The sequence below is a fragment of the Rosa rugosa genome, chromosome 7 (genome assembly GCF_958449725.1).
Source record: "Rosa rugosa chromosome 7, drRosRugo1.1, whole genome shotgun sequence".
NCBI lineage: Eukaryota > Viridiplantae > Streptophyta > Magnoliopsida > Rosales > Rosaceae > Rosa > Rosa rugosa.
Window position 1 is genome coordinate 33862638 of NC_084826.1, and position 71294 is coordinate 33933931.

The following is a 71294-nucleotide window of genomic DNA, read 5'->3' on the forward strand; positions in this document are numbered from 1 at the left end:
CTATAGGTGTGGAGTTATTGGGCATTGGTACAAGAACTGTCAAGAAAGCAACATAGTAGCATCTACTTACAAGAGGTATAGGGAGTCTAAAGAACAAGAGGCTCACTATATGGAAGAAGGAAGCCATGACCCAGACGTCAACCTCACAATTGCAGACTTCAATGGCAATAAGGAACTTGCTCAGTCAATGGATGCTCCAGATTATGACTGACCTGCTTTATTTATTTATTTATTTTATTTTCCAAAGACAGTTGTGAAGGCATAATGCCTCATTTTTTTTATTAGACTATTGCTTGGTCTTAAAGTTTATTTGAATAATGGTTTGATGAATTAGATTTCTGAACAATACCTTGATTTGATTATCGTTGGCTTATTAATAAATTTTGATTTTATTTTGAAGCATTGAATTTATTCAATTTTATTTACTACACATATATACATGGTTCAAAATAGCACTATAATGATGTAAAACAATACATCTAGAAAAATCAAGAAAAATTATTAGACTAAAAAGATTATCCTTCTACCTAAATCGAAATACTCTAAAGAATATGAGATATATTTTTTGAATTATTTAATAATTCCTCCCATTTACTTGTAGGAATGAATCGAGAAGAACTTGAGTGCTTGGTTGATATATAGTGGGACTACCCACACCATATTAAGGAATATGTAATTATTCATTGAATTAATAGCTTATAATTCCTCTGTGACTACGATGATTGGATCATCCAAGTAATAAAAGGGCGAGGAACTGCCAAATTTTTTATGCCTAATGGCACAATATTTAAAGTCACAGACGCTCTGTATGCACCAAGAGCTAATCGAACCTTGTTAAGTTTCAAAGATATTTGTGCCAACGGTTATCATATAGAAACCCACTGTGAGAATGGAACCGAATACCTTTATATTACCTCTAGTGAATGTGGAAGGAAACGCATTTTAGAGAAATTAATGAGTCAATCTAGTTGACTGTACCTCACTACTATTCAGATCATTGACACTTATGTTGTCACCAACAATGAAATGTGGGACACTGACTCATACAGGCTTTGGCATGGTCGCCTAGGGCACCCTGGTCTTGACATAATGATCCGTATTTTAAAGAAGTCAGACGGACGTCCCTTCTTTAGAGTGAAAAATATAATGGGATAAAAATCGGCCACACTGCAAGGTGTCGGTCCTAGTACTACTCAAATGCAGCCATTGCCTTCTGAAGTACCAGAAGCATTACCTCCCTCCCATTATGCGTCATTGACTATTTCAAAGGCACATCACTCGTTTTGCAAAGCCTGCTCTTTAGCAAAAATAGGATCGAGACCTTCCTATGCTAAAGATACAAAACAAAACATTCCATTCTTACAAACTATACAAGAAGATATTTGTGGACTTATCCATCCAAAATGCGGACCATTCAAGTACTTTATGGTTCTGGTGGATGCTTCGACACGCTGGTCACATGTCGTGTTATTGTCCACAAGAAATGCTGCATTTGCAAAACTCCTAGCACAGATTATACGTTTAAGGGCTCACCACCCTGATCACCCTATCAAGTTTATAAGGCTTGATAACGCTGGAGAGTTTACATCAAAAGCATTTGATGATTATTGCAGGCTTGATAATGCTGGAGAGTTTACATCAAAAGCATTTGATGATTATTGCATGTCTATTAGGATCAATGTAGAGCATCCTGTACCCCATGTGCATACACAAAATGGTCTCACAGAAGCCACCATCAAAAGGCTACAGATGGTGGCTTGGGCATTAGTTATGCGCACCAACCTGCCTATATCTGCCTGGGGTCATGCAATATTGCACGCAGCTTTACTTATTCGTTTCAGACCCACTGCTAGCCAACCATTTTCTGCGTACCAGTTGGTAACTGGATGTGAGCCTGACATTTCACACTTACGCATATTTGGTTGCACAGTATATGTGCCTATTGCACCCCCACAACGCACCAAAATGGGTCCTCAGAGACGATTAGGTATTTATGTTGGATATGAATCTCCAACAATTATCCGCTGTTTAGAACCTTTGACAGGCGATCTCTTTACCACTAGATTTGCGGATTGTCACTTTGATGAGACAGTCTTCCGGTCGTTAGGGGGAGATAAGAAAAAGAATTTTCCAAGGGAACGACAGGAATTGTCGTGGTTTGTCCCCACTTTGTCTCATTTTGATCCCCGCACTTCACAATGTTAAAGTGAAGTGAAAAGAATAATCGATCTTCAGAACGTAGCAGATTCGATGCCTGATGTGTTTACTGATATAACAAAAGTGACGAGATCACATATACTAGCTGCAAATGTGCTTGCAAGGTAGAAGTCCCCAACAAGGGACACGGCGCCGCAGATAGAGGCGCTGCAACCACACTTAGTGGAGGTGTGGTTGATGTCGTGGCTCCCCAAAAGAAGAGGGGAAGGCCACTTGGTTCGAATGACACTCACCCAAGGAAGAAGAGGGCGAGTAAGGCACAAACCGATCCATTAATCATCAATGTAGAGAATCCCTCTCATGAGATTGTCTCTGATTATAGTTATGTCCATGAATCAATACAAGAGGACGCTCCGATGTTTGAAATGATTCCAGAAAATAAAGAAATCTCAATGGATTATGACAGTGTGTATGAGTTTATGGAAAGATCTTCCATACACATTGATGATGTATTTGCATACACTGTTGCTCAAGAAATCATAGAGCATGATGATATCGAACCACGCTCTGTTGCAGAATGTCAACAAAGAGCATATCAGCCTAAATGGAAAGAAGCAATCCAGGCAGAACTAGATTCTCTGGCAAAGAGATAGGTATTTGGTCCAATAGTGCTAACCCACCAAGTGTAAAGCCTGTAGGACATAAATGGGTCTTTGTCAGAAAGAGTAATGAGAAGAATGAAGTTCTGAGGTACAAGGCTCGCCTTGTGGCCCAAGGTTTCTCACTACGCCCTGGAATTGACTACAAGGAGACATACTCTCTCGTAATGGACGTTATAACGTTCCGCTACTTAGTTAGCCTAGTAGTTTTCTAAATACTGGAAATGCAGCTCATGGATGTGGTTACTGCATATCTCTATGGGGATCTTGATTCAGAGATATATATGAAAGTGCAAGATGGCCTTACATTACCCCCGATATTCTCTTGGTAAGTCAAAGATATATCGAGACCCTAAAAAAACGGAAATATCGTAGAAATTTTGAGGATATTATCGATTTTTCAGTCCTTGCTCTTAGGTAACTCATGTTCAAATCTGTGAGGTATAGCACTCCTTCATGACTTCAAAGAATTGCTACGCTAAAGAGTCGAGAATGTCGATGGAAAAACATGAATGAACATCACATGGATACCTCATTACTTCAAATACATTGAAGCTTATAACTTCCCTATCAAATTCCATGGTGAGTGTTCTTTCATAAACATCAATTTTGGTACGAGTGGTTATCATAAAAGGTCGGCCATGAAGCAGAGGAGTAGATGAAGAAGATAATGTCTAATCATCCCTTTGAAGCATATAGAAATCGCTAGAAAGATAAATCATGAACCTGCACCAAAACATCCTCCACAACTCTTCTCGGATAAGCATTAGAACAGTTAGCCAATTGAATAATAACATCAGTATCTTTAAGCCCACCTAGGTCTAAGGATGCATAAACAGAATATGGCATTACATTAATTGATGCACCTAGATCTAACATGACACGTTCAAACTTGGTGTTACCAATTTTACAAGGAATGGTGAAACTCCCCGGATCCTTGCCCTTTGGTGGTAGCTTTCTTTGAAGTACCACTGAGACATTCTCACTTACCATGATGGTTTCATTCCCTTGTAGCCTTCTTTTGTTGGTGCAAAGCTCTTTCAAGAACTTAGCGTATTATAGAACTTGTTTGATCGCATCTAACAAGGGTATGTTCACTTGGACCTTCCGGAATGTGTCCAAGATGCTTTCTCAAGCTCCTCATTCTTTGGCTTAGAAAACATATAAGGAAAGGGGACGGAACAAAGGTTAGTAGAAACCGGAACCTCACGAGTTACCTTGGAATTTTCAGAAGGTTTTGGATTTCTGACCTGACGATCGATCGTTTGTTATGAGAAATCGATAGTTTTGCTTTTGTGACTTTCTGGACCTTCAAACGATCGATCATTTTAGACGGCTGGAACTTCTTCTTGCTCTTCCTCTCTATCAACAGCCTTCCTAGCCCTTTTGTTCACCCTTGGAACCTCTGAAACTTCTTTGCCAGTTCTTAGGGTAATAGCACTTGCATTCTCAAACCCTTCTTTAGGATTCACAGCCGCTTAGCTAGGAAGTTTTCCGGGTTGATGTTGTTGGCCTATCATGTTTGCAAGTTGGCTCACTTGATGCTTAAGATTCTCAATGGCCTTGTCTGTTTGTTGTTGATATGTATCTATCTTCTGTACCAAATTGGAAGTAGAAATAGTCAAATGTTTAATCATATCCTCTACAAACATATCTTGGCTTTGTTGTTGAGAGGGCACTTGATATGATGATTGTTGCCTTACTTGTTGAAACCCTGGTGGAGGTCGATTGAAGTTGTTTCCTTGAGGCTGCATGACATTGTCATTATTGCTCCAATGGAAATTTGGATGATCCCTCCATCCCGAATTGTAGGTACTGGAGAAAGAATCATATTTAGCTCGTTGTTGCCCTTTAAATCCTCCAATCGCATTAGCTTGCTCCAAGCCACTTTGATCCATCAATGATGGGCACATATCATATGCATATCCCATCATTGAGCATACTTTGCATACTTCCTTGGGTAGCACCACCTGTTTCACAAGATTAGTGAGGTTAGCTATTTGAACTTCTAAATTGGAAGTAGAACTTACCTCATTGACATTTTGACGTGGCAACACATTTCTCCCTCCATATTATCGAGTATTGGAGGCTATATTCTTGCACAAAGCATGTGCATTCGCTGGTGTCTTGTCCACAAAAACCCCTCCACTTGCGGCATCAAGCATTACACAGCCCGTGCTACATAACCCCATATAGAAGTAGACTATGAGAAGATGATCAATGATTTGATGGTTAGGACATGACGAAATCAATCGATTGAACCTGTCATAGTACTCTCTAAATGACTCTCCATGCATCTGTCGTATAACACATATTTCTTTCCTTATTCTCGCTGCTTTAGTAGCCGGAAAGTACTCCACTAGGAAAGCTTGTTGAACTGGGTTCCATGAGTTCATAGATCCTGAAGGTTGATTGTACAGCCACTCCCTAGCCTTGCCCTCCAAAGAGAATGGAAAGGCACACAACTTAGCTTGCTTCTCAAGGACTGCTTATGGCTTCATCTCCATAATAATCATATGGAACTCCTTGAGATGAAGATTAGGATCCTCAGTTGAGAACCCATGGAATTTAGGCAGATGATGAAGAATGCCCGATTTGAGCTCAAAGCCTTGTGCCCCAGCAGGATAAGTGATGCACAAGGGTTGTTGCACAACAATAGGTGTCGTCCACTGCTTCAAAGTACAGTTATCTCCTATTTCAACTAACTGTTATTCCTCTTTGCTTTCACTTAATTTGAAAGAGTCCTCAGAGTCTGAATGAATAGATCTGAAAGGAAGAGGTGTGATTATGGCTTGTTGTAGCTCAATAGGTGATGGTGGACTGGTGAATGTGGTGGAATTGGTGGAAAAACAGAAGAATCCATCTTGTCCTCCTCTCCCACGCACTGAGACGCACGTTACCGATGTGACCTAGCTGTGCATTCAATCTCACGATCCAAGGGAACAAGTTTAACGCTCCCAAAGAGCTGAGTTTGCATACACATACAGTGATTAAGTACCTAAAAATACAAAACAAAAGAAAGATTAGTAACGACAAATAAACTTAAACAAAAATAAATACGATTTGCAATTATTAAGGGAAAACAATCCTCGATGACACGGTGCCAAAATTTGATACACCTAAAATAGGCATAAAATCCCTACAATCTCAATGGTTATTGATGGTAGTATAGGAAAGAGGGTGTCTCCCGCAGAGGATTGTGACTCAACAATCGCAGAACAAACTCTTAAAACTCCAAACAGACACTAGACAAAGACAAAATTAAAAACTATACCCAGAATCAACCGAAAATTACGAAATTAAATACACATTATGTAGACACATAGATAAAGACACACATAAAATTTGGGGGTAATCGGCTTTGAATTGTTTACTAAATAAAATAAAGAAAACAGGGGACAGAAGGACCTACAAAAATAAAAGATTATTTTGGGATTTTGGTTTTGATCAAATATGAGAGAACTAGCTAGGAACTACTTCTCACCAATAGACAACAATTACACCTATGATGTATTTACTAATATGTTCAATTCATCCGGATATCCTTACTCAAGCTAAGCCAATGATGTGTTCTCTACTGACTCCATCAGTTGCTTTGACATATAGGGGTGAGCCGGTGACATAACAGAAATATAACTCCATTACAACGAAGAATAATTATCAAAAACACAGTTTTCCTACTATGTTGCCACTAGAGAATAAATCCGATGACACTTCGTTTAACCCTGCCACTAAGAGGTTGCAATCATTTGACGAAGTAAGGAACTCGCTGCCAAGCTAAAGCAGACAAGGCAATCTAAGTGCACACACAAGCATATAGCCCGACTAGCCCTACACAACCAATGTAGGGACTTATTACCCACATAAAGCACACTACAACTAAACTACATAAATAATTAAAAACGAAAAAGAAAAAACAACCAATGCTTGGCTCAAGAAGGGAGCCCAATCCCAACCACAAGCCCATGTAACAAGAGAATCACAGCCTGCTTGACAAGTCCAGCCCGATTCCATTGCAGCCACCACTGACACCCCCTTCCTTCTGTCACACCACCACCGGCATCAGGTCCCTGTCGCTAACTCTCCCCCAGCCCCGTGGCACCAACCGAGGGTTCTAGCCCTTACCCTACCCAGGATTATTCACAGATCCAACCCAACAAAGAGCACCCACCGTCCCTTTGATTTTGACCTCGCTTGACCCCAACACTGGTCCCAAACTAGTAACTGCCGACCAACCCCGTAAGAGCACCCTCATCCGCCAACCCTGCCAGAGAGAATCATACCACCACCTGCCATCAACTGCGATCCTCTCAACCACTTTTCTCAACCCACAACAATCCAGATCGAACCCATTATGATTGAGAGCTCCACGACCACACAACAAACCCACACTGAGATGGCACAGCCCGTCCGATGGAAACGTCCCTAATACGCGCCGCTAGACGAAGAAGGAGAGATTTCAGGAAACACTAGAGCACGTGCAGGCACGTTCTAAACAAGGAGAAGGTAGAGTTTTTAATGGACTTAAAATTAGAGATGCACTTATGTCATTGTAGATTTCAAAAATACTTGAAATTTCCACGATCAGCCAAGTTTTCCCAATCATAAACCCAGATATTCAGGTTGGGCCTACTTTCTCCTAGAGCTTGGATGACCTCATGAAAATACAAACCCAAGACTCTTGGGGACATATTTGTTTTATGTTCCTGGATTTAAATTCGGATGAGATGGGCTGTTTGAGCTCATTTTTTATATTTAGGTGAAGCAACACAAAAATCTCCACATGTTTTTTTTTTTAAGAGAGTAAGAACTTCGAGTTTTGAGTTCAAGTTTTGTTTAAATATCGGTTCTAGCGTGTTTAAGTTTTGAAATGTATTTTCTCTCTAGAGTTTTTCTCGAAAGTTGCCGCTTTCGACAAAATGGCTGGCAACGGTGTAATTCTGACTAAGGGGGTGAGGTTCGGCTTCTCTCCTTTCTCTCTGATCGACATAGCTGCTGGGCAGCGAAGTATCCCGACGTCGGTTGGGATTGAAGATGGTTTGGAGGTCGATTTTGCTACTGAAGTTGACGAAGAATCTCGAGCCTGGGTTGTTGTCGGGATCCGATTTCTGCTGGGATCAGGATTGGGTCGGCAATCTTTGGTTTCTTAATGGATCGAGGTTCTAGAAAGGCTGCCGGTGATCTGGTGTTTTTGGCGATTGATGGCGTCCTTAGCGAAGGGGCAAGTGTTGATCGTGGCGACCTGCAATGGGAACAGATCTGGGAGTGCTTTGGTCTGGGTGTTGCGGCGGCGCCTTGCACGGTGACGGTGGTAGCGGCGCCTATTGTGGTGGGTCAATGGTGCATTTCGGCGACGACTGGGAAGGACATGGGTGATGGTCCGATTGGCCTTGCCTTGGCGAAGATGCAGCGGTGCTGTTTCGTTGGGCGGCGTTGCAGATCTGGAAGGGTGGCCGGACGTCGGGCTGAAGCAAGGGTGCCCAGATCAGTTTAAGATGGGTGTGGGCCTTTGTCAAGCTTGACCCGTCAGATTTGACTTTGGATTCGGGCCGGATTTGGATCCGTATTTGGGACCCGGGTTGCATTCAAATCTGGATCTTGGATCCGAGACAACTGCTCATATTGATCTGGTATTTGTTCTGGTTCTTCGGAGTTCGTTTGCTAATTTTCGAGTTTTTGACACCCTCGGTTACTTTCGAACTCCCGGTGAGCGAATCACCTCTCCTAGGTGATCATATCACCAGTTACGGTTACTCCTACATTTACACTGCTCTCGTGACATATGCAGTGCAGCGATGTCGTCCGACATCAAGTCACATGGTTACTTTTAATTTTAGATGCGTTTGTGCGTCTTGCTATCCTTTATTAGCTTCTTACTTCATAGATGCGTTTGTGCATCTTGTTATGTTTTATTGTTTTTCTTTCGATGCTTTTGCATCGCTCCATGTACTTCTCAGTTTTACTTAATATAGTTTGTCGTCTTTCCTTTCAAAAAAAAAAAAAAAAAAGTTTTGAAATGTATTTTTTTTTTTTTTTTTTTTTTTGAAATGTGCTACATTAGAGAACACGAAAAAAAAAATACAAATAAAAATAAAAAAGATAGAGAAAGGAAGAGATTAGTTGGTTACCAACTAAGAACAAAACAAAAGCTTAGGGGATGTGTTGGTGGGGACAAGACAAGAAATATTAAGCTACTCTGGAGTCTCGACTCCCGCTTTGCTTTCTCCGTTCTCCGTTGGCAACAATTGATGTTGAATTTGTGTAAACCCCGAGGCTCAGCCATTTTCATCGGACAATAGACTCTGCCTCTGTCTGAGAGTAGAGTATTGTGTATTGATGGCTGTTTCTTCAAGTCCCGCTCTGTGGTCGAGTGCTTCTCTCCTCCTCTCTTCGCCTCCTCGCCTATGTTTCACTCGACGGACTCTCAGACCCTCCTCCGCCTTTTCTTCTCCACCTCTCCCTTCCATTGCCCGAGGTTTCTCTCACTCTCCCTTACGCCAATTTCTTATCTTGTTCGATTTTTTTAATGTGGGTTGCTCCACTTTTTTATTTTATCATTTGCATCTCTATGCTATGTCACTGATTTAAGAACCAAATTTAACCTCAGAAACCAGAAAAATGAAGTTACCAGCAATATATGCTTCTGATACAACACTATATATCATTATTGCAACACTAGTCCAACCTTAACTTACTGCATTATTTATTTAGAATTTTAAGTTTCCGAATCAGAGCTGAAACATACTTGGTGTCAATTTCCTAGTCAAACAGGACAACTTTTAGTCAATCAGATTTCAATTTTGTCCATGATATTGTTTGGTTTGATTGTTCTTTCTTTTAACTGGATATAGCGTCGATTTTAGGTACTATTCCCAACGATCCTACACTTATCCTGAAGCTAGTATTGGAATATACCGGATTCTGCGATGCAATCCACCCTCTAAGTGTAGGTCAACAACTGATCTTAGTTCAGTCTACTCAATCCAAATCCAAACCTTGAAATACTACTTGAAAGGTTGGGCATATGTCATTCTGGTTTGATTGGCTTGACTTGTTCTCTACTGTATCAGCATCATCTTAATTCTGCCCTTTAGCTTCATGCCATTTAGATCTCCAAGTTGTACCTCTTTCTAGATGCCTTCCTCTAAGTACTTGGCCTTCCGTTTGGATTTCATGGTTTACACATACATGCCATGGTATTTCACAGTCGGCTTGTGTTACCTACAAGTACGCAACTAGTAAACTTTGCTTAGGAGTTGAATCACAATTACATTACCGCTTTGGCTATCTTCTTGCATCACATAAAGTTTCCTTTTCTTAAATACTGAGCCTCTTTCATTCATGCCATGTTTTAGGAAAAGCATTTCCAGGAGATGCGGTCCTAGACACGAAAGAATCCCCCCTTGTGGTTTGTTTCGGGGAGATGCTAATTGATTTCGTCCCAACCACCAATGGACTTTCATTGGCCGAAGCACCTGCATTTAAAAAAGCTGCTGGAGGAGCCCCTGCTAATGTTGCAGTTGGCATAGCTCGTCTTGGTGGCTCATCAGCCTTTATTGGGAAGGTAGAATGTTATACAAAAGTTTAGAATTGTTGTCTTTCTGGGTTATTTAGATACAGAAATTTGTTTATACATTACTCAATATTTGATGGAATGAACTATTAACTTATAATGTGACCACTTCGACTTCAGGCGTTCCTTCTCCCCACCTCTCACATCTCATTTTCACTCTTCAGTTTTTATCTTTTTCAAGCTGGAACAAATTTCCTCATACATGCCTGAATCCTTTTTCCTGTCACCTTATATATGCTTATATATCCGTATAATCAATATCAAGTTTAATCATCCTATTTTTGTTTGCTAGGACACTTTGAACCTAATTTTGCTATTGTGTCTGTTAGTACTAATATTGCATGATGTGATTGATGTGACAACGTTGGACACAGAATTCTGTTGTTTTATGACTAAAGAATATTAATCTCTCCCATTATATGATTCATGTCCATTCTTCACAGATTTATAAAATGTTAAAATTCATGGGTTTTGAAAGGAAAAAAAAAATTAATAATAATCATATCCTTTCAGATTTTTTATTTGTTTGCAATGCTCACAGGTGGGCGAAGATGAATTTGGATACATGCTTGCTGATATATTAAAGGAGAATAATGTCAACAATGAAGGGATGCGTTTTGATCCTGGTGCACGAACTGCTTTAGCATTTGTTACGTTGAGGAGTGATGGGGAACGTGAGTTCATGTTTTATCGTAATCCTAGTGCTGATATGTTGCTTCAAGAAGCTGAACTTGATTTTGATTTAATAAGGAAGGTATGAAAGATTTTCTGTTGCTGGTAATTAAATAACAGTGAAAATTATAATTGTAAAAGACTCAAAAGAAAGCAATGACACATTCCTCTTAGAAATGCAATGTCTAGAGAGTTAACTGCCTTCCAGGGTGTATTATCTGATTAAAGCATCGTGCTTACCTAAACAATTTTCCGGTAATGTATAGCAACCATCTTTTAAGAAGGATACTCAAATTTTGGACTAATTAATATTTCAGAACCACTGAAATGCTATATGTGCATCTCAGACATCATGATGGCTGACAACACCAGCATTACTGTTTGTTCAAACCCTTTTGGACTATTCTAATCATTGGCTACAGAATTACATGCCTTTGAGATAGGAGGGCTTTAGCTGCACCAATCATATTGACTTACATGGCTCTTCCCAAATTTCATTTTGATGATTGATTTTTTATCCGACTTATTTGGTCTCTTCTTTTCCAACAGTAACATTAAATGAATGTCTTAACCGTCCTGTGGCAGGCAAAAATCTTGCACTATGGTTCTATAAGTCTTATTACAGAACCATGCAAGTCCGCCCATATTGCAGCAGCAAAAGCTGCAAAGGAAGCTGGTGTTGTTTTATCATATGATCCCAACCTCAGGCTTCCGTTGTGGCCTTCTGCAAAGAGTGCCCGAGAAGGAATTTTGAGTATATGGGAGACTGCTGATATTATCAAGGTAGTGAAACCTTTAAATATGGAGATTATGCACCTGGAAGCTTAAGTTTGATATTTTGTGTCCCTTTTCTGAAAGATGGTACATGGAAGATACTAAAAGTAAATTTTTTTATTGTTTTTAGATAAGTGAAGAAGAGATTTCTTTTCTAACAGAAGGAGAAGATCCATTTGATGAAACTGTCGTTCGCAAATTGTACCATCCAAATCTTAATTTACTACTTGTCACTGAAGGCCCCGATGGTTGTAGATACTACACCAAGGTAATTTTTCATATATGCTCCTTTGATGTATGTATGTATGACACACACACACACACACACACATATACATATTACTAGAAATTGCACACGGAACATGTGCTATATATGCAAATCATAAGGGATACTAGATAAAGGAATTTAAAATTGAGATACATGAGGTGGGCTTCGTCTATCTTGGTAAGTTTTAGATTTTATCAGCCATCTCATCAAAATATATTGTGAGAGTTTCTGGTAGAAAGTATTGATTAAGGTAACTGATGGATTTTTCATTGCTTTTTCATTCTTTGATGAGATGGCTTTGTTACGAAACCTTTTTAGAATCATTACTGTTGAATTGCAAACAAAGATTAGTTATGGAGGTAAATTAATACCACATCAAAATACAGCTGGGATGGCTCGGAGACATAACATGAGTTTGTGTATTGCAGGAGTTCAGTGGAAGAGTCAAGGGTATGAAGGTAGATGCCGTGGACACAACGGGTGCTGGGGATGCATTTGTAGCTGGAATACTATCCCAACTAGCAGTTGATCTCTCTTTGATTCAGGTACTACATCTCGGATACAGATACTGTAAAGACTTTCTTCAAAACTTTGATATATCATTTTATACTTGCAGAGTCGCAACCCAGTGATGAGGAAAAGTAAACCAAGGAAAGTAATATGACTAGAACTTGTGAAAATGAAATACCGTAAAAACTAACCGAGATATGATTAAATATTGCAAACCTAGATTATGTAAGGTCTTCAAGCCTTGTCCGAAGTCAAATCTGGTTCTCATAACCATCTTGACTTGATCAATGCTCTACCATTTGCTCACTTGTTGGCAACAGCAAGAGCATGTATTGCTATATAAACATATAAAAAATTGTGAGGGGAGGTTATATATAAAACATAAAGGCTATTGGCGAGGCACAGCACAAGGTATGTATAGACCTCCTAAAAGATGCAATATAAGACTCAAAACCATATACCTGAGATATTCATCTTCAATTCTTTCTTCTACTACATTTGACACACAGGACTAGCCTCTTTATATAGGTTCGGACATTTAGACTTCTCAACCTTCATCAGTAACTAAATGTAAGAAGCCAAAGGTCTTGACATACTTAAGCCTTATTCAAAGAATTCTAAAATTGCATTTATTGTAACATTACTGGAGACCATGATGGGGTTGATGGGATTGCACGAATCTTGTGTTGTGATATCCTTAGTAATTGCCAACTCTACAAGTACAGATCATGAAATTGGCAACATTTGCTAAAACCGTTGACTTATGTCCCAGTGCTCACCAGTGAGACTACAGCCTGTCTACCTGAGAATCCTTGATTATTTAGAACAGCTCTGTCTACCTGTTCTACACCTTGGTTATGCAAACCAGTTTACTGCATATTATCTAAGGCAAAGTACTAGCTCAATTACTGCCTCTGATCAATAGAAATGCAGGCCCTGGATGCAATCAGTCCAATTGATTATTAGAAGTGCAGTGCTGTGCTGCTTCAAAAATCTCTGGAGTCCTTATCCGTCCACTCTGTATCATTCCCATTAGCAACAAACTACCCTTCTTTATTAGACAGATTTGATGGTCAGATGGTTTTTGCCACAAATGGATGATTCATTGTTAGGACATTACAGATGATAAATTGTTGAGTTCTGGAAGAGTTATGTGGTTAACCGAGTTGCAGCACTTCCCGTTCCATGGTTGTTCTCCTTTTCTGCTTGTTGTGTATTGTTGCATGGTTATTTGTTAGTCACCGTAAAGCTTGTGAGACACATCGCCATTTTGTTTTTTAAATGAGTTCTCAGATTATAAAAATAATGCAAGATATATGCAGTGTTGCCTTCCTCACTGAAGAATAGTTTTCAATATGTGTTGCCTTTGAAACGTAGAGTTCATTGAATAATTTTCTCGATCTGTGTGGTATATTTCTGTGTAGTTCTGAGCTTACACTTTTGCTCATAGCACCAGTATATTTGGTGATTGTCGATAGAAATTATAATCTTGAGTTCTTGATTAGGTCTTATTCAGTATTTACATTTTAATAAAATTAAGTCTGCCAACATAATGAAAACGATGATGTATCTGGATTTGACTTGTAGAACGAGGACAAACTGAGAGATGCACTTCTGTTTGCTAATGCTTGTGGTGCTTTGACTGTGACGGGAAGAGGAGCTATTCCGGCTTTGCCAACTAGAGAAGCTGTGCTGGATGTCATGTTCAAGTCTGTAGCATAGGTATAAGAAGTATATATGCAAACTCCCTCCTATGTTAGATTGATGACAAAACCGAAACCTGATTTAAAATTCAAAACAGAGTTACCTCTTGGTAGAGAAAACAAACTTTAATAATAGCATCATAGTCATTTCTTGTTGTTGTAAAATAAACTTCAACCTATATACCAAAATTAATTGGTCAAACAGATTATATCATTGATTGTATAAGAATAAAACCATGCAATTATATTTCAATAAAAGTTCATGTTGAGACATAACATGAACCACGTTTTCTATATATGTCTACTTTTCTTATCCTGATATCCATTCTTTCTTTTGCACTTGTTTTTATTGACCTACTACTTACTGCAGAGAATTCTACTGGAGAACTGCTCAGTTCTCATCATCCATGACATTCTTTTGATCCCGGTAGAAACAATCGTTGTGTAACTCCTAACATATGTTTTGTGCACAGGTTAATTTGGTGTTGTAATTTTCAATATTCAATAGCTTATATGTTATCTTCATTGTGTTTAAACATAATACATCATCACCTGAAAGACCTTATTTGAACAGCTACAGCTAGGATGTGTTGTATAGGTTGTGTTCTTAACCCAAAGGATCATCAAATTTGGTGCGTGGGATGCACCAATGGTTGGACATGATGTGCACCATCAACCTCACATCTTCATTACGAAAACAACCTCATCTTTACTTTTCCCCAGCCATTGGTAACCAATGAAAAATCTCCAAACACTGCCAGAAAAGGCAAAAAAAAAAAAAAAAAAGACAAACAAACAAACACATGTTCACATTCTCCTTTCTAGTCGTTTAAGATAAAACAATGAAGGATATGTGATTGGACTAGCATACAGAGTACTGCTATTCCGCTTTGCAAGCGAGCAACAGAACGTGTTGTGTTAGAAAATTTCTTTCACTTTAATTAGTAAATTAGGTAATCCGATACTAATGCTGAAACCCCTGCTCCTACTTTGAAGCACCACCTTACTCTTTCAAAATCTTCTCTTTAAGAGGAACCAAATTCTCTTCCTCTTGGTCTCACCCTCATTCCTAATCAAAGACCGTAAACCACTGCCTCTCAAACTCACATTCATATAACCAAAAATACTCTGATAAAGGAGAGAAGATTTGGTATAACGAAATCAATAGTGAATAATGGCTGAAGAAGATCCCAAAGAAAAGGCCGACCGTGAGCGCATTTTCAAGCACTTCGACACCAATGGCGATGGCAAAATCTCATCAGATGAGCTAGGGGATGCATTGAAAGCCCTTGGATGCGTTTCACCAGAAGAAATTAAATTCATGATGGAAGAGATTGACACCGACGGCGACGGCTTCATTTCTTACGAGGAGTATATATCTTTTGCACTTGCTAACCGTGGTCTAATGAAGGACATTGCCAAGATATTTTAAGAACTATAAGTTCCTCTTCCAATGCATTTGTTTCTGGCATGCATCCTTTTCATTGTGTTTTTGCAAGTGATTCACCTACCAGATGTGCACTAATTAATTGTTAGGGTTAATTTGTTTTCAGAATAGAAATGAATGCTTTTGTAGTTGTTAAACTGTAAACTGTTATCTTTCTCGTATCACATCAGCCAAATGCGACTTCAAATTTACGTGCTTTTTCGTCTCAGATAGACAAACATGATCGATCGGTGACCTATATTATACCACCTAATAAAGTTTTTATTCTTTTCTTTCATTTTTTAAAGAAATATATAGTACAAGTCGACCACTACATATTGGAGTAGTAGGTATCTTACCCCGACTCAATTGTTCAGATTTCTGCAGGTAAGTGTCCATTATTCGTCGTTCAACTATTTATAGTGGTTGTACATAGGCATCTTTTTGTGCTCACCATTTAAAATAATTTTTTTTTAATGTTTGGTAGAACAAAAATAAAAGATTCCTGCAAATTTTAATTGAGGTGCTGGTAGAACAATGCCTGCTAATTGACCAATACCAGTCATTCAATTCTATCACTAATGTCTTATCATTGAACCAATGGACAAAGAAAAAGAGAGCAAAACGAACAAAGGTTCTAATTCTATATCTAATAAAAGATATAGAACCTGATATTTAAGGCCTTCCAACATAATCATTCTCAAATTCAGGTAGAAGGTGATTTTAAGCTATTCGTTAACTCAATCAAGGGCTTCATCTCAACTTCTTGGCGCATTCAAGTAACTGTTCAAGACATTCACCTTTTAGCAAGAGCTGCAAGACAATTCGTTCAAATTTATTTCTCCCATAAATTTGGGGAAGCAAACTTTGTAGCAAATCGCATTGCTTCGCGCGGTCATTTGTGTTATTTTGATCACTCTTGAGTTCATTCTCTACCCCGCTTCACTTGGATCAACAAGTGGAGGGATGCCCTAGCGGTTTTTGTTTGTTTTATTTTTCCATCGAGCTAAAAAAGGTTCTATATCTTTTAGTTAATGACCTTGACCATCATATTCATCTGAGGCAAAATTTCTTGCAATATCTAAAGCATCAAGCAACACAACGGAAGAAATAAAAAGGCTTTAATTGAAGAGAAACTTTAGACTTTGAATGAAAATCTATTACCCCTTCTCTTGTTAGAGCAGCTGAATTAGGAAGATATGTACACACAAGCACTCATATTCCGCATTTCTATCTACAATTTCCAACACTCCTTCCACTCTTTCAGTTATCAGTTTCTAGCACTGTTCAAACTTCATACCAGCAATAATACATCTAATGTTGGGAGAACAAAATGATCTAAAGCAGTGGACATTACGTTCCATCTAGTTCTTGTATCATGTCTCAACGTCCGTAAAGATGATCATCATCCTCAAACTCAGAAACTCCGAGCATAGCCAAAGCTAGGTGACTCTTCATCTCACTATTTGTTTGCTGTAATTGAGAATAACAATCAACGACCAACCCATTTCCCAGAAAACCAGACTTCTTTCTCTTGGAGTAAATAGGCTCTTCTTCCCCTTTAAGTATTGCAATTATCTCACCAATGTTTGGCCTCCGAGATTCTTCACTAGTTATGCAGGCGGCTGCAGCTTCAATCATCCGCCCTATTTGATTTGAATTTGTCAAAGTGCATTTTAGCCGAGGATCAAGCAACTCTTCGATAGCACCTTTACCTTTATGCAAGAGAGGTTTTGCCTGACGAAAATTAGAAGCAAGACATTTGTCATTGAGTGGTTTTGTATGTGATTGTACACTAAATTAGGTTCAACAAACCTGATCATAGAAAATCTACTTATGGACAAAGTATGTGTCTCCACACCATATACCCACTTATCTATTTACAGTTCTTCCGAACAAAAGAGAAGTTTGATAACTTCCATAAGTAACCGACCTCAAAAAGTCTCACTTTCAGATTGTGATCTGGTCTTAACACCCTTGGTAAGAAAAGTGTGCACCAATTGAGTAACTGGCCTGATTAAAAGAAAGTAGGTGTTGAAGTATTTTGGCTCGAATTATGACTAAACTATTTCTAGCATGCCAAGCAATTAGGGGCCCATTAACTCAATATCACAGTCAAAAAGGGGATAATGACATTCAAAAAATTAAATAAAAAGAAGGTAGTAAGATACACCTACCCACAGAACCAAGTTTTCTTCTCCTTGTGGCCTTCTTGCTTCAATTGGCTTCCTTCCCGTTATCAACTCCAGCAAGACGACACCAAAAGCATAAACATCAGTTTTATCTGATATCTTTCCATGTTGGAAATACTCAGGAGCTAAGTAACTGCACATGTAAATTCAATTTATTAGTTTATGGGAACAGGCAAACGAAAAGGTTTTCCTTTCTAGTTATTTTGGTCTATCAGAAGTTTCCTTGAGATCATACCCAAATGTTCCTTTGACCGTTTTGCAAAGGAAAGGAACTGAAGGTGCAGAAGTCCATGTGGCTAATCCAAAATCACATAACTGCAAACAGTGTCAATATTAATAACCAACTTCCGACATAACCACATTTGAGTCAAAACCAGAATGAAATTGATAAGAGATTCTCCATCTACCTTGGGTGTTTTCTTCGAAGAAAGGAGAATGTTTGAGGGTTTGATGTCTCTGTGAACAATGCACCTTTCGGTGCCATTATGTAGATATGCAATTGCCTCTGCTATTCCTATTGCAACTTTATGCCTTACAGACCAAGAAAGTGCTGAAGAGCCCTGCACTCCCCTCTTTTTCTCTGCAAATTACTCCAATTAGCCAAATTCAATTCAAATTCCTCTTTCGAAATACCAAGTAAGAGAAGTTACCATGCAAGTGACGCTCTAGGCTTCCCCCAGAGACATACTTGTAAACCAAAAACAAGCCCTCCTCTGGATCTATGCAAAACCCCAAAAGAGGTGTTACATTTGGGTTGTGAAGAGAGCTAGAAATCATCAACTCTCTACAAAACGCCTTAGAAGACTCCTTATCTTCCTTGTCCAATCGCTTGATTGCCATAACTGTCCTCAAAATCCCAACTCTACCCCTAAACACACAGCTCAAAGCTCCTCTCCCCAAAACTCTGCCTACCCAAAACAACAAAATGCATTACAATTGTGTACAAAAGATGAAAACTTGATACAAGAAAAACAAACCCATTAGATTACCTTGTGAGAAATTGCGAGTGGCGGCATGAATTTGGGCGAAGCTGAATCGAACCAAAGTGTTGGCCATTGGGGATATGCTTCTCTCTAACGACTCGAATCTCCTCCATTTCAATTCTTTAGCTTTGGACTCGCACAAGCCATTGTCCAAGTTGACCATCAGAACAGTGGCAGCAGAAGAGGAGGTCATGTTCAAAGACTCAAGCTCAACTTGAGAGCAGAAGCTGAACCTGAAAGAGGAGTGAACTGATTGTGGATCAGCACTAGTCAAGTCTGCTCCACACCCACCTGACTCTGCTAGCAGCCATGCCTTGTTGTGCTCCAAACTCATCTTCTTGCTGCCATTGCTGTCGTCATCATCATCTTCATTTTGGGTTCTTGTTTGTGGAGGTGGAGGAAGAAAACAGGACAGGCCAAGCTCCCTAAGCATCTTCTTCAAAATGGTTTTGACTGTGAGCTCATTGTGGTGACAGTAGTGATCTGAGACTAGGGAGGAGGAGCAAGTGTATGGTGCATTAACATTGGGTGGCTCTCTAGAGCCTCTCAAAGTGTCTTGGGAAAAGCTCATTTTGAAGCAGATCTCAATGAGAAGAAAGCACAGAAACCCAGAACCCAGAGAGAGAGAGAGAGAGAGAAAAAAAAAAGTGAAAGGAAGCAGAACAAAATAAAGTGAAAGCTGCGTTGCTTGCAGGGTGGGAGAGAATTTCTGAATGAGTTAAAGAGAAAGATGGGCTCTGAATGTAACAAATGGGATTTGGATTAAAGAAAAGGTGGGATTAGATTTGGAGAAAGTGAAATGGGAGGAGGGTGAGTGAAAGAAAGAAAGAAAGAAACAAATATATATATGTAGTGGGTGTTATGGTTATGGGGTCGCTTCGATTTGGTTTAAATAGTATAATGTTTTAATGGCGAGAGATAGAGAGAGGAAGAAAGAGATTCCTTCTGCTCAGGTTAATGTGGACAACCAAAACCCAGTGACCTACAACCACAATGCCTACTTTTTCTTTTCCCTGGACTGAGACAGAAATCCACAAACCTATAGTTTACTTTTACTCAATCATAACAAAATCATCTTTTTCACTTGAATGATTTAGCAAATATTAACTGCTTTTATCGCTTTGTACCACATCATTACGTTTCTTTAAACACCAATTTGTTTTGAGACTATTTATTTTAAAAACTCAAAATTCATCATCCACATTGAATGCAATACATGTATCTTTTTTATTAATTGCGGTTCTATGACTCACCTGTCATATAAGATTTCTTTCCTTTTCAGTTTTGTTTAATGAATTGTATATTTCTGCATTCCTATTATACTATTTTGTACGATAGATTGTTATCAAAATCAACATAATTAAAGAATGTCCAACAAGATTTGATGGAATTAACAAATCTAAATTATTTTCTAAACAATGTTTTCTAAAATTACTATTTTTTATCAAATTTAGTTATTAGTGCATTAACTTTTATAGCGCACCGACCGTGCTCGTGATAGGTTTAGCTTTAAGCCGCTATCGTTCAACTCTTTTATATATTGGTTTAAGCACCCAACAATCCCAACGTTTCCTCCTTTTTCCTACTGAACCATGTCTTTCTTCCTTTCCTTCTTCCATGGCTATCTTTTTTCCAACACATACTTCTTTCCTTCATAGATTTTGGATATTTGAATTTGTAATTTAAAATTGAGCTAATAATTGAATAACAATTAGTGAATTTTGAATTTTTTACTTTATTTGGTTCTAAGGTTAAAATGGACATTAAAAATAGTAAATAGACCGCAATTAACAAGAAAAGATGTGCGGACTGCATTCATCTTTTATATAGCAAATAGAGCTGGAGCAAAAACCTCTTATTAAAACTGTCCATAGTTTACTTTTAGGTCTCATTTGGTTCCAGAATTGGAGCATTGGCGTGGAAACTTAATCATTTCTTGTGTTTGGGAAGCAAAAAGAAAGGAAACACTTTCCTATAGGAAAAGTGGTTACTTCCATATTCCTTGCATTTATTACTCACATTCCACTATTTTATTTCATTAATTACAAATTTTTTAACAACTTTCCTAATTAATTTTCTTATGTTACCAAACATCAAAATAGAAAGTTCATGAGAAATTTAATTTCTCATCCCATGAGAAACACAAAGGAATTGATTTCCTTTCCGCAAACTAAACGAGGCATTTCCGCAAACTAAATGAGGCCTTATTGTTCTGATGCATTCTAGTGAGGGTATTATGAACAATTTTTATAATCAAAACACAATGAGAGTGTGTACGCAATACCCTTTTCTTTTTATGAAGAGATGAATCTTGATAAGTCTCCCAACTTAACTCATTTTCAACCCTATCTTCAAAAGAAAATAAAGAGTAGGACATAACACGATATGGATACATTACGATTTCTAGTTTGGCTGAAAATTCACATAAGTGAGTCATGAAGTACTAAAATCTAAACGCTAGATTTATCATATGATAAAAAAGTTTGTCTCACAAGCGATCCCTTAGAGTGGCAAAAAGAACTGAAATGTCCATTTTGAATCGTTAATATTCATAATGGTAAACCACGATTATGGATGTCATACCGATTTTCAGTTCAATTGAAATTTACCACAAGTGATCTATCTCTCTTAGTTTCATCTCTTAGTCCGGTGACCCCTGTGTCGGCGATGGCTTTGCCCTCATCGTTGCGCTGCAGGTAAGGTCGGACGGTCACTTTGGGCCCTATGGTGTACCATTACTGTCTCGGGGTGCAAGCTCTCGCCTCCAACTAGTTTCAGATTGATGGGGAATTTCACGATTGGACAGTTGCTTGGATCCATCTATCCTGCTTCGAAGATTTTGTTGCTACGGTAGTTTGACTAGGTGGCGGGGCTGTACTTTCTATCAAGATGAGGGGTGGCCTTTTTCACGGCAGTGTTGGCTTTGGTGGCTTTCGAGGGGATGGTCTAAAAGTAGGGGTCGAGGGGTGGTGGTGGTGTTTGGTGGGGTTGCCTGGCTCTGACCTGGGATGATCAAGGTCCAGCCTGGTAGGGTGGCGGTGGTGCTTCGAGAGTGGTAAAAAAGGGCAGTGATTGCCGGCTGGGAGTGTGGGTGTGTGGATGGTGGTGGTATTTGAAACAAGTGTCTTGCTTTGGTTCAGGTTAGTGGGTTTCAATCTAGGTATGTTGGCGGTGTTGTTGCGGTGGGCCTAGCTTGTTGCAGCCTCTACTTTGATTTGACAATTCTTGAGCTTGGGTTTTGCCCTAGGCCCAACCTAACTGGCCTATCTTACTTTTACTTGTGTTTTTTATCAAGCGATCGATGTTTGCCTGCTCTTCTTTCCCTTCGACAGTGATAGCCGGAGACGGGGGAGCTTGACTCATTGTCGGATTACTTTTTTTGTTTGACATAGTTTAATTTGGATACAGAGGTTGAATTTTATAATATTGCTCTATACTCTACATAATTTTGCTAAATATTTGAGCAGTCAGGCGTATGTAAATGTAAAGTTATGCGTGGAAAACTTATTTTGATTAGCCCTTATTTGGCAGGTTCCTTTGTAATTCTGCTTGATAATGAGTTATCTCCTCAAAAATTTATTAAACCTGAATCAGCCTTTACATATAACTGTAGCAATAAGATGATGGATTATAGTTGGTATTCTTTTTTGGCCAAAAGTTGTTACTGTATTAGTCAAGTTTCAAATGTTTAAACCACGATTTTGAATGCATAAGTTACTGTTTCCTAAAATTCATTAACAACAATTGGTCTTTTGACCATATGAGCTGTAGAAGCTAGGTATTAAAGGAGGGAAAGGTAACAATAATCATAATCTTTTTTTTTGTTTTTAGGTCCTTAATAAAAGCCAAAGTAAATAGGATCATGAAGCCTAATTGAGATAAAGGAAAGATGGAGATGATTCGACCCCCCCCCCCCAATACCAACCAACAGCCGACACCCCCATCTTGACACAGCCTACCTTTACATAACAGCCGCACGAGATTTCCCTGCTTAATCTAATTATTAAGAGCAACGCTACTAGTTTTCATATTTATAATTTTATATTATATACTCAATAATTAACACTTTTAAAATATTTTCTTCCATAGTTCCAGCAATTTCTCTATCACGTTGTTTATGATTCATGATCCATAGTTTTACAAGTAAAACATTCGTTGTATTAATGGTACGACCAACAAGCAAGTGTATCTCTCTCACCAAGTAACCTAAAGCAATCACTAAGAGAAGCATATTGCCTTTATAGAAAAAATTGACTACTTACCACCTCGCTTAGGCACGTAATTCTGGTATGAGAATGATACGTCCCGAATCTCAAATTACCGGTTTACTAGTCATTCGGTCAGTAAACGCATTTTACTTTTACGTTTGACTCCATTTCGATTTTTTAGAGGGATCCTAAAAGTTGACTTTTTGTATCGTTCTTCATTTAAGAAATTTTTTTCACAAAAGTTGTAGAGGACGATAAACTGAGTCAGCGAATACGTGGTACGCGTAAATCGGAATTCGTATGAAGAAGTTATGAACGAAAAAGTAAAAGCTACTGTTCATGGTAACTTTCTATATATAGGGAAAGTTACTGTGGTAGATTTCTATTTTCGAAAACCTACCCCCCGGTCATTCTCTCTCTCTCTCCCTCCCTCCCCGACCCCGTTGACTTTCGCCTGCGATTTCTTTTCCGTCCGACGACGGATTTGAGCGTTGCTAGTACCTTTGGAAAGCTCTCACCGTCCTCTTCAATCCTAGGGTGGTTTGATGGCTCGATTTGGACCGTGGAAGACGCAGCAAGGAAGAGAAAAAGTGTCATTGCCGTCGTTCTCGGGTTTTGGTCGGAACTCGAGTTTCCGGTCACCTCTGACGACAATATCTGGTGCGTTTTAGAGCTCTTGCAAAACACATCAAGCTATCTAAGCCTCTTGATCCAATTTGAAGTGTGGAGCACGAATCGAAGCCTCAAAATTCTAGGGTTTTGATTTTTTTTTTCCTTTTGCTTTTGAGGTAAATTCCGGACTTTTGGCTTCAAATTGCGCTTTGTTGTTGTTATGAAAGTTGTTGGGCTTAATGAGAGGAAGATTTTGGCATAGGTGTTGATACCCACTTCGGCGGTTAGCCGGCGTCGCGTGGGGGCTGATTCTGGCCTTGTAAAATTTGTTAATTAATTGCATTCCTTGTAACTTGTGGAGCATGTTGGTGTGTGTTTTGTAAAGATTGGAGAAGGTTTGGTATTGATTGTGATTTTCCGAAGTGTGGAGTTTGGGTTGTCGATTTATAGGGATCCGACCGTTGGATCGACCCTATGTTTTGATAGGTTGTTATAATTACAAAGTCAACGTAATTGATGAAGTTTGAGCCATTCTAACATGATTTCGAGCTTCAGATGAATTATCGGTTTTAGGGTTTCGATTTTGTTGTCGTCAATTTAATTTCGAGTATCGAGAAACAGTTATTTATAATATCATTTTGTCAGGATGACGTGTAGACCGAGTTCGAGGAAGAAATTGTTTGACTGCGTTGTAGTCGCAAATCTGTGAGTGGACATTTGCTTTTAAATTAATTGTGCATGCAGTATTTTTGTTATTTTATTATTATCTTATTAATATTATGAGTTTATTATATTCAAGATCTTATGATATATATGATTTATTGTCAATGAGTATATTTTGAGGTATGGAGGATTTACAGAGTTTTATTGATATTTGGTTTTATTGTTGATTTCTATCGAAATTTTGAATACCGAATCATTGAGAAGTAAATTGGAGATTTAAATAGTATGAGTACTAGTGAAGTACTTGAGTATGATTGATTTCTCAAGAGTTCATGAAATATGCTTTCGACGATTTATTATTGAGGATTTACAGAATTAATATTGAGTTTTCCTTCTGAAAGCATTTGCTATATTTGAGTTAGGCGAATATCGAGTTATTGGGAGAAACATGGAGATTTAAATATTTTGACTATAAACGAGTTATCGAGATTTCATGAGTATAATATTTTAACGAGAGTGAGTTCAGTTTATTCGAAGAGGTAAATATGTTAGCGCATGCATGAATTACCTGGTCGGCAGTCCCCTCTAGGTGATAGTCTGATCAGCAGTACTCTCCAGACAATATTCAGGTCGGCAGTACCCTCCAGAGTATTCTGGTCTGTAGTACCCTCCGATGCATCATCTGGTCGGTTGTCCCTCTAGATGGCATGAGGTAGTTAGTCAGCAATACTCTCTAACTATCTATGGTTAGTCGGCAGTACCCTCTAACCACCACCTTCTCGTATTCCGGTCGGCAGTACCCTCCGATGCGTCCCTGATCGGCAGTCCCCTCTAGGTGGCATAAGATGACTAGTCGGCAGTCCTCTCTAGTCATCGCCTAATTTACGATACGAGCATTTTATGAGATTTCAAGAGTTTGGAGATGAGAGTTACATTATGACTTGAGCGATACGAGATTTATGAAAAGATTTCGAGATACTTAATTATATGAGTATTTTAATGAGATTTTGATATGGTTTTCGAGACGATCTACAGCAGGAGTTGAGATTCAGTTTTAGAGAATGATTAAGAGTATTTTCAAGACTTTACTGCATGCTTGGTTTTAAGAAAATAAATTGGGGAAGCATTAAATTTTACTTATTTCTTTAGAAATTACTTATTTTTCATCCACTCACTCTAACATTTTAAATGTTTTTCCCTGAGCCCTTCAGTTTCAAATGCCCAATTTGCAGGCTAGATTAGTTGAGGTCGGGTGTACATGGAGTCGAGGCATAGTTGTCACTGCTTCTGCATTGTAGGATTTATCGATCCTTTACCTTTGTATTTTATTTTCTTGTATATCTTGTGTACTAGATTGCTCTGATTACCTGTGGGCTAAATTGACAGGACCCGCCCTGAATTTCACCCTGAAATCCGAAGTGGCCCTGCGGGGCCCACCTTAGAAGAAATTCTACCAAAAATTTGGCGGAACTTCCTCTAAAAGTGGACTACCCAAAACCTGTAGAAAGACATTTACACTTCTATAATAATCCAACCTTATTCTTCTGGAGCCACCATGCTCCCCAAATCACAACATCTCCCATTTCACAAAACAATTCTGAACTTAAAAATATTAATCTCATGGGTTATCAGAGCAATCTAATACACATGCGTACAAGAAGATAGAATACAAGATAAAGGACTGATACTTTTATAATGCGGAAGCTATGATAGCTATGCCTCAACCCCATGTACGCTCGACCTCAAGCTAATCTGACCTGCACACTGGGCATTTGAAACCGAAGGGCCCAGGGGAAAAGCATTTAAAAATCGTTAGAGTGAGTGGACGAAAAATAAGTAATTTCGAATGAACAAGTGAAACTTAATGCTTTCCCAAGTTATTCTCTAAAACCTCGCATGCAGTAAAAAATCTTAGAAACACTGTTAATCATCATCTTTATTGAAATCTCAATTATGTAATGTCGATCATCTCGAAATCTCTTTAAAATCTCAAATCCCTCAAATACATAATGATAGTCCAAACATCTCGTTAAATTAGTCATATCTCAAATCACATCTCAAATTAGACGATGACTAAAGGGGACTGCCGATTAGTCATCTCATGCCACCTGGAGGGGACTGCCGACCAGTGACGCATCAGAGGGGACTGCTGACCGGACGAGGAGGTAATGGTTAGAGGGGACTGCCGACTAACCATAGGTAGTTAGAGGGGACTGCCGACTAACTACCTCATGCCATCTGGAGGGGACTGCCGACCAGATGACGCATCAGAGGGGACTGCCGACCGGAATATTCTGTAGGGGACTGCAGACTAGAATATTGTCTGGAGGGGACTGCCGACCAGGTAATGCATGCATGCGCTAACTTATTTACCTCCTCAATAAACTGGAATCAACCTCTTTCAAATCATTGCTTCCGGAAAGAAACTCGATATTACTTCAATAAATCATCAATAATTCACCGAAAGCATAACTTAAGAATATCTCGATAATTCCATCGTGCTCTAATATTTGATAAATCATTCGTATTCGTATATCATCATATAAATCGATATTCGAAATCAATAATTCTCATAATATTTTCTTAATTAATCACTTCCCGAAAATCATTTCCCAACTCAATAACTCATAAATAACTATCTCGAAAATCTACTAAAAGCCATCGGGAAGGAAATCCACTAATAATCCCATAACTCATAGAGTATAATAAATCTCAAGAAATCAAACTCATAAAATCATAAAACTCAATAATTCAAATAATAAATAAAACCTCAATTGGAAAATACTAATATACTGCATGCACAATTAATTTAAAATAAATGTCCACTCATAGTACTATTTAGGCGACCACGCTACCGGTTTCCTACGTCGAGCAGTAGCTTGGCACGTTGCCCTGTACACAATTATAATTCATGAATAACAATCCGGAAATTAAATACGATTCCCACATCAAATCCTCATAAATCAACATTTCTATTTCTTCTCTGATTTAACCAAAACTTCATCATTAACACCCATTCTTTAATTCAAAGTTTCTAGGGCAGAATTGAGAGAAATCTGACAGTGGAATTCTCGTAAATCAATAACCAAACTATTGAACTTCGGAAATTCTGATTAATATCCAAACCTCCTCCAATTTCCACCAAACACCTATCCATAAATTCGTAAGAACATATACTACCCAACAGACCAAAACAACCCACCAGGAACGGCCGGACGCGCCCTCACGCGCCGTCGGTCAACCACCATATCTGGCTACCAAATTTTACTAGCATCATCAACTCAACATTCTAAGCATCTTTCATAACTGTGGCCAAGCTCAATTTCAAGTCTAAAGGGTCGAAATTACCTCAAATCCGTACGGGGTTTCTTGTCGTCAATTCGCCGTAATCCGGCAAAATTAAGGTTACCCACTGGCATGGGTCGAACCACGAAGACGAGGACTCCATGCTATGGGTGGTGGAACGGCCAAAAATTGCCGGAAAATGCAAAATCGCCAGAGATCCGAAATGCCCCCGCAGTCATCGTCTTGCTGCACCTCCTACGGCCCAAATCGCGCCACCAAAATACCACAGACGTGATGAGGAGGAAGAGAGGGTTCCATAGCCGCCGACCTTGTCCAAATCCGTTGCCGGACGAGGGAGAAACCGCTGGCCGAAGCTGACGGGGTGGGGGAGAGAGAAACGGAGAGGAGAGAGGGAGTTACCCATCTGACCTACCACAGTAACTTCCCATATATATAGGAAATTACCATAAACAGTAACTTTACTTTTTCGCTTATAACTTTCGCATACGAACTCCGATTTTTACGTACCACATATGCACACGCTCGGTTTAACGTCATCTACAACTTTCATGAAGAAAATTTCCTCAAATTTTGACCCGAACAAAAAGTCAACTTTTAGGGCCCCCTAAAAGGTCGAAACAGAGCCGAAAATAAAAATAACTCTCGTTTACCGTCCGAAAGACTAGTAAACTGGTAAATTTGGGTTTGGGACGTTACATAAATGTTCTTAAGTTGAGATTTGGGTTGTGCTGTGGAGTTTGTTGTTATTCGAGGATCAGTGTGGCTCCAGGAGTTGAGGATGGTGTTTGGTATTCGAAGTGTAATTATTTTTCTACAGGTCTTGGGTAGTCCACTTTTTGGGGAAGTTTCGCCAAATTTTTGGTAGAATTTCTTCTAAGGTGGGCCCCGTAGGGCCACTTCAAATTTCATGGTGAAATCCGGGGCGGGTCCTGTTAGAGAACTACAAATACATCTAAATGAAAGTTCGAGATTTGTTATTTTTTTGGGATCTATTGTTGTTTGTCTATTGTACTAGTGAGAACTGTACAAGTTCATTTAGATGTACTTGTAGTTCTCACTAGTACAATAGACAAACAACAACAGATCTCGAAAAAATCTACAGTTTCTTAAAATAAATCTTTATCAAGGGTTGTCGCTCCATAGACTACTCCTCGAAAAGCTCCGCTCTTAGACGTTCGGCTTAGTACCGAGCGTCTGTAAGTACATCAAAAGGTGAGGTGGGGTTGTGGACGCACAACCGCTGCCCCAGACTCCACACCCATTAATTGAAAAATTAATGGATTTCTCTGTTGTGTCGTTCATTGTAGTTCAATGAGTGGAAATAAACTCATTATAAATGGTTTGGTAGGCAAAATAAACATTTTAGTTCCAATTATGACTCAGTCGACATTTTGATCATACTATACTTTTATTTCACTTTAGTCACTCACTCAACTTAAACATTGTGGTCACTGCCGTCAACTTCACTGTTAAATTCTTGTAAATAACTCATATTTTTAGGACATTTTCGTTATATTGAGTACCAAATTCCTCTTTTTTCCTTTTTATTTTCAAGATATTTTGACAAAAAAACTCAACTTTTCTCTCTTTTCTCATAGATTTTTTTTTTTTTTTTTTACTTTTCTCAAGGAGACACTAAACTTGATCATTCTAGCTTCTTCAATAAAAGTAGCGAATTTTAACGGTGTATTTTTTTTTTTTTTTAAATTATTTTCAGTTTTAGTATTTTTTAGTAATTGGACCAAAAGTCTATAGTGAAAAATAAACTAACTTTGAATGACTAAAGTGATATCCTTAAAAATAAAATGACCAAAGTGTCGATTAAGTCTTAGTTCAATGACTTGAGTGATAATTTTTCCTAGTTTGATATTCCAAATAGTTCGCTTTCCTCCTTCACTTTAGAATCTGATTCACTCTCTCTTGTTTCATCTTAGATATTTGTCGGCAGTTGATCTAATTAGCCGGATGAAAATCTGGCCTCTGCTTTTTCTTCTTCTAGCTGGTGTTGGACCGACAGATTGGCAATTGCCTTCAAGACCGGGTTTTGAAGCCGCCTCCTATCTCTTCTACACATCTTGCTGTTTGCCACTGCTGCTTCCCCACCCTGATTTTGTATCTGTTTGTTTTGTTTCTGTTTGGTTTGTTAGCCGTGTTTGTTTTCTGTTGTCTGTATAATCTATAAAAATAGAAAAAAGAAAAATTTGCAAAGAGAAAACACACGTAATCTGTGAACATCAAATGATTGAGAGAAGATACACATTTTAAGTTAACTATGCACGTCCACTTTAAATCCTCTTTTGCGTACGTACGTAACGTATATACCATATTGGAGGGGTCAAGAGTAGATGTCAGTGCAAAGTAGACATCTACTTTCAACCTACCATCCTTGTTTAAGGATCATGTTGGAATTTATGTGACAATTACAACTCAACTTCATAGAATAATTCTAGGTAGTATAGTAGAAAAGAATATTAAAATCTTACCACCATATTCAAAATCATTCTACCATACTAAGGTAGAAAACAGCTAATCTAGTCTGCCCCATGTCATCAAAGGAAAAATTTGATTCCTTTTCTGCTCTTCCATCATACAAACAAGACTACAGCATGATATTTAAAGACCATAAATATGAATCCAAGGAATCGAAGTTCATCACCTCCATCAGGATTGCGTAGATTATAGCCAAAACATACAAAACTAGAAGGATGAGCAGTAGCATTTAATCTTGCAAGATTACACTTGTTGCATAACAATGTAAGAACTCTTTCGAAGTGATACTCAAAAAAAAGCATTACAAGCAAAGCTGCTGCTGATCTTAACCCAAAGCAAGTACTTTGGCATATTGCTATGTCTTATAAACAAATCCATTATCCCTAGCAGTTCCTACAACTTAAATAAAGCAGTTTGTAATCAATTAGACAATTAGACAATGTCTATACACAGATAAAAATCGAAGAAATGCACTTTACCATATAACATAGATAGAACATCTTGTGATCAACCACCACATGAAAGGAAGCTCTTGAGATGACAAATATACTAGAAACTCGGAGAAAATTTTCAATTCCCATCAATATTATAACGGCAACCAACATCTGACATAATTTTAACAACTTTCTACATTCAAAGTCAAGGTGGAACATGGGGAAAAGAGGACACTGCAGAAAAAGTTTATTGACACTGGAAGCAGCTGCACACATGCCATCATACAAATTTCAACAACCCATCAAAGTTAGGAGTTCTGTTTCTAAACTGCACACTAATAAAAAATAAAAAATACACACATTATATCGGGACAGATAAAGTTTAGATGGATTGATTTCCACACATTATAACAATTCAAAGACTTCCATGCCTACAGTATAACAGATCTTAACTGCAAGAATGAGATGTACAGACCTAAAGCTCAGAGGGCTAAACTGATAACTGTATTCAGAAGAGAGGATTGTTATCTTCTAGTCAAATGCATGTTAAAGAACATCTATCATTTTCCACAGCATGGACAGAATACAAAAAGGAATACAACTATATAGCAGCCAGCTGTATGACACTAGGTAAGTTCATTTTTCACAGCGGAGAGATTATAATGTGCAACATATACACAGGGGAAGGACAAGATATTACTCTAAACAGTGTAACAAGCACAGATAATTCCAAATACTTTTAACCTAGCTGCTGAGCTTTCGACTTTCTCAAAAGTTCATCATACATGTATTGCTTCTTTGCTTGGACAAGGCTGTCTTTGAGTTTTGACATTGAAGAAGAACTCAACTTGATTCCTCTTAGCATCATATCCTCTGCATACTTGACTGCTTCTGGGACTCTGTTCAGATTGCGAAGTCCTAGAACCAACAAATTCCCAGTGTCCTCCAAGCCAGAATGGTAATTTTCTATCATAAACTTCCAGACTTTTATAGCAAAATAAGGGTCCCCCAAATCCAAGTATATCCTGACTGCAGCAATACAATTATCCTGGTCCAGAACACACTCATTTTTAATCATCTCAGTAAACAAAACCCCAGCCTCCTGTAACTTCCTATTCTTAATGAGCATCTTAAACAACATGTTATATGTTTGCGAATTTGGAAATGCCCCATTGTAGACCATCTCATCCAGCATCCTTTTTGCTACATTAATATTGTTTCCATGGCAATGCAAAGAAATCATCAAATTATACATATTGGTATCAGGTTGCAAACCAAGTCTGCCTACCATTGGCTCCCAAAGAGCCTCAGCTCCCCTAGCATCGCCTTTCTTGACACACTCATCAAGTGCAAGCCTGAAAAACTTGACCCCTGGATAACACCTCTTCGCTTTCAAGGTCTCAAAGAAGTCCAGCGCCTGGCGAATCCCATTAGGCCCGTTAAGCAAAGTGTTCAGATATGAATCGTAGGCGGGCACATTGGTTGGATCCCAACCAATCTGACTCACCATCTCATCCAAAACCTTGGTAGCCGAGGCTACATTGCCTTCGCTCTCCCACCCCTCCAACAAGATGGCGTAAGTATCGGGGTCCGGCCTGATCTTGTCCTTAGCAATGTAGTAAAAATCAAGGGCGTCGGCCGTCTTGCCATCTCTACAAATTGCACTCAAAAGAGAATTCAATGCTACAATATCTGTAGGAACACCATATTGGTCCATAACCTCAAATGTCATAAGAGCCTCGGGAGTGCGATGGGCAACTACATAACTACTAAAAACAGAAGCAAAAGTGGCCAAAGAGAGTAACCTTTCCTGCTTCATTGACTTGATGGCGTCCCACATGGCATCAAAGAAGCAATTCTTGCCCAACAGATCAACAACCAGATTCCACGAATATGGGCTGTGGTCTTCATTGAGCTGACGACCGGACCACCGAAAGAACTTGAGGGCAGGGCTCGGGAAGGCGTAGGAGAGCTTGAGGACCTCTTCAACGTCTTGCTGGGTCACTCGAATACCAGTGTCGTTCAACGTTTCTTCGACGGAGAGACAGTGGATTTCGGCCACAATTGCACACAGCAGTTTGATTTTGGGGGGTAAGGGATTGGGAGTGTCCAGGTATGAGGGAAAGGTAGGGTCGGATTGGTGGTGTTTCTTCGCGGGTTCGGGTTCGGGTTCGGGTTTGGGTTGACTAGGGTTTCGACAAGGAGAGGAAGGAGGTGGGTGATCACGGTGTCGCTTTGTTCTGCTCATACTCACTACAACCCTAGAGGATGCAATTCTGGAAAGGAATTTGCCGAAGGATATCAGTAAAAACAACCCCCTTTTCAAAACAACAACAACAAAAAATCAGTAAAAAGGCTTCTTCTTTTTTTTTTTTTTTTTGTCCTTACTTTTCAAGAAGATTGGGGCATGGAGCCAATATCAATGTTCTAAAAAGCTTGTCTTGAGGCGTGCCAGAGGCTTTAAAAGCGTGAAAGTGCCGTAAAAATGAGTGTGTTTCACTGCTTAGGCGGAGAGGCATGTAAGGCGCTGCACAAGACACACACGAAGGCGTCGAATGCAAATTTTCAGGATTTTTTTTTTTTTTTTCAAAGCACCAAAACAACGTGGTTTTGGTGTTTTGAGGTCGCGACCTAATATTCTCGACTCATTTTAGTCTCTAATCTTCAACAGTACTGACTCATTTTACTCCCAAAACGAAATCTTACCCAGCAAATTATGAAGAGCACATAAGTTTTCGCTCAAGGGTTTTTTGATTTGCAGTTAAGAAGGTTTAAGGTTTGAATCATTAAATTAGGCATGAGTGTTAGGACCCGAAAGACCGAAGACCCGACCCGAACAGACAGAAAAAGCCCGATTCTGTTCGGTTTTACTTCTGAAATTTTCAGTTCGGTGCAAAGCCCGACCCAATTATATATTTATCGGTTCAGTCTCGGGTTTAGTTCAGCACTGAATCGGCGCGGTCTACCTGAACCGACCTGATTTTTCTTCTTATACCACATGTCAATCTTCTATTGGCTCTCATATAAAATATATATATATATATATATATATATATATATATATATATATATATATATATATTAACTAAAATAAAACAATAAAACCTAATTTCAATCCCAATTTCCCATTTTCCCGATCGAAACCTAATTCATTCGGCCTCTTACAGACTCACACACACACACTCTCTCTCTCTCTCTCAATCGAAACATAATCAAAACTCTTGGCTCTTGGCTCTCATTCTGAAATAGAGAAATTTGGTGAAATGTGAAAACCCTTGTTCGAGTATCTTCCCCAATTCATTGATTTCATTCTGAAATCTGAAAACCCTTGTTCCGAAAACTCAATTCATTCCCCAGTTCATTCCCAAATCCCAGTTCATGGCATCAATGCAAAATTCATCCCAAATTTTGTCATCCAATTCTGATTCCAATTCTCAAGCAATTGTTGTTCCAATACCAACTGATGCATCACGGGTTTAAACACTTCCCAAAACCTTCAAGGCCCAGAAGAGAAAGCATGCTGGAGAGGGAAAGAAAAACGTGCTGGTTCTGCTAAAGATGCTGGAGATGTAGAAACTCAAGAAGAAAAACCTGCTGGAAGATCCTAGGTGTGCTTGCACTTCAAGAAGATTGAGAAGCCGCAATTCGAGGTAAAGGATGGTAAGAAGGTTCAGACTTGTATTAAAAAGAGAGCTAAATGCAATTATTGTGGTACTGACCTTGCATGTGATAGTTATGGAAATGGAACTAGTTCACTTAGGAGACATATATAAGAGGTGTGCAAAAAATATTCAGGTAGGGTTGATTTAGAAAGTGGGCGGCAGGTGTTAAGTACCGGTGGTACTAAGGAGTTAGTGATGATTAAATGAAGTCAGGAAGCTTGCAGGGAAGCAGCCTGCAAGATGATAGTCATGGATGAGCTGCCTTTCAGTTTCATTGAAAGGCTTGGCTTTCACTATGCCAATAACATCATCAGACGACAGACAATGACTGTCGTCTGATATGTAAAAAATTTGTCGTCTAGTAAGCTGATATCTGATTGACGTTCAGACGACGGGTAAAGCCCGACGTCAGAAATTCACTCAGACGACAGACACCTAAAAAAAATCTGTCGTCTGAATGTGCTTAAATATGCACAAATTGTAAGTATATGTGGTTAGATGTGAAATAGAACAACAGTCAAATGTTGTTGTTGCCAAACTCTAGCAACAGTCTTTACAAAAAATCTATTGTCTGTTTTAATATGAGACGACAATAAAATGTCGTCTGAATGTGTAGAATTTTAAAGTTTCTTTGTTACATCTGTCGTGTGAAATGATTTTACACAACAATAATCTGTTGTGTGAATAACACTATGACTACAAACTCTTATCTTAGTTTGTGGATTCTGGTTGTTTCAAACAACAGAATTTTGCTTGAATTCTATTGTTGGATGTTCAGTTGTTTTCCTTTTTATGTTGTGTGATTTGGTTTACAACCACAGAATTTGGCTTCAATGTGTTGTTCTTTTCTTAATAAAGCAACATACATTCTAAAACCTGGAAACCACAGTAATGTAGCATACATTCATCAGAACCTGAAAATATAAACCAAAATATACCATTCATATAAAAAGTGGAAATCGCTTTGTACCATATATTCATCAAAAACCTGGAAACCACTAACAACATATCCATTGATAAACACTGCAAAAACTGTACGATAGTCTTCAACTTCCAAAAAGAATTTTCCTTGACAATTTGATTTCCTACAGTTGACCTGCAAAAGTAGATAACTAAATAGAATCATACTCCTGTAGATAGCCACCGCCAAAAAATGCAGCAACAAACCAGGGCATTCTCATTTATATCACTACAGCTATATCTAAAATTATCCTTAAGTGCCTATTAGCATGACAATGTGTAGAGCCAAGGGCACTATAGAACCAAACTTCAGTTTCAACATTGGGAATCCAAGAAAGCAATGAATTTGGCTTTGTCAAAGATAAATAGATTTTCAATTAAAAAATGAAGAGGGAATAGTTTTTCACCTGGTTTAATGCCCAATTTGTAATGCCTTCTTGAATAAGATTGATTGAGATTAGTGCTCTGAAGTGTAAAACAGTTTTCTTATTAATGAACAAATATAAATTTGTCAACTCTTTTAACTCTTTTTAAGCAATACCCCCTCATATTCTATGCAAAAAAAAAATTTTAAAAAAAACTATCTAAACTCAGATTCTCTAGTTAGCACATCACACTATCAAGGAAATTGCTAGGTTTTAGAAATGAGAATTAAGATACTAAGATAAATACGTCATTGAGTATCTACAATTACTAAAGCAGCTAAAAGTATCCATGACAGAAAAGATTCTCCAACACTAAAAGAGATAGAAAAGATGCAAGGAACAAATCATAAATTATACTCGATTGAGTTGAGAAACTATAGTAAATAATCTTTATCAGCTCAAGTCACGGGATTCCTTAATAGTGTCAGTAAATTACACCTTTTCAATCGGTGACCATGTAGCATTTATAAATTTGCAGTGGTTTTAATTTTTTCATGTACAGCAGCAATCCTACTTCTGCAGTCCCAGGAATAAATCTATATCAAAGAAACACATCTATATATAAGCATGTATGCCAAACTTTGATAGCAATACTAATTGTGTTCATATCTTTCCTCCAATTCATACATATCTCCCTACCAACATAGATCAATCACTCGTCATTCAACAATGATAGCTTCTGTGTTTCTTTTTCATGCAAAACAATTACATACCCATGAAATAATAGCTCAAGTCTTTACCTGTCAAAGCATGACTGCAGCTCCAAATTCAACCCCTATTCCTTATCTAACTGTGCCTTCAAATCCAAAACCAGAAACTTAGAGTCAGCAATTGTTATAGGCATGTTAGAGCTGAACATAGTCTATTACAATTGTTGATCAAATTTTCCAGTAAAGAAAGACATAACACTGAAACCAGTTGTAGAATATAGAGTTGCGCTCAGTTGGTCCACCTCAGGATCAGATGTAAAGCAACGAAAGAAAGAATTAATGAGGAAGATAGATTCAAAAAAAGAAAAAGAAAGCAAAAAAGAAACAGGAAAAAGGAAAAAGAAAGCAGAAAGAAACAGAAAAAAGAGAGCAAAAGAGAAACAGGAAACAGGAAGAAGGAAGCGAACAGTAATGGGTTTTCTTAGATTTATTTACTGAATGTAACATAGATGCATCAATTGCTGTATCTTTTCCTCCATATCATTCTCTCGATGAATGTTAGTATTTTCTGTTTTGACAATCATAGGGTGATTTGGATGGATTCGCTATTGACTTTAGGAAAGTAATGTTCATCTAAAGAATGATATGAAGGAAAAGGTATCACGATTGACATACATATTAGTTACAGGCGTAAAGAGTACTTCGTAAAGTGTGATGCGTTACATGAGTTGATATATGATTTATGTTGCACTGGATTGTGGTTTACCTTTGCTTGAACTTCCCCCAGGACTGGAGTTTGATATGTTCTGGCTGAAAATGCCAAGAATTAATTGTTTCTGAAAGCAGGTACTATGATTAATATCAGCATAAAAAAGAGAAGAAAGTAATCAAAGTTTATGAATTAGTGAGTGAATATATATGATTGATGTAACTAAGAAACTAATGTTTAGTCTATAAGTGAAATATAGATAATGCTAATGATTTTGAAGTTACGACAATCCAACTCAAACAGCAGATTAAGAAAGAAGAAGAATTTTATGTGTAGCAATCAGTGACTATAAACAATTACCTCTTCTGCTTGCAGACCGCTTTCCAACAAGATCACTAAACTTCAAATTTCACCAACCAAACCAAAACAAACTCAAACTCAGATGCAGAGCAATCACTCCTTTTTCGCTTTCAGTCTCTCTGTATGTGTACACCAGAACAAATAGAAGCTGTGAGAAGTAGCAATTGGGAAAAAAGCATTTTCCAATTGAAAGAATAGCAAATCTGATATAATTCAACACGTTATGCAAAAACCAAATGAAGCAATAGGAGAATGATAAACAAATATTTAGGTTATTTAGGTGGAAAGTAGCTACCCAAAAAAAGCAGCTACCAAACAATTGTCTATCACATTAAAGTACAAACCGTCGATTATCTGATCAATCATTTGCTAATGTTAGGACAAACGAAAGAAGTAAAATTCCAAGTTCTATATCAAATATAGGAGATGAGATTTGAAAAGGGAAGAGAAGACGATGAGACTAAAAAAAGGAACTGTAAAAACGATGAGATTATATCAGATGATTGATGACTAACGTGAATGTAGTTGCAGAACAAAACTGTAAGGAAACTATGATAGCTTCCTAAACCTTTTAGTGAAGCTTTACTAAACATACAAACTCTTCTATGCAATTCATTTACTTTAATTGGAAATAAGAAAGGTCGAACACAAAGTGCTAACAATTCTTTTCATTCCTTTCTAAGTCTTTTCATTCCTTTCCAGTTCCGATATTCAAATTAAACTAATGTGCTAACAATTTATTGTTGAGGTAAATATCTTTGCAAAACTTCTTTTCTTAAGCACTGATCCTTTACTTCTTTGACATGCATGATTCCAATCCCAAAAAGTAATATCAGGCCAGAAATAGTAAAGAGATAGACAGATTGGCAAGAATTATGGCTGTACGTTGAAAGAACAATGGTGAGTTAGAAGAGAAATTACCCATCATAACGAGGCTGAACTTTTTTTTCAAAGCCAACAATAGTTACACATAGCTGCAATAGGTTGGAGATCATATCAACTCTCCTCGGGTGTGGTGAACCGTTCATATGACCTTCACATTAAGACACCCTGCTCCAATCTGGCTTTCTACATCATCATCCTTTCTTAGAGGAATCAAAGCAACTAAATTCTTCTGTGGCCATCCAAAAATCTGTGCCCTGTCACAGAATACTAACTTCCAGTTCAGCATAATCGATAGCTAAAAATCCATGAAACAAAATACCAAGTGCAATTTCCACTGGAAAAATAAAACAAGGGTGAAAAATTCAAGAGCTTTACATTGCTTGGTTGAGCACCACTGGAGCTGGAGACTTTAGCAGCTGCACTAGTACAGAAACCCTTATGTGAAAGTTTCAATCTGTATGCATATTTGACAAGCTTTCTTCACATGACAATAGATACCCAACATTATAGAAATCAAAGCATAAACCAATAGAGCAATATAGAAATCAAGTAAAATTGTAAAGTAAAGAAGTCACTCACCTCAAATCCTAAATAGGACCAGAACTAGAATGAAAACAAGGCTCTAGAAGTTCTGCCCAACTTCTTTCAATTCTCCAACATCCGGAATTTCGATGGTGAAATTCCATGATCATGAGATCAAATTCTCACATCTTCCTAGTTGCAGTACCCGAAACTCCTAGACCAAAATCCTATTTTAGAACAGAAACTCTCCATAAGACCTACTCATCATCGAGCCCAAAATCTCTACCTCTTTCTCCCTTCCCATCTTCTTCTTTTCTTTTCTTCTCTCCCTTTCTCCTCCTCTGTTCGTTGTCCTTGTTCCTTCTTCTTCTTCTTTTTTCCTTTCTCGTCTAATCCCCTTCATCCCCAGTTGACAACAACTCACCCTTATCCCTTGATTAGAAAACCAAAACCACTAACAACCAAAATCAGATTGAAAAAATCAAGGAATCAGATTAGATTAGGGTTTAGAGAATTAGGGTTTACTTACCCCCGGACGATGAAGGACTCGTAGTCCCGAAAATCCTTGCGGTGGAGGACGTTGATGTCGACGGAGACGCGAGCTTTAGACATAGCTGTGAGATTAGGAGGCGAGATCTGAGTGGGCTTGGGTTAAAGGAGAGGAAACCAATTTGCTTTTTTGTTCTATTGTAATAAGCAAGCTAAGAGGGAGTTCGATATGGGTGAGGAGGGAATGAATCTGAAAAATGGGTGAGGAGGGAATCTGAAAAATGTGCAGCGCGAAACCATTCTTTTTGGTTTGATAAATTTGTCGGGGAGAGAGAAATCATTAAAAGTTTGGAACTAAATTCCTTCATGTTGTGCCAAAAAAAAAATAGTTCCAACAAAATCCAAAGCCAATTTACTCTTTTGACAAGACGACAGATATATGTTGTCTGAATACAAACAAAAAAAAAGAAGCTACGATCCAAAACGAAATCAATTTATCTCCTTTGACGAGACGACAGATAACTGTTGTTTGAAAATAAACTTAATTCTCAAAACTAACTTACCATGGTATGTTGCTATATTCAGACGACAGTTTTTACACTGTCTGTCGTTAAATTATATCAGACGACAGAAACCAACCTGTCTGTCGTCTGAGCTCTGTCGTCTGATGAGGTTATTGGCATAGTGTTTAGATATTTTTGTCATGTGGTTGTGCCTAAGTGGGATGTACCTTCTAGGAGGGTTATTGTTTTTAGTTACTGTCTATGTATAAAGCAGCCAAATTAGAGCTTAAGAAAGAGTTAAGGAATCACTGCCTATGCTTAACCACTGATACATGGACGTCGATGCAAAATATCAACTACATGGTGCTGACTGCCCATTTGTTGATTTTGGTTGGACATTGCACAAAAGAATACCAAACTTTAGGGTAATTCCTAATCATTAGAGCACTAGCATAGGGAAGTTGTTGGAGGCATGTTTGCTTGATTAGGAAGTTGAGAGAGTCTTGACCATTTCTATTGTGCAAACAAGGTTGCAATTTACTACATTAAGAAAAAGATATTAGGCTGGGAGAAACCACCTATTCTAGGAGGCAAGTACCTGCATGTTAGGTGCCTTGCACACATTCTGAACCTCATTGTCAGATCAGGCCTTAAAATGATGGAGAGGTCAGTTGCTTCAATTAGGAATGTAATACGATATGTTCGGACACTACAACAGGAAGCATTTTTTTCTGACGATTAAATTCAGTCGGAAAATGCATTTTTTGGTCGGAAATACATATTTCCGACCAAAAAGTTCCATCGGTGGTGGTCGGGAATATTCTCGTCAGAAATGCCCTACTACTGACCAGTCGTCGGAATAACAAGCATTTTCGACCACATTTTGTCGTCGTTGGTGGTCAGAAAGGTTATTTTTTCCGTTGAAATATTCCGTCAAAAACATTTTAATACCGTCAAAAATACATTATGTAAACAACGACATCATGTTTCCAACAACATATTTCCAACAACTTACTTCGTCAGAATAATTATTTCTGACTAAAATATTTTTTATTATTGACCAAAACGTTCATCAAAAGTAATCATTTTTGCCATCCAAGAAATAATTAATATTTTAACAAAAAAAAAAAAAATTTCCAACGGGTTGGAAATGAGTTTTCTGACCACTTTTGGTTGTCGGATTTTTTTTATTTTTTTATTTTTATTTTTATTTTTACGTCCAACCACCAAAAATAATTTTTGGAAGCATTCTTCTTGAATAAAAATATATATTAAAAAGAGAAATATTTAAAGAGTACAAAATAAAGAAGATTAAGCTACATTTTATTTGAAACAAGACATTCATCATCAAGTCTTACAAAATAGGAAAAGTCATAACCATAAGCGTAAAACTAGTAGGGAACTAATAATAGAACATAAGCATACAATACTTATTTAATATTAGCAAATAACAAGAAAGTAGTATTTCTTGTATTCATCATTTGTCTTCATGATTTGCACCTGAGGTCCTGTGGTATTTCCCTACCAAAAAAAAAAAAAAAGCAAACAGAGACAATATAAATTAATGGTTAAATAACTTAACTTACAAAGTAATTGAAAAAAAAAAAACACAATTAAAAAAAAAGGACTAAATTCAGTTTAATCCCTTAAACTTTAGGGCTAAAATCACTTTAGTCCCTGAATTTTTTTTTTAATCACAATGGTCCCTGCACTTCCAAATTACATCAACTTAGTCCAAAATTTGACTTTGACTCGAAAGATGACGTCATGTGCTGAGTTGGAGCCAACATAGGGGCCCACTTTTCTGATTTTAAACACCCAAAGAAGGGCAAAATGGTCATTTCTAATTTAATTTAATTTCTTATTTTTTTTCCTATTTTTTCTCTTCATTTTCTCTCTTTTCTTCTCTTTCTCTTGCGCTCTCTCTCTCTGACTCTCTCTTCCTCTATGCAAAACCCAAAACCCGATCTGAGCCATGATCTCCGCCCTCCTCCTTCTCCTCCTTTCCTCTACACCCGCCTCTCCCACTCCCATTCCCACCACTTCAACTACCGCCACCAAACCCTCATCTCCCAAAACGACGACGTTTCCCTCTCCAACCCCCTCATCTCCGAGGTAATGCGCCGCCGTTTCGGCCGCCATCGCTTCGTTAGGGTTTCGCGGCGCCAAGCATCAGAGATTCTTGAGGCTATAGCTCCGAATTGGACCCGAGATCTGGAAATACGGGTCTAAGAATTTGTTGGTTCCGAAGATGATCAACGACCCGTCGTCGAAAATTGGGGACACCGTGACGGTGACGTTGTTGAGCGAGACGAGGCAGTCCTCGGACGGCAGAGTGGTGACGGTGAGAGAGTGGCTGTCGAGCAGAGTGGCGATCTTGGCACCGAACGAGAGGGACTTGAGTGATCGGAGAGGGAAAGCGATGGGGAGGTGGTGGTAGCGGAGGAGGTTGAGACTGGGGTGGCCGGAGTTGGAGAAGGCGGCGTCGGCCGGAGCGAAGACGGTGAGCGACGGCGACTGGGAGGTGATGGAGTGAAAGGCGAGGTCGATGGCGAGGGACATGGATTTGTAGCCAGAATCGGAGAGGATCTCGGCAGCGTTGGTGATGGTTTGGGCGGAGGAGAAGGAGAGGAGAGAGGTGAGGAGGAGAGAGAAGAAGAAGAAGAAGAGTGAGGTTGAAGAAGAAAGGAGGAGAAGGAGTGGGAGAGGCGGGTGTAGAGGAAAGGAGGAGAAGGAGGAGGGCGGAGATCATGGCTCAGATCGGGTTTTGGGTTTTGCATAGAGGAAGAGAGAGTCAGAGAGAGAGAGCGCAAGAGAGAGAGAAGAAAAGAGAGAAAATGAAGAGAAAAAATAGGAAAAAAAAATAAGAAATTAAATTAAATTAGAAATGACCATTTTGCCCTTCTTTGGGTGTTTAAAATCAGAAAAGTGGGCCCCTATGTCGGCTCCAACTCAGCACATGACGTCATCCGAGTCAAAGTCAAATTTTGGACTAAGTTGATGTAATTTGGAAGTGCAGGGACCATCGTGATTTAAAGTTCATGGGATTAAACTGAATTCAGTCCAAAAAAAAAAAGTACTAGACAGCAGCAACACTATAACAAGAAAGAAACAACTAAGAGATCTAACTGTCTTAACTTACTATTATTGCATATCTATACCAATCAGTGACCAACCACATACAATATGGTTTCGTTAAAACAAAAACAAAACAGAAAGGAGAATGAACTTAATCAGTTACGTAATCTAATAAAGATCTCTAAAGGGCAATAGGTATTGTTAAACAGTTGTATTAGCTGTAATGTCATTTCCATTTGTATGACGTACCAGCTCTTTAGAGCCCCACCTGTTTATCATAATGCAGCAACATAAAGCTTTGATCGAACTCAACATCGACCAAGCTTCCAACACGTTCAACACTCTTTTAGCCACGACAGTGGGATCAAAATGATTCTTCTTTTCCATTTTTTTTTCTTTCTACATGCATTTGTAATGTGTTAGAATAATGACTGTAACAAAGAAAACCTTTCTCAAACTCAAAGTTTAAAGCTAACTAGAATGCTAGCTGTTGCAGATGAGATGTTGCGTATCCCACCCAGAAACTGAGGCAAAATGGATTAGGCAAATGGTTTAAAACTTTATTCACTAAGACAAACATAAAATGAAATCTAAAAGAACCTAAGCATATAGTTATAAGCATCATAAACTGACCAGCAATTCTAAAAACAACCCAAGAAGTAAATATAATAATGACCAGCAGTGCTCAACAGCAAGGTTAATTAACTTATGTCATTAAGCTAAGAGGTTAGAATTTGGAGTGCAAATGAAAAGAAAGTTACCGTAGAGGGTGCTTCTTTTGCGCATTCAGAATGAGTTGAGTTCTTCGATAGCAAAGTCATAACCACTTGCTTCAAATCTTCTAGCTGGTTGGTAAGAGTTGTAACTTTCTCGTTCACTTGTTCGAATTCTTTCTCACGCGCCATGCACGGACGCTTATTGCAAGTGTGGCTTGAAGAATCCACATCTTCATCTTCAGGTGGTATCATGCCATCACCTAAGCCACGAATTATGCCGTGACTCGGCCTTCCAATCACAGCTTTATATATGCTCCATTCATCTACTTCTTCACCTTCTTCACCAGGGTAGAATATTTGGTAAAAATTCCTACTCAATAAACGGTAGACACTCATCACAATTTGTTATGACATAATATGTGGCAGCTTGATGAAGTTTATCCGACATTGTTATTAATGCACGGTTTCCAACAGTTTCACCCGGCAATGAGAAGATAGATAACCCAGATGCATTGGGTAATTAATGGCTGACCCCCATCGTAGTTTCTTTCTGCTCTATTAAATTTGGTTTCAACTTGATGTAGATATCTTGAACAAAAAGTTACGCACTCATCTATTAAGTAGCCTTCTGCAATAGAACCTTCTGGACGAGCCTTGTTACGAACATAAGTATTGAGCTTATGCAAATACCTGTTTAATGTAGTAAACACTATAATTAATTACAAAAAAAAACAAATAAAAGATTATATAAAATGTCAACTTAATATAAATTTTGTTACCTTTCGATGGGATACATCCACCTATATTGTACAAGATCAACTACTTTGGCTTCCCAGGCTAAGTGAATAGATAGGTGAACCATGATGTCGAAAAAAGCTGGAGGGAATATTCTTTCCAACTTGCGTAGAGGACCTTAAATACTTTAGCACACAATTCTTTGAAAAAGTAAGAAAGCTCAATTATGGCCTCACATGGTTGTTTAGGCAACAGCTCTCTCACCACAAGTGGGAGTAATCTCTCTAAGAAAACATGGCAATCATGACTTTTCATGCCAGAAATACTACGCCCTCCAGCACTCACCCAACCAGACAAATTTGCACAATATCCATCTGGAACCTTCAATTTCAGTAACCATTCACATACAGCTTTGATATCATCATTTGACAATGCAAAAGGTGCTGGGTCATAAACTAGTTTACCATCCACCTCTCTAGGCCAATAGTCTTGCCTCACACCCATGTCTTTAAGATCAAGACGAGCATTTAAAGAATCTTTTGTTTTACCATCAATGTTCATAATTGTGCCAAACACGCTGTCAAAAATATTTTTTTCAATGTGCATAACATCCAAATTATGCCACAACAACAGTGTTTTCCAATACGACAACTGAAAAAAGATACTATGTTTCTTCCAGTTATGAGTATGACCAAACCCAGGTATAGTAGCCTTGTTCTCCCTCTTTCCATATGCTACTTCCTTCAAACCTTGAAGTTCTTCCATAACATCTTCTCATGATGGTCTTCTTGGAGCATGTCTCTTTTCTTCTGTGTTGTCAAACTCTTTTAGTTTTTTACGTCATTCATGATTTGATGATAAAAATCGACGATGACACATGTAACATGTCTTTGAGTCATGTTGTAATCTGCAATTAGAAGTTTCTGCCCCACAACATGGACATGCTAGTTTTCCTTTCGTACTCCAACCTGACATATAACCATACGCAGGAAAATCATTGATAGTCCACATAATTGCAGCTCTCATTTGAAAATTTTGCCTTCTGGAAATGTCAAATGTTTCCACACCAACTTCCCATAGACTTTGTAGTTCATCAATCAATGGCCGCAAGTAAACATCAATATCATTCCCAGGCCCCTTTGGTCCCAGTAATGACATGAAAATGTAAGGCTCCTTCATGTACATCCATGGAGGAAGATTGTATGGAAATAGGAAGACTGGCCAAGTACTATGGCTAGCGCTTATTTTTCCAAAAGGATTGAATCCATCAGTTGCAAAACCAAGCCGAACATTTTTATTTTCATTGCCAAATGACTCATGAATTTGATCAAAATTTTTCCAAGCCTCTGCATCTGCTGGATGCCTCAAAATACCATCTTTCATCCGGTCTTCATGGTGCCATCTCATATCCGTGGCTGTCTTTGATGACATAAAAAGTCTTTGCAGCCTTGGTGTGAGTGGAAAATATCGCAAAATCTTCCATGAAATTTTCTTTTTCTTTTTTTTGTTGCCACTGCGGTTGCATTATGTCTTCCATCGAGGGAGCTTACAGGTAGGACATTCCGTTGCATTTGCATGCTCCTTGTAATAGATTACACAATCATTTTTACATGCATCAATTCTTTCATAATGAAGACCGAGTTCTTTAACAATCTTCTTTGCCCCATAATTGGAAGTCGACAGCTTTTCACTCATGGGATATGCTTTTTTCAACAATTCCAGTAACATGTCAAATCCTTTGTTGGTCATGTGACCGACTGCCTTAATATGCATCAAGTTGACAATAAATGACAAGTTTGAGTAATTCTTACAACCCGGGTATAATGGGGTTTCTGCCTCTTCCAACAATTTGTAGAACTTTTCAGCATCTCCATTTGGATCTTGGTGGGAACCTTCCTCTATCATTCCTTTCATATCATCATATTGCTCCAAAATGGCAGCCTCATTGTTATCGTTAAAACCGTCAGTGTCACCATTATCATTATTCTTACTCTCCCCATGTTTGTTCCATATAGTGTAATCCCGCTTAATACCCTTGTATAAAAGATGATTGTGCACTTCTGACCGGACAAATCTATGAAAATTACGACATTTGATGCATGGACAGTAGATTCTTCCATCACTGTGATTAGCATGCTTATATGCATAATCAAAAAAATTTTCAACTCCGTTATGGTACTCTATATTTGACCGTTTTAACAGCATCCATGACTTGTCAACTGCCATTTTCTGTATAATGAATGAACAAAAAATGTAAAAACAATAAAATCATACAATACAATTTCAAGTTTTGTAAATGTATAAGTGTATGACGCAAAAACAAGCAATAAACAAGAGTGCAAATTCAATTACAAGTCTGCAACCAAGATTTAGAAATACGGCCCAAGGGTTCTAGCCTTAACATCAGTCTCCTTCCTCAATCTTTTGGTAACTCTTTTCAAACATGGCCAGGTAGTAAAGGAACGATTTTGGCGGGGCTCAAGGCCCACTTGGATGCACTTCTCGTATCTAATCAGCCTAGACACCACGTCCTACTAAGGTGCGCCTACTTGAGAGAGAAAGAAGGGGGAAGCCAACGTTAAAGAAAGAGCCATTCACCTTTTTCCGTTATGGTTTCAAACTCGCAATCAAACTCTTAACTCTCATAAATCACCATCATTCACGAATTACAAAACCAATTTATCATAACATAAACTTTGTTTTACCTTTTATTTTTATATTCGGGATTCTTATTTTTTATTATTATTATTTTTGTTGGATGTAGTCCTAAAATGTGCATGTGTTAGAGCTATGAGTTGTTAATGCACTAGTTTCAGTATGATAATATTTTCAACTTCTTTTCTATTTTTAGTCAATACAAAAAGAGTTTAATATTTGTTTTGGTAGTCTATTTGGCATTCAACCTAGTAGTTGAATTTTTTTTTTTCTGGGGACAAGTTGACATTAGTTTAGATTAAGGTTTTTTTTTCCTTGAATCTCTCATTTAGGTTTTCACAATTAGAAAAATAAAAAACAAAAAATCCAAATACTAAATGAATAGAAGAATTTCTGGATGTTTTTAACTCATATTATTTGTATAATTTTAATCTAAAATAAATTAGATTTCCCACAGTTCCCAGTTTTAATTTCTATTTATATTTAGAATTAAATACTTGTTACTCCTCAAACTTTTCCCTGAAAAACAGTTTTGTCACTCGCCTTTCAAATTAAACTGGATAGTCCTTATTCTTTCTAATTCTCACAGAACAGGTCCAAAACAGGTCTAAAATGACTATTCTACCCCCAAGATCCTTTTTTTATTTTTTTCTCTCTCTTTTTCTAATTTTTCTCTCTTTTTTATTTATTTTTTCTGCTTTTCTCTCTCTCTTTTTCTAATTTTTCTCTCTTTTTTATTTATTTTTTCTGCTTTTCTCTCTCTCTCTCTCTCTCTCTCTCTCTTCTCCTTCTTTCTTCGTTCTTCTCTGCTATTTTTTTTCCCCTTCTTACTCTACTCCATATTCCAATTTAATTTAATCTAGAGCCAATCCTCCCCACAAAATTCCTCCACCTCTCCAAATTCACACTCCCAAATCCAAGAGTAACCCCATACCCAAATTCACCTCCAGCCCCCTCCCCCTTTCTTTTCTCTTCTCCTCGGACCGGACCCAAATTCCGGCGAAATCACCGCAGCCGGACCCCAGTTGGACTCGTCGCCGGCCATCGAAGCTTCCTCTCTTCCTCCTCCTCCATCTCTGGTAAGGATTTTAGGTGATTAGGCTTGGATTGAAGCAAATCGAAGAGGAGAGAAAAACTGAAAATTTTCGATTTCTTGGTTGAGTTTTTGGTTTCCGGTGATTTTCCGGCTGGAAACCTTGGTGAATCTTGTTGTTGGAAGAACACTGATCTTGTGGGTATGCTTATTGCAACTTGAATCGACCGGTAGAGGAGAAATTCGAAGGTGAACAATAGCTCGCCGGAAATCCTTTTACTTGGGCTGTTTTCCGGCCTTTTTGTTTGGAATTGGACATTCTTGCAGGTATGAAAGTTGTTGGGCTCGTGGAAGAGCAGAGAAGAACGAAGAAAGAGCATAGAAGAACGAAGAAAGAAGCTAAACTAGTTGGGCTCGTGAAAAAAAAAATAGCAGAGAAGAACGAAGAAAGAAGGAGAAAAGAGAGAGAGAGAGAGAGAGAGAGAGAAAAGCAGAAAAAATAAATAAAAAAAGAGAGAAAAATTAGAAAAAGAGAGAGAAAAAAATAAAAAAAGGATCTTGGGGGTAGAATAGTCATTTTAGACCTGTTTTGGACCTGTTGTGTGAGAATTAGAAAGAATAAGGACCATCCAGTTTAATTTGAAAGGCGAGGGACTAAACTGTTTTTTAGGGAAAAGTTTGAGGAGTAACAAGTATTTAATCCCTTATATTTATATATCTTCTTCTAAATTCGATTAAGGAAAGAAGGAAGAGGGAGGAGGTCAATTGGAGATACATCATTTCCAGATTTCTTAATTTGCTTTCCCAGAAATTCTTCTATTTATTTATTATTTAGCTTTTTTATTTTTTATTTTCTAATTGTGAAAAGAGGATAAAATTGGTAGCTTATGACAAAAATATTGAATGTAGGTGTGGAAAGGAATTGGTAGAGTGGCAATAGTCTCACCCTAAAGTTAATGATAATAATTTACACAAAAAAAAGGATTAATGAATTCAAACAAATGAAGAAAAGAAAAGCCATAAGGTACAAATAGTATACCTTTCTTGGCGTGTGGAATTGCAGCCAGCACTATATGATATTACAAACCCAATTTGCCTAAGCTCGTTATTCTGCCACGTTAGCCAAATAGAAAAAAAATAAATTAGTTATATGATTAATTACTTAATTCAAACTAAGGGACAAAAGAAAAGTTAGAAGGTACAAAGAGTAGACTTGCCCTTTTTTGATAGCAACCTCCTCAATTCTATACGCAGTTTGAGAAAGTTCGAAATACCCAATAGGGCAATAGAATTGAAACTAAAATCACAAAGCAAAATAGGATTTGAGGCCAATTTGAGTGAGATAAGTTGAAAGAAGAAAAAGTCTTAGCATCATTTCGTAAAAGTCGTGCTACAAAATGAGATCCTCAAGTTTCTAGGGGTGCGATACTGTCAAAGAGGGTGTGTCGGTGGAGGAGCCTACCTGATTACTACTTTCTAGATTAATGAAACATTCTGATTTTAAATCTGTAATTCACTCTAGGAAATTGTTGTAGCATAACTTGAACTGTAATGCCTTACATGAATTTTGAAAAACTGTACTTTCAACAAAGCTTGCCAATGATGTTCATCAATATGCACTTCTTGGCAAAGACGTCACCCCCTCTACATCTGCAAAAGAGAAAATAAATAGAAGCATTCAACAACATTCATGGCATACAACTAATAGAAAACAAAATTCCATGGTGGAGAAATGAAATAGAATCAAACCAATAACCAACAACTAACTACTTGTAGTCCAAGAAATAGTTAATCCGAATCACTTGCAAATTGAAAGAGTGAGGGGATATATCTTTGTGTCGTGTGAGGGGTGGCTCAGAAATTCGATACTTCAAATTCCCAATACTGCAACCTTTATATATGCTTTTGATTAGGATGTAAACAAATTCAAATCCAAATTCAACGTTTATAATTCTTCAAATAATCTAAAGTATCCCAATAAGATTGGGATGCTCCTAAAGAACAGGTAAAACAAAAATGTGGCTGTTGGTAGTTTTTTTAATTTTCCTAAATAATAGGTAAAATCTCTTGCAGGCTAACGTCCTTCTAGAAAATCCAAATGGGTTTTTCCCAATTTTTCGTTTTGTTGAATACTAGTATCAATGGTTTGATCTTGCTTTGATCCTTGGTGAGGTTTATTGCATCTTAGTAAATGGGGAAACTGACATCTTTCGTTTATGTTCCTTGACAGAGTCGGCAATAATCTTCTTGATAGATTGTCGTTTCCTGTGTTTTGTTCTAATGTTTTACACATTGGTTCGTTTGGTATGTTTCAGTCTGTAGTTTTAGATTTCAAGGGCCTTTTGTGGTGAGTTCACATTTCAAAATAATAAAGACTTGACTAATATAATCTCTTGAACCTTTTAGTTTTGTACTTGATAGATTGTCATTTCCTGTGTTTTGTTCTAATGTTTTACACATTGGTTCGTTTGGTATGTTTCAGTCTGTAGTTTTAGATTTCAAGGGCCTTTTGTGGTGAGTTCGCATTTCAAAATAATAAAGACTTGACTAATATAATCTCTTGAACCTTTTAGTTTTGTATTTGATTCACCAGCTGCAGGGACACTGCCCGAAGGATGCTGTTATGGAGAGCCTATTGCATGAGACTCTGGCTTTAGCAAATTTTGTTCTTAGAAGTTTAAATAACACTGCTCACTTTGTGGCAAGTTATGCTGGAAGGAGTTGCTTTGTGTCATATAAATAAATAAATATTTATTTATTCTGAATCTAAAATATATGGATATATTATCATTGATAGTCCATATGAGTTGATTAAAATCTAGCATCTAGCAATGGCCAAGTCAAAAGCAAAACAAAAATTACAAACGGTATATATTGTTAAGGAGATAGAAATTAGAGTCAGAGTCAAGGTAAATATTCAATTAAGGTCAAAAGATTGAGCATGAGAGAAAATATAGAACATTTGTTACAACCGCACCTAACTTGTATATATATATAGGGCTTCTGTCTTTTATACAGATATTGACAAATTGTAAAAATTTCTCAGACTTATTAATACTAGTTGCTTTTCATCTTCATTTGCTTCCCTGTTTGCTGCAATCTTTCTGATAATTTTGTCATTGTCTGCTAGGCGTCCAAGTAAGAGTCGACGTTATCATGGACCAGCTCGTATTCGCTCTACATCTCCTCCAGATGGTGATTATTTTTATAACTCCAAAAAAGATGCTAATGTAAAAGTGCATCCAATTAACCCTTCACTTGGACTGGAGTATATCAATGGTGTTCAACCTGTTGCACCTCCATTATCGGCTACAAAGGTGGAACCTCAACATTCAGGCGTTACTTGTCCGGGAGGCCGAGTTTTACCAGTTTGGTTTTATCCCAGAAAAGACCCTCGTTACCCTATTGATCTCACCGCTGATGATCCTGAAGTAAAGCCTCGTGTTTCACATACTCGAATAAAGTTTGAAAAACCTAAGGTCAGCCCATCTTGTCCAAAATCTACCATTGCTATTGATGACTCATCTGATTCATCTTACTAAAATTAAGAAAGTTGTCTATTTTATAATATGGACATATTCTATTTTATTTCTTGTCATATAGTAATAATTATTTGTAAAATTGGGTAGTTTTTGTGTACCTACATTTGCTTCCATGCTAGTGATGCACAAATTAATATATTTTTTTATTTGCTTAGTTATATTATGTTAACATCAAGACGTTCACTATGAGTTTTACAATTTATTAAGGAATTCATTTGAAATACTGGGCGTATGCTATATCATTAACTAATCTCACTATTTTCGACGGTGAGAGTTTTGGTCGGAAATATTACATATATTTTCCGACGACAAAAAGGTTTCGTCAGAAAACAATCTATTATTTTCCGACGATATGAAAGTGTGGTCGGAAAAGTAATTAGCGGGAAGTTTTCCCGCCAAATAATAATTTTTTCCAACCAAAATCTATACTTTTTCCGAGAGATTGGTGGTCGTCGGAAATAATGGCCATCAAAAAAGTGTATTTCTGACGGACAATTTTTTTTTGTCCGAAAAAATGATATTTCCAACCAAAAGTAGGATCCGTCGGAAAGACGTGGTCAGAAAAGACCATTTCTCTTGTAGTGGGAGTAGTGGACAAAGGCTTGATGTTTTTAAAATGTGTGCAGAGAAGGAGAAGTTTGAGTGTAAGAAGATTTGCATCCTCGATGTGCCAATAAGGTGGAACTCAACATTTCTAATGCTAGACACTGCATTAGAGCTGCAAAAAGCCTTCGATAGAATGGCAGATGAGGGGATAGCAAGTACAAGAAGTACTTTGATGAGGATGAAGATATGGATGAGAAAGATGATGAGCTGCAAGTTGGAGGGACTGATTCAAGGAAGAAACCGAGGAGAAAAAGGGTAGGGCCACCGGTTAAAATGGATTGAGAAAATGTTGCAGTTTTTGTGAGGTTTTTAAAAGTCTTCCATGATGTGACAATGAGGATTAGTGCCTCAAATCACCCAACATCATGGAAAGCTTTTCATGATATGTGGCCATCAGAGCTGAGATAGATGAATTGTTCACTAAACCTTATATGTGCATTGATTCGGAGACTGAGATGATCTTGTTCGATATGGGGCTGTGAAGATGAGAGGGAAATTTGATAAGTATTTTGGGACCTTGGAAGACAAAAATAAGCTTTTATTCATTGCATTGGTGTTAAATCCAAGGTTCAAGAGCAGAAACTTTGAAAGTATCTGCAAAAAGTGGCTGAAGATGGAGAATAGTGACATTAAGACAAAGTCTACCTAAAGAGCTTCTAGTGTCCCTGTGTGATCTGTGGCTCATCAATGATGTCTTCAAGGGATGAAAATCTAGAAGTGGAGAGAGCACAGTTAGCTAAGGCAGCAAATCCAGCTCTAAAAAGCCAGTTGAGGCTACTGGAAAAATAAAAGACATGGAACAAGATTGGGAGAGAGAATTGGAAGACTCTGACGAAGCTTTGTTAGACAAGAAGTGGATAGATACCTATTGGACCCAATTGAGAAGCTTGCAAATCCTCAAAAGTGGGGAGATATTGGAATGGTGGAAGATGAATGGTGTCAAGTATCCTAACCTTGCTGCACTTGCCAAGGATGTTTTGGCAATAGAAGTGAGCACAGTGGCAAGTGAGTCTTGCTTTAGCACTAGCAGAAGGTCATCGATCCTTTTATGAGTTCTCTAACTCCCAAAACAGTGGAAGCATTGATATGCTACCAAAATTGGATCAGGTCTTGGAGCATCAACAACATTCAATTTTATGAAAGTGTGGAGGAAGGTATGATTTTTATTTTTGGAATGGTTGCCGTGTTAATTTATGGACAAAATATTGTTTACTCCCTATACTTATAGGGTCTCGACATTCCAGTCCTTCACCTTTCAATTTCTCTTTAAAACTCCATAAACGTACTCTCCAATTTCACACAATCAATCCTTGCTGTTAACCATCCATCAAAATCAGAGTTAAATCGCTGACATGACATTAATTTCATGCTAAAAAGTCTATAATAGCCTCACTTACTCTTTTTTTGTTAATTATTTTTTTCTCTCTTTTTTATATTTTTTCTGTTTAATTACCTCTTATTCTTCCACATCTCTCCCCTCCTCTGTTATCTCCATCTTCTTCTTTTTACCTCTTTGTCTGGATTTCATTTTCTCTGGTATCTCCTCCATTAAGTTTCGGTTTCTCCGATTTTCTGAAACTCGCGCCTCCAATTGACAAGCCTAAATCCAACTCAATCTCTCTCTCTAGAGCTCTCTCTCTCTCTCTCTGAGGTTGGATGGTGCTCCGGTGGGAGATGAATGTGGTGGGAAGACAGATGTATGTCAGCCAAATAGTCAGCCTCAAGTATAAGGGATTTAAGAAAGGTTATCGAATCCACGAGGATTCGATTCATTTCACTAGCTAGGGTGTTAACCTAAGGAGAGCTAGAAAACTTGTTGTATCAGTGCTGCATATGTTTACTCAAGTCATTCTCTGAAAAGAAAAAGAAAAAACTCTCTTTGCATGTTATGTGTTTCTTTTCCTAGCATACTTTGTCTCTAGCATAACTCATTCTCAAGATTAGTGAGACGTTAAGTGCAAGGAAGAATGGAAGATTGACTCATTTGAATAGGGTGATTATTGAAGTAGGAGTTAGAACAGTTGTAAAACAAGTTAGCTATTTGCTAAATGAAAGTGATTGCTGTGAACAACACTACTTGTATACTGTAAACTTACTTGATTCGTAGTGAATTGTTTTTCTCGTGTTGGCTACGTTAAAAGCCACGCAGTGAAGTTTCCTTAGTGGTGAGGTTTACACTGCGTTAGCAATCTTGGTGTTGGCTTGAAAGTTCATTGTTACATTTGCAAAGTAGTTTTCTTAATCAGTTTGTTCTATCTGGTAATTACAATTGGCATCAGAGCGGGTTCTAGATTTTTCTAGTAGATCGCAGGGACGATGGAACAATCTCGTGATAGAGCTGCTGGTGGATCTGTTAACAGTCCTGCATGGTTTGATGGAGGATGTGAAAAATATACTCAATAGAAGATATACATGAAATCATATTTGTTTGCTCAAGATGAACATGTATGGAATATTGTGGAAAAAGGCTGGAAGCCACCTATAGTTCCAGCTAAAGGTGAAGGTTCATCTGCCTCTACTCCTAAACCCCGAAAGGATTGGACTGATGAGGAAGTACGTGATCTTCAAGCTGATTTCAAAGCAAAAAATAGCATATTTACCGCTCTCTCTGAACGTGAAAAGCTGAGGATCAGTCATTGTGATACTGCAAAGCAAGCTTGGGATCTGTTACAGACCACATATGAAGGCAACAAAAAGATACGTGCACAAAAACTACAAGGTCTGATTTATGAATTTGAAACTATAACTATGGGAGATGATGAAACCATGGATGACTTCCATGGTATAATTTTAAAAATTATAGGTCAATGTCGTAGTCTAGGTGCACCTTTTGATGAAGATAAGGTTGTTAAGAAAATTCTTAGGGCCTTGCCCTAGAAGTTTCATTCTAAGGTCACCAGTATTGAGGATTCCTTTGATATTGATGACTATCCATTGGATGAACTCATTGGAAATCTCAAAACGTATGAACTAAGGCTAAAACTTGAAAAGAAATCCAAAGGTGTAGCCTTCAAGGCTGTAAAAGTGACAGAAGAGGAAGATGAACCACTTGATCTTGCTCTTCTGACTAAAGAATTCAAAAAGTTCCTTAGAAATAAATCCTCTTCTCGAAATCTCAATGCTCCCAGGAAAAACTTTGTTAGTAGTGGTAGCAGTGATTGATGTGCTCATATTTTCCTATATTTCTTTGCCTCTTAATCTTAGTATTTAAGCTTAGTCCTCCTTATTTCGAGTCATTTATGTTGTTATAGTGTTTTTGTAGGTTTGTCTCATAAAGAGAAGAAAAGAAGTTAAAATGAGCTAACTAGGATTAAAAGACGCCCAGGTCCCAGAATCTGTCTGTGCAGAACATCCAACTTCCTCGAATTACTCGGCGTTACTCAGATCGAATCAGACAATCAGCCTTATATCATTGGAAAGCTACGGATGTCAACTTTCTGTAGAATTTTACGGATCTCGATTTCAATTCTTCTAGAGCAAGTTATGATTATTTGAGTGAAGATAGGTCGGACAGGAAATCTGCTCGGGAATTTACAACCATTCGTGGAGAACTCAAGTTCCGTGGCACAAGATCATCAATCCTAATGTTTCAAGGAAGTTAATTCAGATGAGTATTCAATGATGAACTTATTCCTACTTCTACAAGATATATTTCAAGGTAGCAGTGATAACAATGCTAAAAGTGGGAAAGGAAATTTTAAAGGAAATAATTCTGGAAAGATAAAATGCTATGAATGTGGTGGCTATGGCCATATTTCTACTAATTGTGGTAACAGGAAGCATGGAAATAGCAATAACAAATCTCTTCTTTCGACATGGAGTGATGATGAAACTCAAGAGGTTGAAAATGTAGCCTTCGTGTCATCTCTCTCACTTGAATCTGAAAGTGATGAAGGGTTCTCAGATGATGAGACCACTGTCCGCTGCAAACAACTCTATAAAGCATCAAAAGCCACCTTGCTTAAAAATGCAAGCTTGGAAGAAGAAGTCGAGACACTGAAGGCTGAGAAAGAGAAGCTGGAGCTTATGTGGAGAACTACTCAAATCACATGGGAACAAGAAAAAACCAAGCGTGCAGATGAACTACGAGGCTCACAAAGCGACAAAAATTCTCAGACTTGGAAAAATGAATGTACTGAGCTCAAGAACAAAGTCAAGATGCTTGAACTTGAGGTGAAAGGACAACAGGCTTTAAACTTAAATCTGTTAACTGAAAATGAATTATTGTAGGAAGAACTGAAGTCCACTCAAGAGAAGTTCACAAAGTTTGAGATAAGCTCTGGAACTGCATCAAAGTTATGTAGTGCAGGAAAAGCCCATCATGATACATTCGGACTTGGATATTCTGGAGAAAGTTCAAAAATTACACGCTTTGTAAGAGAAATGAATCCATCAGTGGAGAAAGGTGTTCAAATCACAAAGGTTGTCAAGGACACTATCACAAGACCCAGGACAAACGGTGACAAGGAACTCAAATCTCCTCAGAATATCACTCAGGTAAGGATGGACCAAGGTACTTCAACTGGTCAGAACAGGTACTCAACTTTTAAGTCTTTTATTCCTACATGTCACTACTGTGGTAAATTGGGACATATTAGACCTAGGTGTAATGAGAGACTTAGATTGCCCTCATCTGGAGAAGAAAAGCTATCTGTAGAGTCATTGCATTGTGAACTTAAAGAACAAAAAGTCCTTATTAATAAACTGACTGACTTGATTACTAAGGCAAACATGCACACTGTAAATAAGCCTGTCTGGATTAGAAAGGATTTGAATAATTGCTCCCCTAATCACATTGATTCTTCTGACTCTATTAATGCAAATTGTCTCATGACATATGTAAGTACAAATACTTACTCATCACTTATTGAAGTTGTCACGCCCCTGATTTTTTAACACAAATAAAAATCGATATGTAGCAGCATAATTACATATGCGTGATCGTTCAACCATCAATATCAAGTACTTGGAAACTTTTTCCTTTTAAACTACATACGTATTGATGCCTTGAACCCACTATGTCAATATTGACCCGCCCACAGAGTCATATATTACATAAGCTTACGAATTAAATTGTCAACAACAAGATAAAACGTAAAAGCTCCTCAGAGTTTCCTACATAGCGAAAGTCAGAACAATGGCAAAGGCAACCAATTTGCTTCCTACCTGTTCTGCTGCCAACAAGCTACCTCAACTTCAGCCACGATTACCCTGACCTGCAGGATTAACCCCTACACCGTTTGAATAGTGCATTGGGTTGTCACACAACAAACCCGGTAAGCTTTTGCAAGCCCGTATGAGTAACTCAAAACAACTCACACAAAATCACAGGATAAAAGCCCGCACGTTTCAATCGAGAAACCAAATCACACTTTAATTTCCTGTCAAATCGCAATAAAAGAAAGCAACTCACACCTTGATTTCTTTTAAACCGAAACATAGAAAGCAACTCACACCTTGATTTCTATCACATATAACATAAAAAACAACTCACACCTTGATTTCTATCAATCGTACCAAATCGTACCATATAAAGCAACTCACACTTGAATTCTATCAATATAACATAGAAAGCAACTCACACCTTGATTTCTATCAATCGTACCAAATCGTACCATAGAAAACAACTCACACTTGAATTCTATCAATATAACATAGAAAGCAACTCACACCTTGATTTCTATCAATCGTACCATATCGTTAATAAGGAAAACAACTTGCAGATTGTCCCCTTAAAAACCGTTAATAAGGAAGCAACTCACACTTTGTTCCCTAAAAACACGTAATGTCATGAGTTATCAATAACCAATTCCCGTTACCCCATGAATTACCTATATGGCAGACAGACTAGAGCTCTAACTGAACGTAACCACTCGTCCGGCCAAAGACGTGATTACCTGATATTCTGCCCAAGGTCATAGACCTTCGATCCTCGGGCAGCACTGTCCCTTGGAGCAAATCATCAAAACAGTCGCACAGGACTCAAAAACATTACACAAATCGCAACGCTTTTGAAAACAATCGAAATCAACATTTCCATCATCATTGTTTTCCGAAAAGCCATAACACAAAACAATAAAAAGCATCATTCCATGCATATTGTTTTCATACACAAATCTCAACACTTTTCCCAAAACTCAACGCTTTTCAAAACAAATCGAATCAACAATTCCACAATCATTTGTTTTCCAAAAGCCACAACCCAAAACAATAAAACGCATCATTCATGCCTATTGTTTTCATAAATCCACAACCCACCAAAACATATATATTTCACGTAAATATATATATACGTAGTCATCCGCTCAGGAATGCCTACTAATACCAACTATAGTTTGCAGTTAAATCAATAACTCTCAAAACGATAAAGGTAATTTCGTTCGTAAATGAACCTCGTGAGATTACTCACCTCGAAACTCCCGCTGCGTCTTCAATCAGGAACAAAGCAGCCAATCCCCAAAACAACTGTCCAAAATACTTCGTCAAGTACCTAATCACATACGGTTTCCACTTAGTAACAATTGACAAACGATTTAAGTCCGAAACCCCCGTTTTGAACTAAAAATCTCCAAAGTGGCGCCAATCGAGGCGAAACCACATCCGAGACCTTCCAAAGTCTCTGGAATACATCCACAATCGATATGACCAAACCACAAGTTGATCGGACGCTCGAATCCTCACGGATCGAATAAATCAACCGGTATGAAATCGTAAAAATCATAACAATTTCATACGAACTCCAAAATATGCATATTATATATCAAAACGCTCGTATCGACGAGTAGAAAACATATAATACCAGAAACAGCCCCATACATGGCCGGAACACCGCCAGAACGCCGCCACAGGCAGTGGCACACCGCCGCCGGCCAAAACTCAATATTTCACAAAACTCCCAACATCAAAGTTCTTCATCTAAGCATGCTTGTGAATTTTCATAACTAGCTCGAAGTCAGAAAACAAGCATAAAGGGTCGAAAACTACCTCACAAGCCGTGAACAGTAATCCAATCTGAGTTGAACCAAGTTTTACGTGAATCGATCCAAACAACCACCAAGGATCGATCAAGGAGGTTGCTCTGAGCTCCCAAGCTCAACTTGAAGCCCCGCCGACGCTGAAGATCAGAGAACCGATCGGGTCCGAAAACACTCAACTGCTCCGCCTTGCAGCGCCGCCGTGGAGGAGAATCGGCGTTAGAGGACACCAGAGGGACGACCAGATGGAGGAGACGATCCTATCTGGAAAGTTTCGTCGCCGGAGACCGCCGCAGTTCACCGGAAAAGCCGGGTCGGGTCGACGGGTCTTGGTCGGGTTAGACGGGTTTCTTCGATTCTGAGGGTAGCAGCCGGGAGAGAAGAGAGAGAGGGAAGATGGTTTCCGGAAAAGGATATAATGAAAATAGTAAGTTTCCAACTTGGGAAACTTCTATTTATACCAAAATGGAAATTCCTTCCAATGGCCATAACTTTCTCATACGAACTCCGATTCTCGCATTCCACATGTCCACGAACTCGTATCGACGCGCTCTACAACTTTCATGAAGGAAGTTTTCGGAGAATCCCAACGAATAAAAAGTCAACCCTTGCAACCCCCCTAAAACCATATTCTTTACTTAATTATTCGCCCGGAACACTTCCGCTCCACCCACGAGCCACGAAACCATCCAATAACCACAATTTAAATTCCGAAAAATCTTCAGAAAATAAATACGAATTTCTGGGGCATCACAGAAGCAACTTGCCTGGTAGCACTTACTGCCTTGGCAGACAAGTGAAAGGATTTCTGGTATGTCGACAGTGGCTGCTCTAGACACATGACTGGGGATAAGGCTTGGTTCTCATCATTTCAGGATGAATGCACTACTGGCTCAATCACTTTCGGTGATGGGAGGAAAGCTAAAATTCTTGCACAAGGAACTGTCAATACACCTGGAATTCCTAATCTCAAAAATGTCTTGTATGTTGAAGGGTTAACTGCTAATCTAATAAGTGTCAGTCACTTGGCTGATGATTATGAAGATGTTTGGTTCAACAAGCAAAGATGTGTGGTACTCGATAAAAAGGGTGAAAATATTATGGGTGGTAAGAGATCATTGGATAATTGTTATCACATTCAAGCTAATGAATCTCTGAATGTACAGGCTTGCCTCTCTGTGAGATCGGCTAAAGAGACTTTTGAATTATGGCACAAAAGATTGGGACATGTGAACTATCAGGATATGCTCAAGCTATCCATCAAACAGTGTGTCAGGGGTCTACCAGCTCTAAGTGGTAAGACTGATAAGATATGTGGAGGATGCAAAACTGGAAAGCAAACCAAGTCTCCTCATAAGGCAATAAACTCTGCAACTACCACAAGAGTGTTGGAACTGCTACATATGGATCTTATGGGACCAGCTCAAACAGAGAGCATTGGAGGTAAGAAATACATGCTAGTTGTAGTCGATGATTTCTCCAGATACACTTGGGTTAATTTTTTAAGAGACAAAGCTGAAACTTTCAAATCCTTCAAAGGGTTAAGTCAAAGAATGTTAATTGAAAAACAATCCACTAATATATGCTTAATAAGAGTCAGGTCTGATAATGGTACTGAATTCAAAAATGCTGCATTTGCTAACTATTTCCATGAGTTAGGTGTTTCTCATGAGTTTTCAGCTCCTATCACTCCACAGCAAAATGGAATAGTTGAACGCAAAAATAGAGTGCTACTAGACATGGCAAGAGTCATGATACATTCTATAGGTCTAAGCACAAATTTCTGGGCTGAAGCTATTAGCACTGCTTGTTACACCATCAACAGAGTTTATTTGAGACCTGGTGCTGAACAAACAGCATATGAGCTGTGGAAAGTTCCACAAGACACATAAGTAACTGACGAACATACATAAAATGCTGATAGCATCTTTGAGACAGCTCCTTTAACATCACTCGAATCAGGACATCATTGGTAATATATCAGATGGACTGACAACAAGAAGACAAGCTGCAGCACAGGTAAGTCAGGATGAGGTTATTCAAGGAAATGCATTACTGTGTTTTATAACCAAATATATGATCAGTATGAATGTACTATCTCATTTTGGCTTCGTGTCCTTAATTGAACCAAAAAATGTTAAGGAAGCCTTGTTGGATGATGACTGGATTAGTGCTATGCAGGAAGAGTTAAATCAATTTACTAGAAATGATGTGTGGTACTTGGTACCTAGACCTAGAAATTGTAATGTTATTGGCACTAAGTGGATCTTCAGGAATAAAAGTGATGAAAAAGGGAATGTCATCAGAAATAAAGCTAGGTTAGTGGCTCAGGGTTACTCACAGGTTGAAGGTCTTGATTTTGATGAAACTTTTGCTCCTGTTGCTAGATTAGAATATGTGAGACTACTTCTAGCTGTAGCCTGTCATCTTAGGTTCAAACTGTTTCAAATGGATGTCAAAACTGCCTTTCTGAATGGGATATTACAAGAAGAAGTCTATGTGGAACAACCTCAAGGTTTCAAAGATCCACATAACCTGGACCATGTCTACAGACTCAAGAAAGCCTTGAATGGACTAAAGCAGGCTCCACGAGCCTGGTATGAAAGGCTTTCCACTTATCTTGTGGGAAAAGGGTACACTAGAGGATCTATTGATAAAACCTTATTTGTAAAACAAGTGAAAAATGATCTTATCATTGCTCAAGTGTATGTTGATGACATTGTTTTTGGTTCTACATCTAAATATCTTGTCAATGAATTTCAATCAGTCATGGAAAGTGAATTTGAAATGAGCATGTGTGGTGAGCTAACCTTTTTCCTTGGCTTGCAAGTAAAGCAACTTGATGCAGGTATCTTTCTCTCTCAAACCAAATATGCTGAGAATCTCATCAAGAAATTTGGCCTTGAATCAAAGAAGGTGGTTAATAATCCCATGAGCACCACTACCAAGCTGAGCGAAGATCCGCATGGGAAATCAATCGATTCCACACTCTATAGAAGCATGATTGGAAGCTTGCTGTATCTCACTGCCAGTTGACCTGATATTTCCTATAGTGTGGGAGTTTGTGCTCGATTTCAAGCAAATCCCATAGAATCACACTTGGAAGCTGTCAAGCGAATTATCCGATATATTTCCGGTACAGTTAACTGTGGTATTTTCTATATCTTTGACACTAACGTGGAAATTGCAGGGTATTCTGATGCTGACTGGGGAGGAAACTTGAAGGATAGAAAAAGCACTTCTGGAGGCTGCTTCTTCATTGGGAACAATCTTGTAGCTTGGCACAGCAAGAAACAAAATTGCATTTCTCTATCTACTACTGAAGCTGAATATGTTGCTGCTGGGAGCTGCTGCACTCAAATACTCTGGATGAAACAAATGCTCAAGGATTACGACATCTCTCACGGTAAGTTTTCCATTTTTTGTGACAACACAAGTGCTATTAACATCACCAAAAATCTTGTTCAACACTCTAGAACAAAGCACATTGATCTTTGATATCACTTCATTAGAGATTTAGTTGAACAAGATATACTCGAATTGAGCTTTGTTCCCACTGACAGTCAGTTAGCTGATCTGTTCACAAAGCCACTAGACACTGCGCAGTTTGAACTATTGAGAAATGCTCTGGGGATATGTTCTAAGTATTGAGGCACTATAATGTCTGTCCACTATTGGGAGAGAAAATTGTGATCTTAGTGTACTTTGACCACTGTCGTTAGTGGATTGCACATATCTTCAGTTATGTGTCCATTGTTGCCATGCCTTATTCTGGACAAAAATTTTGTACTCATGTTTAGTTTCTTAATCAGTTACATTTCTTATGCACTATCACTTATAGCTTATGAGGTGGCACGTTCCTTGTTTCCTATCAAGAGAGAATTTGTGAAGTAGGAGAACTACCTCAAATGCTCAGATATTTCATTCCCTCTTCTCCAAGTAATCAGGTCCTAGTTGTGGTGAACTTTCTAGGATTTGTAAGAACCGAGAATGGTTAAATGCATTCCTCCTCTCAAAGTAATCAGGCCTTGGTTGTGGTGAACTTTCCAAGGTTTGCAAGAAACGAGTTGGTTGGTGAGCTACGTATGTAAATTGTGAAAATACAAACAACAACTCAAGACACTCTCCCTGGAGCATCCTTGTTATGCTTAGTACCCTAAGATCGTCTGGTCTGGGAGTTTATTGAGATGTGTCTTGTTACATGAGTTTCTGCTGTTCCACTATAAAGAAGTCTCTGACTCAACTAAAATAATTACTTAGGAACAATGTTTCCTATGAGATCTCCTGAGCCCTGTTCATATGTTCAGTTCTCCTCCTTCACTTCTCCTCTCTTTCTCTAAACCTGTTTCTAAGCCCCATGTACTGCTTATACTCACCTTTGTCACCAGTTTACTTCTTAAGGTCTAACATTGATTACCAATCCTATCTGTTGATAGAATACATCATGGTTGTTGCTTTGAAATATGTTCATTTCACTAATTGATTTGTGTTCTCTGTGCTTCCACTATGCTATATTTTCTCCTTCTATTTTATGACGAATACATTAAATGCTTCGATACTTGGCAGAGGAATATATTGTCTGTTCTAATTACAGATTTTGGGAATCCATATTTCTCTTGGTCTCTCTCCTTGACTGCCATCTGTCTGCATCTAATTTCCTTCCGAGTAAGCATGATTTGAGGGGGAGATGTTATTTGCATGTGTGTATCTAGGAACCATAACTTGTAATAAATTCTCTCCTTCTTGGAGACGCTATCTCCAACTGGCATGTCTCTTTGATTTCTCTAACCCTACTGGTCCGATATATATAACGTACATCATATCTCTCTCGGATTTCACTCGGGTTTGTCTAAGTGTGCAGATTTTTCCAAAAACTTTTCTTTTCATCATGGTTCGCACTAAGATCAACTCTCACATTGGTGGACACCGACGTCTTCCTCCTCCCGAGGAGGGCCGTTAGGCCGTTGCCAGAGCCGGCGTTCTCCATCCTGGCATGCATAGCGAACGGAGCCGGAGTCCTTCTCTTCGTCAGTCTCCTCAGACTCAAACTGGCAAGACTCCTGATGCCTCTCGTCCTCCGGTTTCTTTGGACAGTCTTCGTGATTCCATCCTGGTGGCTGACTGGCGGATCGCTTGCCTCACTACTGACATGGATGATATGCACTCCCTCCTGGTCCGCACTCACCACACTTTGACCAACCTCACCAGGGAGGTCCGGAATATGAAGCGCCACCCTCCAGGGTTTGGCGCTCCTGGTCCGTCCACCGACGTCAAGGAGAAAGAAGCACAGGAGGACAGCACTGCTTCCATGGACAGTGAGGAGTTTCAGGATACCATGACCAAGCTGATGGAGGAGTTTGATGTGCCTTCCCACTCAAAGGGGGAGAAGTAAAAGAATTCTTTTTAATTTTCATCTTTTTTATTTTATTTCTGTTTCTGCATTTTTATTTTTGTTGGACAAAATTACTTTGTTTTGGGTTGTAAGTGCATAAGCACAAACTATTGGGATGCTTATTATTATTACTATTTTATTTGATATTTGTTTTGGTGGCTTGGATATGGAAAAGGATGGAAACTGATTCCTAAATCCAAATAGCACCCCTTGGTTCGTGATTAGTGTTTATCTGTGAAAACTAATATGCAGGGTAAAAAGATGAAAAAATCATGTGTTGAATGGGAATGCCCAAAGGGGGAGATTGTAAGTATATTGGGCTATTACCATTCAACATATGCTTTCCAATGGTCACTAGGAGAACAGAAGGTGCAGAGGATTGGGAGAATAAGGTGGCGTTCGGTAAAGTTTTCAAGTCATTCTTTTCATTTTATAAAATGAAAATGGCTTGAAAATGCGTTCGTTGGTCTGTTTTCAAAGATGTAGAAAATAAAAATTGAAAATGATTTTTTATTTTACTCGTAAAACAGGAAAACGACAAATAGACGTTTTCACCTTTTCATTCTCATATTTTAGAAAAACACGGAGATATATTTTCCAAAACAAAGAAAAAAAAGAACGTGCTCTCTTCCATATTCTCACGTCGCTCTCTTCTTCTCAGGTCTCTCTCTCATCTCCAGTCGCCATCTTCTCTCGTTGCTCTCTTCTTCCATCACCAATAGTCTTCATCAAAAATCCTTTTATATTAATTACTTGTGATGTTTTCTTTATTTTTTTATATACATGCAGAGAACGAAAATTGAGTTCTACACTAAATATTGAAAATTGAGATTTTAAAAATACTACAACCGAATACATTTTCATTGTATTTTCATACAGTAGTATCAGACGCATTTTTGAAAATTGTTTTTGGAATAAACTACCGGAAACATTTTCGGATCTCAAAAATCCAATCTTGTTTTCTCGTTTTCATTTTCAAAATCGGTTTTTGAAAAATCATTTTTAAAAACATTACCGGACAGGCCCTAATTCTCCTGACTTTCCGGTGGCTCAAGGTTATAAAGGTTGATTGCAGAATCGGATGACCAAGAGGAAATCAAGGAAATCATGCTCTCTAAATCTTGAGATAAAGGTGTCCTTTAATTCATATCATTTTGCATGATTCTAAATTGATATGCATATCTGTTAGATTGATTTGATATACTCATTTGCATTTAAAGGTTTTTCAACATGCATATCAGAAAGAGATATTGATTGCTTACTGTTAGAAAAGATTTGATTGCATATTAAAAACAGTTTTAAAACTTTTCATATTTATCTTATTCGGTGTTCAGAAGAGATTTGACAAAGGGGGAGTCTTGCTCCCAGGGTTCTAAAAATCGGCCTAGGCGCTGGGCGCCTCCATACAGTTCGGATTTTAGGGTAATTGGTCGAGCTGGGCGCCGGGCTGAAAGTCGGCCGCCTAGTCGGGCTAGGCGGAGCCTAGGCGGGTTGTCCTGGGCGCTGTGCGACGAGGCGCTGCTTCCTTTTTTTTTTTTTTTAATGAAATCAAAGTCAAACTGAAGGTCTCGAACTCAAACTCAAACTCTCCGGGACGGCGGCACCACGGCACGACCTCTCTCCCTCTCTCCGGCAAGGCCGCACGACTCATCTCTCCGTCTGTGCAGAATTGGTAAGTTCAATTTCTGGGTTTTGAATCGATCTGTTGTGGGTTTTAGATCGATCTGTTTCTCACTCTTTCATGAATTTCTGGGTTTTCATTTCAAGTATCGAGCTCGCCAGCCTCGCCTTCAACTGGTCGCCTTCTTGCCTTCTTGGTTCGATTGAATCGATTCAGAAATCTTCAATTTCTGGGTAAGTTGCTGCCTTGCTTAGTTGCTTTTGGTTTGAATAATGATTATGGAATATTGTTTTTGGTTGGAATGTTGGATTGAATGAATATTGATATTGATTCTGAATATGTTTGATGCTTCTGTGAGTTGATACACTTATTTCAACTGATAATTGTCTGCCCAGAAAACAAAATTTTACTAATAGAATCCTATCTGCATAAAGCATACTTGTCCTCTGTACATATTTTCTGTACCCCTCCATACATCACACAAGCATATATGAAACACTTGAACTGCCCGGGATGCGAACCCGACTTTTCAATCTGCAGTTTTCGACTGGAAGAGTTGAAGTTGAAATATGTACTGTGATACACTACTAGAAAAACATGATTTAAGGACATTGAAAGAGAGTCCTCTAATACATACAAGGACTCTTTAAAAAAGAGTCCTCTATCCGGGAGTCATCGTAAGTCTCAAACAAGGACACTAGAAATGTGTCCTCTTTTCTATACGAGGACATAGTTTGCGTGTCCTAAAAGCTCTAGATTTGGTGTCCTTAAATCCATAAGAGGACACCTAAATTGCATCCTCATATGATCTAATATGTGTCCTCTTTTCTATTCTAGGACACAATTTATGTGTCCTAAAAGTTATGAAAATGGAGTCCTTAAATCTATAAGAGGACACCTAAATTGCATCCTCATATGATCTAATATGTGTCCTCTTTTTTCTGTAAGGACACAAGTTTTTCCCTAACAAATGAAGGTGTCCTTAAATCTAGCAGATGAGGCATAAAACAAGCCTTTATATTATTATTCAGCGTCCTTGTTTCCCATACAAATAGGACAATAAAATATGTCCTGCTATCTCAATACAGTCATCTGATCTCAGCTAGCACATATAAACTGTATCAAAATATATATAGAGAGAATATCCAATAGATACAATGCAAAACAAGTGAACCACAAATAGGCAAGTCCATCTGATTTAAGAAGAAAGATCCAAAATGTACTAGAACTACTGTCTTGATCAATTTGATTCAAAGATGATACACTTTCCTAGAGAGTAGGCTTAATACTTCATATATAACTTCAAACTAAATACCAGAAATAAGAAATCTGCATGCTAATCGTTCTACTTCATCTTGGATCTTCTACTCGAACTACATCAATGACTCCTTGACTGTAAGCATCTTTTCCTTTGAACTGAAATGATCAATAAATTAACATTACAGAACTAATTACACTAAATAGAGCAGCTAGCTAGTGAGCATGCACAATTCATCAAAAACATCACTATTTATATGTATAAATGTTCCAGCAGTACCATATACAAGTTTCAGATGCTATTATAATTGAATTTCAATGACACACACACACACACACACACACACCAATATAACAGCTTTCAATAATTGTGAAGTTGAAAATGAATTCCAGAAGCTTTGTAGACAGTTCATACCTCTTTGCATCATTGGACAACACCAAGTAATTCCGACCCAGCCATATGTAAGAAACCCAGAACAGAACAACAACAATATCATCAATTTGTTTTTGTTAAGAACATCATCAATTTGTTTTTGTTAAGAACATCATGCTCAAATTCCAATGCCAAATTTTCTTTTTCATAAAGTAGGGAAAAAAAAAAACAACTTAATACGATCAACATCCTTACATTAACCTATTGATACTAACTTAATATGATACCTGAGGATTAACAAGCTCATGACTTGTGAATATACCTTTCAAGTGGGCTCTTAACGGTAATCCCAAGAGAAATTTGTATCTGTTGCTCCTTGAATTCCTTAAAGGTAACATATGTAACCTAGTTTTTCAAAGAACATAGCTCAGAAAAGACAGACAACAAAGAAAAGAAAAAGAAAAAAAGGCATGCATAAAATAAGTCTTTAACCAAAGACAGATCATAAATGTAACTTCAAAAGGCATACAACATTGTCATTGGCACCAAACATAAAAGATATTACTAGTATAATTTTATAATTACATTCAATTTTCAGCACACCACATACAAACTGTAAATAAGTTAATTCAATATATATTATATAATAGCTTAGCTCGTTTGCCTTAATGAGAAATAGATAGAGCACAAAACTTCAAAAGAGCAATCCAATCAAGAATGCAACATCAATGAACAAATATAGACACAAGTTTCCCAGTTTATTGTGAATAAACTCACCGTTTCATATGAAAGTAAGGAACAAACTGTTGCTCTAATTTTACACAGAAGGCATCCCTAGACAAATAACCAAATAGAGAAAGGGACAATACCAGAAGAAGTAAGAAGTGCAGAGACGCTACCTCCCTCCATTCGGTGATGAAATCCCGCCCGGTTGATCTCTTAGCTGCTCCCCAATCATGCGGTCATCTGCAAACCAAACCCTAAAACTCAGTCTCTCTCTCTCTCTCTCGATTGTGCTGCTATCTTATTCTGGTTGGTGCTTATCTATTGAGAACCATGTTATTCCCACCAACAACTCAAAAAGAACTTTCCAGCAAGTGGGAGTTCTACCACAAAGCTTATACAATACAACTAAGATTTACAAGTCTTACCTATATAGGCAACTATGTACCGATCCTTTAATCATTAGTGAACCTGGGAAACATAACAAAACATGTCAGGTTTAGTGTCAAAATCATATTCTGAACTAGATATTGAAAACATTTGGCCATTAAGCTCAGTTGAAGCTCTAAAGCCAAAGAAGATATAAATTGATGACTTTTACCTAACTGTCAGATTCAAAAGACCCATCCATTTGCATTGAATCAGCTCCTAGGCTCACTTTATCATTTTGAATACAATCATTATCATCCTCACAGGAATCGAACACACTATTTGCAGACTAGATTTGCATGAAAAGTTCAAATCATGCGTGATTACAATATGTGGTCCGATCTGCAGTTTCCCAATCTCTTGGTGTAGTCACACAACCTTCATCCTCACAGCAATACTATATGATGCAGCCTCTGTATGAAAACAATCTCACTACCAATAGTGCAACCAATAACAAACAGCAAAAATCAGTGGAAAATCATCTACATTTTAAGACGATGGGAAATAAAGCAATTACCTGCAATAAGAAAATCCACAAGATAGTCACAAGTGTACCCAAACCAAAATCCTGCAACCAAAAAAAAAAAAAAATATTCAATCCTGCAACATGCAAATCAGTTACAAAAGCACGCCATTGCAAGCAAAAATTAAATAGACAACACAAAATAAAACTAGGACAAGTCTCTATACCAATTTCCAACAGTAGCTCTTGAGGAGAAAAGCTCTGAATTTATAAAAATAGAACATGCTTATTGCTTGATGATGCAAGAAAAACAAAATACCAGAAGATTTCCTGCATCCCGCACCTAACTAAAAAAAAAAAGGGTCAGATACCCAAATTTCAACAACCACATGCAACATTGCAAGTTTATATATGGAAAAGATTCTCAAGACCAGAAGACGCTACATACCATATTCACCAAATTAGAGACAGAGGTGGAGGGGAACACGTTGCTATTGCTACTTCGATCAAGTGCTTCCACACGCCACTCGGATGAGTCCGACACGAGAAACCCAGCTGTTGAATTTGAAGCATCGAGTTGAATCTGGTTCGACAAGAGACGAGACTGAATTGAGATACCCAAAGAGAATAATCCTAAATCCAGGTCAACCCACTGGCCACCAAGTTCATCGAAACTCAATTTGGTGGAATTGAGATCGGTGAGAAAGGGAAAGAGGGACTGTGGGAGAAAACGAGGGTTTGAGAGAAATAGGGCATTTCTAATCATGAACCAAAGCACACAGATCTGCCAGAAGAAAAAGTGGGAGACATATCGAGAAGGAGAGAGAATCACCCATCCGTGGTGAGTGAATTTGTTTTCCTCAGATTCCAATTTGGTTTGGTTTATTCGATGAGGAAGAGACGCAGAGTCGCAGACGAGAGAGAGTGAGAGAGCGGTCAACTAAAATATGCGTGGGAAAACAAAAAGGAGATTGAAATTTTAACTTTGGGTGAAAAAATGGGCGGGCCTGCTCCTGTTTTCTTTGGCTCGTCCTCTTAACGTTATTAGGACACCTCAGTATAACTGTGTCCTTATAGGGTGTCCTAGTAGCCCATATTTCTAGTAGTGATAATGTCTATCCCAGTGACTGGGTTTGTCATTCATGAATGCTATGTATGTTGTATCATCCATGAATCCATGATGTTGTGCTGCTGTTTGATTAACAGAATTTGGATAACAGAAGTGATACTATCTGGACACCCTCTCATACTGTGATAGACAGATAATGAGTACCAGAAGTTGATTCTATTGACATTGATATGTGCTATTTATATAATTATATGTTATAAAAATAAAAATAAAATTAAAAAAAAAAACCGCCTAGTCCCCGCCTCTAGGCCCCTAGGCGCTAGTCCCCGGCCTTCCTCCCGACTAGCGGCTAGCGTTTTTTAGAACCTTGCTTGCTCCCCTATATAAGGTTTTCAAACTGATTTATGTGGTAGAGTTTTTGACGAATCAAAACTTGTTGTATTAGTACTGCATATGTTTACTCAAGTCATTCTCTGAAAAGAAAAAGAAAAAACTCTCTTTGCATGTTATGTGTTTCTTTTCCTAGCATACTTTGTCTCTAGCATAGTTCATTCTCAAGATCAGTAAGACGTTGAGTGCAAGGAAGAATGGAAGATTGACTCATTTGAATAGGGTGATTATTGAAGTAGGAGTTAGAACAGTTGTAAAACAAGTTAGCTATTTGCTAAATGAAAGTGATTGTTGTGAACAACACTACTTGTATACTGTAAACTTACTTGATTCATAGTGAATTGTTTTTCTCGTGTTGGCTATGTTAAAAGCCACGCAGTGAAGTTTCCTCAGTGGTGAGGTTTACACTGCGTTTGCAATCTTGGTGTTGGCTTGAAAGTTCA

At 38.1% G+C, this 71294-nt stretch overlaps 5 protein-coding genes and 4 long non-coding RNA genes across 11 annotated transcripts; 2 read left to right on the plus strand and 7 right to left on the minus strand.

Annotated features, from left to right (window-relative positions):
- Positions 1-8962: 8962 nt before the first annotated feature.
- On the plus strand, positions 8963-14612 carry LOC133721523 (probable fructokinase-6, chloroplastic). Of its 2 annotated transcripts, none has more exons than XM_062148165.1 (7): positions 8963-9291; positions 10172-10380; positions 10931-11143; positions 11647-11844; positions 11966-12103; positions 12532-12648; positions 12720-14161. In XM_062148165.1, the coding sequence occupies exons 1-7, from the start codon at positions 9153-9155 to the stop codon at positions 12765-12767; spliced, it is 1062 nt and encodes a 353-aa protein (XP_062004149.1). In that variant the 5' UTR covers positions 8963-9152; the 3' UTR covers positions 12768-14161. The 2 variants fall into 2 exon arrangements, with proteins under 2 accessions (XP_062004149.1, XP_062004148.1); XM_062148164.1 differs by lacking the exon at positions 12720-14161 and adding an exon at positions 14201-14612 and having other exon boundaries at positions 8964-9291.
- Positions 14613-15361: 749 nt separating this feature from the next.
- LOC133721524 (polcalcin Che a 3-like) lies at positions 15362-16035 on the plus strand. Its single transcript, XM_062148166.1, has one exon. It carries the CDS (start codon positions 15491-15493, stop codon positions 15746-15748), a length of 258 nt encoding a protein of 85 aa, XP_062004150.1. The 5' UTR covers positions 15362-15490; the 3' UTR covers positions 15749-16035.
- Positions 16036-16867: 832 nt separating this feature from the next.
- On the minus strand, positions 16868-19876 carry LOC133721082 (probable serine/threonine-protein kinase PBL7). Of its 2 annotated transcripts, XM_062147601.1 has the most exons (7): positions 18924-19876; positions 18585-18842; positions 18342-18514; positions 18170-18249; positions 17920-18067; positions 17676-17755; positions 17341-17479 (listed from the first exon to the last, which is right to left on the minus strand). In XM_062147601.1, exons 1-6 carry the CDS (start codon positions 19486-19488, stop codon positions 17711-17713), a joined length of 1269 nt encoding a protein of 422 aa, XP_062003585.1. In that variant the 5' UTR covers positions 19489-19876; the 3' UTR covers positions 17341-17479; positions 17676-17710. The 2 variants fall into 2 exon arrangements, with proteins under 2 accessions (XP_062003584.1, XP_062003585.1); XM_062147600.1 differs by lacking the exon at positions 17676-17755 and having other exon boundaries at positions 16868-17479; positions 18924-19863.
- Positions 19877-31135: 11259 nt separating this feature from the next.
- On the minus strand, positions 31136-33128 carry LOC133720906 (pentatricopeptide repeat-containing protein At1g77360, mitochondrial-like). The gene has a single exon (XM_062147389.1). It carries the CDS (start codon positions 32876-32878, stop codon positions 31370-31372), a length of 1509 nt encoding a protein of 502 aa, XP_062003373.1. The 5' UTR covers positions 32879-33128; the 3' UTR covers positions 31136-31369.
- Positions 33129-36164: 3036 nt separating this feature from the next.
- Positions 36165-37575, minus strand: LOC133720066 (uncharacterized). The gene is made up of 3 exons (XR_009851658.1): positions 37397-37575; positions 37094-37163; positions 36165-36473 (listed from the first exon to the last, which is right to left on the minus strand). It is a non-coding gene; the product is annotated as an uncharacterized LOC133720066 (long non-coding RNA).
- Positions 37576-38357: 782 nt separating this feature from the next.
- On the minus strand, positions 38358-39406 carry LOC133720349 (uncharacterized). Its single transcript, XR_009851815.1, has 3 exons — positions 38861-39406; positions 38657-38735; positions 38358-38535 (listed from the first exon to the last, which is right to left on the minus strand). It is a non-coding gene; the product is annotated as an uncharacterized LOC133720349 (long non-coding RNA).
- A 2561-nt stretch (positions 39407-41967) lies between these two features.
- On the minus strand, positions 41968-42357 carry LOC133723205 (putative fasciclin-like arabinogalactan protein 20). The gene has a single exon (XM_062150021.1). It carries the CDS (start codon positions 42355-42357, stop codon positions 41968-41970), a length of 390 nt encoding a protein of 129 aa, XP_062006005.1.
- Positions 42358-49051: 6694 nt separating this feature from the next.
- On the minus strand, positions 49052-49853 carry LOC133720625 (uncharacterized). Its single transcript, XR_009851948.1, has 3 exons — positions 49762-49853; positions 49573-49662; positions 49052-49122 (listed from the first exon to the last, which is right to left on the minus strand). It is a non-coding gene; the product is annotated as an uncharacterized LOC133720625 (long non-coding RNA).
- An 18065-nt stretch (positions 49854-67918) lies between these two features.
- On the minus strand, positions 67919-69660 carry LOC133722305 (uncharacterized). The gene is made up of 4 exons (XR_009852612.1): positions 69102-69660; positions 68929-68971; positions 68647-68743; positions 67919-68182 (listed from the first exon to the last, which is right to left on the minus strand). It is a non-coding gene; the product is annotated as an uncharacterized LOC133722305 (long non-coding RNA).
- Positions 69661-71294: the final 1634 nt, after the last annotated feature.

Excerpts from the sequence above, each read along its gene's own strand:
- LOC133721523 (XM_062148164.1), top strand. The coding sequence starts at position 9,153 with ATGGCTGTTTCTTCAAGTCCCGCTCTGTGGTCGAGTGCTTCTCTCCTC. Across the intron at positions 9,292-10,171 it reads TCTCCCTTCCATTGCCCGAG|GAAAAGCATTTCCAGGAGAT; the intron begins GTTTCTCTCACT and ends GCCATGTTTTAG. Across the intron at positions 12,649-14,200 it reads TTGATCTCTCTTTGATTCAG|AACGAGGACAAACTGAGAGA; the intron begins GTACTACATCTC and ends TTTGACTTGTAG.
- LOC133721524 (XM_062148166.1), top strand. The coding sequence starts at position 15,491 with ATGGCTGAAGAAGATCCCAAAGAAAAGGCCGACCGTGAGCGCATTTTC.
- LOC133721082 (XM_062147600.1), bottom strand. The coding sequence starts at position 19,488 with ATGAGCTTTTCCCAAGACACTTTGAGAGGCTCTAGAGAGCCACCCAAT. Across the intron at positions 18,250-18,341 it reads CTTCGAAGAAAACACCCAAG|TTATGTGATTTTGGATTAGC; the intron begins GTAGATGGAGAA and ends CACTGTTTGCAG. Across the intron at positions 18,068-18,169 it reads ACGGTCAAAGGAACATTTGG|TTACTTAGCTCCTGAGTATT; the intron begins GTATGATCTCAA and ends TTACATGTGCAG.
- LOC133720906 (XM_062147389.1), bottom strand. The coding sequence starts at position 32,878 with ATGAGCAGAACAAAGCGACACCGTGATCACCCACCTCCTTCCTCTCCT.
- LOC133723205 (XM_062150021.1), bottom strand. The coding sequence starts at position 42,357 with ATGTCCCTCGCCATCGACCTCGCCTTTCACTCCATCACCTCCCAGTCG.